General features: G+C 32.6%; 6 protein-coding genes across 8 annotated transcripts; 3 read left to right on the top strand and 3 right to left on the bottom strand.

The window, feature by feature from the left end:
- Nucleotides 1-5,935: 5,935 nt before the first annotated feature.
- Nucleotides 5,936-8,989, bottom strand: LOC114379445 (legumin type B-like). Its single transcript, XM_028338106.1, has 4 exons — nt 8,688-8,989; nt 7,284-7,828; nt 6,987-7,162; nt 5,936-6,238 (listed from the first exon to the last, which is right to left on the bottom strand). The coding sequence occupies exons 1-4, from the start codon at nt 8,881-8,883 to the stop codon at nt 6,085-6,087; spliced, it is 1,071 nt and encodes a 356-aa protein (XP_028193907.1). The 5' UTR covers nt 8,884-8,989; the 3' UTR covers nt 5,936-6,084.
- Nucleotides 8,990-11,728: 2,739 nt separating this feature from the next.
- LOC114378498 (UDP-galactose/UDP-glucose transporter 5-like) lies at nt 11,729-17,137 on the bottom strand. Its single transcript, XM_028337095.1, has 11 exons — nt 16,839-17,137; nt 16,262-16,375; nt 16,032-16,124; nt 15,850-15,915; nt 14,466-14,564; nt 13,795-13,874; nt 13,284-13,396; nt 13,027-13,115; nt 12,749-12,835; nt 12,589-12,657; nt 11,729-12,369 (listed from the first exon to the last, which is right to left on the bottom strand). Exons 1-11 carry the CDS (start codon nt 16,968-16,970, stop codon nt 12,250-12,252), a joined length of 1,062 nt encoding a protein of 353 aa, XP_028192896.1. The 5' UTR covers nt 16,971-17,137; the 3' UTR covers nt 11,729-12,249.
- A 156-nt stretch (nt 17,138-17,293) lies between these two features.
- LOC114380287 (60S ribosomal protein L23A-like) lies at nt 17,294-18,921 on the top strand. The gene is made up of 4 exons (XM_028339287.1): nt 17,294-17,356; nt 17,446-17,492; nt 17,689-18,046; nt 18,633-18,921. Exons 2-4 carry the CDS (start codon nt 17,480-17,482, stop codon nt 18,715-18,717), a joined length of 456 nt encoding a protein of 151 aa, XP_028195088.1. The 5' UTR covers nt 17,294-17,356; nt 17,446-17,479; the 3' UTR covers nt 18,718-18,921.
- A 2,002-nt stretch (nt 18,922-20,923) lies between these two features.
- Nucleotides 20,924-23,505, bottom strand: LOC114379077. Of its 2 annotated transcripts, none has more exons than XM_028337635.1 (2): nt 23,261-23,505; nt 20,924-22,072 (listed from the first exon to the last, which is right to left on the bottom strand). In XM_028337635.1, the coding sequence occupies exons 1-2, from the start codon at nt 23,294-23,296 to the stop codon at nt 21,215-21,217; spliced, it is 894 nt and encodes a 297-aa protein (XP_028193436.1). In that variant the 5' UTR covers nt 23,297-23,505; the 3' UTR covers nt 20,924-21,214. The 2 variants fall into 2 exon arrangements, with proteins under 2 accessions (XP_028193436.1, XP_028193437.1); XM_028337636.1 differs by lacking the exon at nt 23,261-23,505 and adding an exon at nt 22,962-23,245.
- Nucleotides 23,506-40,001: 16,496 nt separating this feature from the next.
- On the top strand, nt 40,002-42,399 carry LOC114377916. 2 transcript variants are annotated; one of them, XR_003659233.1, is made up of 3 exons: nt 40,015-40,196; nt 40,308-40,350; nt 42,151-42,399. XR_003659233.1 is itself a non-coding variant. In XM_028336391.1 (2 exons), the coding sequence occupies exons 1-2, from the start codon at nt 40,076-40,078 to the stop codon at nt 40,352-40,354; spliced, it is 168 nt and encodes a 55-aa protein (XP_028192192.1). In that variant the 5' UTR covers nt 40,002-40,075. The 2 variants fall into 2 exon arrangements, 1 of the variants encoding a protein (XP_028192192.1); XM_028336391.1 differs by lacking the exon at nt 42,151-42,399 and having other exon boundaries at nt 40,002-40,196; nt 40,308-40,354.
- A 3,757-nt stretch (nt 42,400-46,156) lies between these two features.
- LOC114377987 (aquaporin TIP1-1-like) lies at nt 46,157-47,488 on the top strand. Its single transcript, XM_028336480.1, has 3 exons — nt 46,157-46,357; nt 46,461-46,711; nt 47,023-47,488. The coding sequence occupies exons 1-3, from the start codon at nt 46,225-46,227 to the stop codon at nt 47,395-47,397; spliced, it is 759 nt and encodes a 252-aa protein (XP_028192281.1). The 5' UTR covers nt 46,157-46,224; the 3' UTR covers nt 47,398-47,488.
- Nucleotides 47,489-51,500: the final 4,012 nt, after the last annotated feature.

Raw genomic sequence — 51,500 nt, 5'->3', positions numbered from 1 at the left:
CTAATATTTTGAAGATAACACCAAAAAGTGTATTTTTTTAATTTAACTTAAAGTATATTATGATGTTTATTTTTATGATTTAATATATATTATCTTTTCATTTAAAAATTACTCTTTTATTAAGATGCATAAAAAATAATTTTTAATAATTATCCTTAATGATTAAGAACCTGATTTAGAAAGTAAAAGAAAATAATTTTATTAAGATGCATAAAAAATTACTCTTTTATAATTTTTAAATCTACTTTCATTTAATTTTTAATATTTTTTTCTTAATTAGTATCTTGATTAGCATGACCCTAAAACATATTGTTAAGAGAAATCATATATGGGTTACACGTGATATGATGTCACTGAATACGTATTAGTGAGTGCTAACAACAACTGTGTTAAAAGAATTTAAAGATTAAAATTAACCAATAACTATATATCTTTTTGATTGAAAACTAATTAAATAAAATCATATTTAAAGAAATTAAAAATACATCTTATATATCTAAAAAATGTCAAGTGTGTAAATAATGGGTTTGACAAAATAATTATATATAAAGTGTATTAAACACGATGCAACTTCATAGCATTAAAAGTAAGTACAAAATATGTTTGCACTAGGTATAACTTCGAAATTCAGATATTTTGACGCTTCGTCTGTTAAGAGTGTCATACGCACATATTTGCCCTACAGGAGGTAGAGGAAAGACCTTTTATTCTGTTCATCTCCTTAATTTTTTTAAAGTTTGGTATAAGCTAGTTTGGTGTTTCAATTCTAATTCCATTTTGAGAAATTACACTTGCACAACAAATTGTAAAATAAAATATAGGGTAAAATTTTTCTATAATTTTAAATCCATGATTTTAACTTCCTTATTTTTAGATCAAGATATTATGTCCTCATCACTTGTGAGATAATAAGTTAAATAAAATGAAAAAAAAAATCTGAATAGAAATTAAACTCTTGACCTTTTACTTAAACACAAAAATCATAAACTACTAAAATAGGTTTAGTTAATTTTATAAACTCTATTTTACTTATATCATTAGTCAAGAGTTATAAATTTTTTTCAAATTAAAAAAAAGTTTGTAAATTAAAATAAAATATTTAAGATTTAAATATATTTAATATTTAATTTTCCATGTATTTTTTATCATATAATTTCATTTTAATATCAATTAATAAATTATTATATATAAATATCTGTTCGTATTTTATTATAATTTTAAAAAATTATATAAATTAATATACAGGTTATTTTAAAAAATTAGTGTATGTACTTTATACAAATTACGTAAATTTAAAATAATATTTAAATAATCTATTTTTTTACTTTTTATAATTAAAATAAAAATTTGAATTATTTATATATAAAATATATTTACATTATTTTTGAAAATTAAATTAAATAATTTACTTATTAGTTTATGTAATTTTCTTGATTTATATAATTGGTATTAAAAAACTTATTTACTAAATAATTTTTGTATAGTTAAAACGAAAATATTAGCATGCAAATTTCCTAAAAAATTAGATATTACAATTTATCAATTTATATAATTAGAATAAAAATAATTTACATACTAAAATAAATTTAAGTAATTTGTATAATTTATATATTAATTGGTGCAATTATATTGACTTATATAATTAGAATAAAAATAATTTATATATTAAAATTAATTTATATAATAATTTATGAAATTTATTTACAAATTAGTAAAACTAAAATTAAAATATGTAAACTATTCAAAATAAATATATATAAAATTATATAAAATAAAATTTAAAAAATTTATATATTAAATATTTTTAATTTAAAATTTGAAAAAATTATATATAAAATTATACAAAATATAATATTAATATAAATTATTATATGTGTATTACTTCTTTTATGATTATCATTAACTTATAAATTAAATCTTCAAATTAACCAGAAAAGTTTCAACATTGGTTTTGATATTTTCTCATTTTTAACTTGAACAAAATATTATTATCCTGTCACATTTTAAAACATGTTCATGGTGTATATGGGAAACAAATATCACAAGTAATGAAATATGTTCTTATATAAATAAGCACGGTGGCATAATTTTCAATTTTTCATATCGTAAAATGACTCGTTAGAAGGGAGGCATGTGGTGTGGTTGGTGTGGGAGAAAATTGTATTTGTATGTACGAGGTGGTTAGTAATAGACTATTATCTCTACGTCTCTCCACTTAATTTTGTCAAAATGCAGCTACCGGCATTTATAGTTTTTCAATTGGGTCACTCTCCAATGGTTTGACAATTTGATCATTTAAATCTACATGGGGACAAGGGGAAACCATTCTCTGAAGAAAAATATTATACCACATGTAAGAACGAAACAAATTAAAGCAAATGGATGAGCTAGTTGGACTTTTTAGACAGTAATCACAGTATTTTGATGACGACGCAATTCATAGGACACCAATTTGCATAAAAACGTGGCTATATTTGAGCAAAGCAAATATGGATGTGACATTGTTAAAAGTGTGTAACTTAAGGATCTTTAGTGCGACTTATTTTGCATTATTGGAGAACAATTTACACGGATCCACTTATGTTTTGGGCTGTTTTGTGAAGGATTAGTGAATATAGACACTTTTTTTTTTGTTGCTATAAACACTACACTAACATTCATCTTTCTTAATTTCTATTTTCCTCTTATTATTATATTATAATTATAATGCCTATTATATTTAGAGAAAAAAGGTGGCACATAAGTTTTTACTTTTCAAGGAAGTAATGAATGATTTCATTTCAAGGTGAACAAATTGTTTTCAATTGGTGGATATATGTTGTGCTTAGCTTAGAGGACGAGCGTTGATGGCAAAGATGAAAGTAGAGCTTAGGACGCACATATATGATATATGACAACAGAAATACAAGAATACGGAAAATTTTAAAAACTGTAGGACATGACCTCTATTTAGAAGTGCTTGTACTTTTTAAGCAAAACCTTGAGTGTATATAGTTGCTGATTAGTCTCACTGGTCTGAATTTCATCTCCGCCACTTGGTTGGCTTAAAAAAAAATTTGATGCAGTACTCAAACATGATTGATCTACAGGTTTAAGGACCTCTCTGAGATCTATGTCTATATTTTGGGAAAAAAAATGTAAATTATATTAAACCCAAAATGATACAATAATAAACGGGACATACCCCGTAGTTAAAGAAAATCAAAAATCTCCCTAATACAAGAAGACCTATATCAAGATGCTAAAACAAATGCAACAGGTGCGCTTGTCTATACATAAGAAACTTAATCTTGCTAATAACCTCTATTACAGAAAATTGATAATCTTCAAAAATCAGCTTGTTCCTAGACAGTCAAATGCAGTAGACTATAATTGCTATAGCCAGACAACGTAATTTTCCTTGAAAACCTGATGTGGATCTGCCCCTAATTAAAGAGTCAGTAATGCATTGTAAAGAAGTGAAACGCCTACGGAAAGGAGCCAAATCACGAATGTGAGCCCAAACTTGGAGAGATTTCCGGCAAGAAAAGAACAAATGAGCATTTGACTCAGGCTCATTTGAACATAAAGGGCAGAGGGAACCCTTGTTCAAAAAAGTAACTTTATCAAGAATAAGCAGCCGATTCCTTTTAGCAAGCTACAAAATGAAAGACATCTTAGGGGGGATTGCTGGGTTCCATATAACAGAACACCAACTAACAGTAGGCTTGACACCTCTAATGTATTCATAGACTTTGCCAACAAGCAATTGTTCATTGGTGCTCCAAGATTGAATCCTCTTTTTGGCTTCTTCCGTACTTAGCTCTTTAGAGATAATAAAGTCCCTTATTTGAATGATTTTCTTAATCAAAACTGAATCTGATGAAGAAATATTGTAATTCCACACATCGCTCCCTCTGAAATAGTAATGGTGAACCCACCGAACCCATAGAGAATCTTTCTTACAATGAAAGTCCCACAAGATACGAGAAAGAAGCGCAAGGTTCCAGTCCTTGAGATTAAAAAGGCCTAAACTCCATTCTTTTTTCGGAGAACAAACTACTGACCAAGCAACCAAGGGCTTGTTTTTGCCAATATCCGCTTTGCCCCACAGAAAATTACGGCACGAAGCGTTGATCCGGTCCAGAACAGATTGCGGCAAAGGAAAAATCCCCATCCAGAAATTCACAATATTTTTTTATGATGTCATCTGTATCAAAGATGATGCTAGGACTTTGACCCATTTCCTTAAATTTGTAATTTTATGTTCCATGGACTTTTCAATGATTAAGAAAAATTTGGTTGATTATCTTTGGTGTAGATTTTTTCTTTCAATTACTTTTTTTTTTCATTCACAATTTAAATATGAAACCTTAATGAATTCAAGTTAGATTTCCATTATAACCAATGACATGTTGGCTCTTTTTTTATGACATTCTTCTAATTAATAGAAGTATGTCAATTTTTAATTATTAGGCAACATTGTGACATATGGTGTTAAATTTTAGACATTTACATTTTTTGTGACTTTTAAAGATTCATTTTAAGTTCTTAAATAACAGCAAATATCCATGGGTAAACTTTTAGAAATGCCCACCCATGCCCCACCCTTTTAACACTCCTACTCAAGATATGATTTTTGAAGTGTTCTTACCTGTGTCTTTCCAGACGAGGATGACCCAACGAGTTCAGTTAATTTTCCTCCACGTAGTCCACCTCCGAGCAATGCATCAATCCTGAATATAGACTCAAACATTAAGTAGTAAACAGTGCTACTTTTAACCCACATTCCTCACCTTGTTAAACCAAATCTAACATTTCTTAAGAACTCGACACAAAAGTCTTGAACACTGTAGGCTATGCCACTGGTTATAGAAAATGAGTTTCATTTCAATTCCATGCCACAAAAGTGGTGAATGAGTTGCATTCCACGTTCAACCCTTGCAGATTTTTCTTATACCTAGTTAACACAAAGTGATTTTCATTCCAAATTTTCCAACTACTCAACCAATCACACCCTATGTATTGCTATTTTGTACGAAACTGTTGTTGCACGAATTGCACAAATCACTACATATCACAATAGCATGTGTGCAGTTATAATTGATGGAATACAAGACACGGTATGTTTTGATAAAAATAACCAATCACCGCCTTTCGTGTATCATTTTACTAAAATGTTTTTGTAACAATTAGCATTTTCCATAAGAAAATGTGTGCATGAAAATGGTGCACCCTAACATTCTAAAATGCTGCACCGGACAAAACATGTTTATTCCGCTGAGCATCTTCCAAGAGCTGCAAACCGTTTAGCAATGGTGGATGAAGAGCCTCTATTATCGAGAGAAGCTGATCAATTCCCTAATCAGTACATGCTCAAAGTTATTAATTAACCTAATAACAGAATTAGCAGAGAAATTAGAAAGAAGAAGAATTAGGTTTGAAGATTAGAGTCAATGAATGTATACTCTTTCTCCCGTGATTTCAATGGCGCCATTTTCTCTCATCATCACCAAACAAGATACCGAACCAAACCACTATTCAGTATCTTCAGTGTTCACCAAAGAATAATGAATTAATTTAATAAAAGATAAACTTATTTCAACAAATTTATCAATAAATATTTTAAAATATTTTAAATTTTATTCGGTGTGAAATATGGCAATGAGTTCATTTGTTAACTTTTTCTAAAATAATATTTTTGAATATTTATATAATAAATAATTTTAATTGTTTTACAAAAATTATTGATAATTTTCTTAAAAAATAATAAATTGAAAAGGATAAGTGATTAAGAAACAATAGATTTTTAAAAGAAGTCAGATTTTTAAATAGATAGATATCTATATTTTAAGAAATTAGTCTTGAGTTCAGAAGGAAATAATAACACTTTCTTTATGATTTTTTAAAGTGCGTCCTTATTCATAAAAAATAACTACATCCAAGGTATAAGAAAGGATTAAAATAAAGTTCAGATTAAATAACAAGTAGTCAATTCCTTACAAACCCAAAAGAAATTTATAAATTACTTAAGAAGAACTACATTAAAAACCTGAAACTAATTCAAAAGTTCCAGCTAGATAAACATGCTAAGAAAATGCTAATTTAATTTGGAGGAGGGAAGAAAATGGCATCAGCATTTCTCTTTGAACGGAAGAGTTGCTCAAGTCCTGCATCTACATTGAAAGATGCCTGCAGAACCGTGGGTGAAAGAGCCTTCCACGCCCCAATACTTCCAGCAAGGTGAGTAAACACAGGACTAATTCAACAACAATCATAATAAGCTTTGTTAGAATTAATATGCATGATGCATTGACACAACTAGATACAAGCAAAGAGAAATGAGCAATATGTCACACGTTTTATTTAAGACAATTTTTACTTGAAAGCATAAATTTAGTAACACCTCTCTTGATGCAAAAAATTTCCAGACAAATTACTAAGTAGAAAACAAGTACAAGTATGATTGCTCTTTAATCACTAATTGGCATGTTAAGCATGATCACTAGTTCACTACAATCAGCTAGCTTACCAGTTAGCACTTACCACTAACAAGTGTCTCCACAGAAAGAAAACAAAAGGACAAAACTTAAAATTCAGTTACTTAAGTGTTTTTGATATTGTTTCTCAATGAGCACTCAAGTTTTACTTCAACAGTTCTCATAAGGTAAGCATATGATGAACTGTATATTCTCCACACAATAAATAAATAAATAAATTAATGAATCAGCAAATCAACAATGGCAATGGTAGTTTATTTTTAATCCTGCTTATTAGTAGTATATGTATATGTAGTTATATAATAACAATTCAGAAGAAGAAACATGGAAGCTCTTATGTCAAGAGTGCCTTCCGTAAACATAAAAAGTGGTGGCTGATGAGGACAAAATATTCAAAACCCACCTATGAGTAGACAGGAGATGAGTGTTTCTTTGATCAGATGTTATAGCAGCAATGCATAATAATATTGGCAACAACGTTAAGAAAAAAAAGTTAGAAAAACTCACTTGGGGGTGGTGATGATAGAGAACCACTCCAATCCATCAGAGTCAGCAATCTTTGAGACAACAAAAAACCTTGGCACAATGAACAAATTACCAGCCTTCACAGTTGTCTCCAAAACCCTGCAACCATCAGCACCAACAACCTGAGCACGACCACTTCCTCTGACGATGTAGGTGACCTGAAACGCAAGAGATATACGGTTGTTTGGATAGGTAAGAAAGAAAGAAAAAAAGGAAAAATCCTAGATTTGATTCCTCCTGTTTACGAAAACTATCAATTAACATTTGCCGATAAAAAACCTGAAAGGCAGAATCACAAGAGAATCCTGGAGAACACATGGCATTTCCATCCAGCCTCACAAGGTCTGCTCCTAGACCAACCTCACCAACCAAGGGAAGGTTCTTGGTGTTCAACACCACAACCCTTCCACCATTCTTAATGTCAACATCCAATGGAGCCTCTTCACAGTTCAATGCCATGCCCTTTCTATGTTCCTCTTTGGGCTCAGGAAGATTGATGTTGCCTTCAAGCTTCACAATGATCTTGCCTGATTGTTTTCCAACAAGGGTCTTCACATCCTTCTCTTCTAAGTCCCAAGCCCTTCCCACGAACTCAGTTGAGAAGCCAGTGAAGATTCCATTGGAACCAGTTAGGTAAAAATCAGTGAATTCACCAGTCTTGTGGGCTTTTGAAGTGTCACCTAAGAACAGAACAACCAACTCAGTGTCCTCCTTGTTGTACCACCAGGTTATCACACCAAAAGGGAGTGCCAAAGCATCACCCTTCTTAATTGCAACCACCTTCTCTTCTGATTCAGGGAGCACAATTCCTGCAACTCCACTTCCTGTTTTGGCAAGTTCACATTTAAAAATCTGCCTATAATCAGAATAATGAATCACTACAAATAATCAGAACGGTTCCTCCTCTCTTGTTAATATTTATATAATCTTGTTATGGGCAAAAATTGGGTATAATTTTCACTCAATGAACTTTTACTGTTTTCCAGAAGTGGTCTACTTCATTAATGTCAAGCATAACATAAAATTTTCACGTCAAATGTATCATCATCTCCCCTAAATAATTATTATTCGTGTTGGCAAGTACATATGCTCTAGGAAACATAACACAGAATATTCACCAGGATTTTGAAAAACGATCATCAACAATTATAATTGCAGCGCAACATCTAAGAATTTAAGACTTTTTATGCAACTACATGTTCAATTGTGGCTACACTAGTATTATATATTGACAATTTTCACAATATCAAAAATGGTGACACAACAGCACCCCTGCCTTAAAACATTGGAATTGACAATAAGTTAAACAGGAAAAAAAAGGGCATCTATAAAATAGTACATATACCTATAGCATGAAACAGATACAATATGCATATATTTATACAATCAGCAAAACATAATAATTACGATTGCTTGAAATATTATTAAAACGGTGTGGCAGAGAAAGCACAACTATCAAACTCTAGTCTAGTTGAGTCAATAATAATAAATGTTAATGAGGTGATTCGTATAGAGAAATTGTTCACGATCATTACTAAAAAAAAATAAAGGATCTTCACTTCTTCAGTCACATTCACAAGTAAAAAGATATCACTTTTTTAATTTTAAAATTCGTTGTAGATGATAAGAGGAGTAAAGGAATCAAATCAGATATAAAAAAGAGAAAAGGTTATAAAACTTCACCTTGGAGAACATATGCAACCTTGGAAGAGTCAGAGTAACAAGGAAGGGCAAAACCATTTTTTTGAAGAGCTAGTTTGGCAGCACCAATGTTCCCTTCAGGCAACATGGGAAGCTCAGAAGGGGACCATGCATGGTAAGACCCACCATTGCTTTCATACACCTTCTTGGCCAACTGGGGAGAAAGATCAATTTCCATTACAAAAGAAGAGCAAAACAAAGCAAAAGCAGAGGTATCAGTGTATCACACAACAGTCTATATGTGTTGTCTATATATAGAGCAATATAAAGTTTAAAGATTCCCAGAAATCGTAACTATAAAGCAAAGATATCAAAACAACTTACGGTTTAATTCAATTCAGTTTAGATTGTTTTCTTAACAAAAAAATCTAATCCAATTCGGTATCATAATAATGATGGATCATAGAAAAAATATACCGTGTAAAACAAAGATAACTTTGATATTTTTTTTTATACGACAACTTTGATCTTTAGAGTGTATATGCTTTCATTGATTAAAATACTAGAGTATTTGGTGCTAATAATAACATAACTAATCAAATAAACTTTTATAACTAAGTCATTGATTCGAATGATTCGAATGGTATTGAATAAATAAAGTTTCGAATTTAAAGTATGAAAAAACATATTGTACCAATAAGATGATTATTAAAAAAAATAAACTTGCATAACTTGATAATTATATTTATATATCTTTATTCTAATAAAAAAAATTGTTAATTAAATAACGCATAGATCCAAAGACATTAGGTTGTTTTTATTGTTTAATGGGTGTTGAGTTAGAATTCTAAATAAGTAAATGTGTTATATATTTAGATAGAAAGTTTTATCATTCTTAAATTCTATTTAACACAAAGATAATTATCTCACATAAAAACATATGTAATTTATATTAAAATATCAATAAATCCAAAGTAATTTACACTAGTTAAAAAAAAACTTAGACTATATTTTAATTTATAATTGGATCAAAACTAATTGATTGTATTATAAAAATAATTTAATTCAATTTTTTTCCTCGAAATTAAAGAAATCTAATCTTTGGAGACCCCTGAACTCAGAAGAATTGTTTTTCTTCTTCCTTAATTAGCACTTTGTTGAAGACCGGAGGAATGAAAGGATTAGGCATTGACAAAATACAAAATGCATCTTTATAGAATCTCGTATATGATTACTACGGGGAAGAATGCAAAAGTACTTAGGCTAAAAAAGTTACACATGGCAATCCACTTGATAGTCTTGTGGTGATACATTATTTTAGTTTTATATATATCTTCTGGAGAAACCAAATATCAAGTAAGTAATAATAGTTGCACAAATGGTTGTCATGATTGAATAAAATTTCATCTATATTTTTTTACTGGAAAATTTAATCTATATTTAAATTTTAGTTGACTTTGATGCACAAATATGCTAGCTTAACAAATTTATTCGACATAAGATGATGTTAAACATAGTGTAACTAACAAAACATTTATGAAAGATTTGTGAATTTCTTAAAATATCACAGTCTAAGCAACAAAAATTTAACACAACTAACTAACTAAAAATATATATATATATATATATATATATATATATATATATATATATAATCCTGATGCGTAATTATTTTAAAAATAATAAATTAAAATATTTTTATAAAATAAGAGATTTTTTATTCTTGAGATTTTATCCCACTAATCATGGATGCTCTCCTACCAAAGATATATAAAAGAGATGAGACTTTCTTTCTGTCATGTAGTTTTTTTTTCTCTTTTTATTTCCTTTGTAAAAAAAAATATGAAAGATATATAAAAGGTCCCTTCAGTTTGCTTTATCTTCTGAAAATCATTTATGCAATTCGATTATGAAGTTTCTAAAAGGTTTTTTTTTTTTTGCGTTGCTGAATTAATAATTTTATCGCAGACTATTATATTTTGGATATCCAATAATTAAGAAGGATCCTTTTAAATTTAAAAAAATCAAACACAAGAAGAAAAAAAAAACAAAGTTACGATTATAAATCAAACCCAAGCCGCATCATTCGTGCTTCTTTTAATACCAATTTTGTTTGGTATAAAAAGCATTTCCCTTTAAAAATTAATTTCCGAAAGTCTCACCAATTTACCATTGTAACACTTTTATAAACTAATTTTCAAAAGTCTATGCTTTCTCCAAAAGATCGGCGAGTATTTTACGGCAATCCCATCATCTAGCACTACGTTTTCTCCTACATGAGTGCTAACTGAAAAGCTCAAGCCTACCACTGATTATCTTTAGTGTGTGTTCATTTTGAAGGAGAAAAATAATATACAATAAATTCTATGAGATCCATACAGTTTATATTCTATTTTAATTTAAAAATTTATTGAATTAAAATAAAGTATAAAAAGTGTAAATTTCACTAAAAAAATTCAAAATTTCTCCTAATATTATTTTTATATTCCCTTCCAAATCACACTTTCAGCGATCCCAACATTTTCTTTGGTAAGCTTCCGAAAGTGTAAAATTTCAAATAAATTCTAGAAACTAAACTTTAAAACATTTATTATTTAAAAAAAGTTCTGAAAACTGGGTAAATCTAGAATCTAGAATCCAAAATGGAAAAAAGAAAATAACACCTGCACCCAACAAGATACAACAGAGGGGGACAGAGAGAGGACTAGGAAAAAGACAAAAGGGGTGCAAAAAGGTTGATAGAGAAGAGAGGGACAATGACACAGTGACTGGGTTAGAAGAAGGGTGCGAAGAGGAAAATGTAGGAGAGGAGGGAAGAGGAGTGTTTTTGAAATAAAAATTTACGGAAAAGAAAGGGTGTGAAAAGAATAAGAGTACAAATAGAAACACCCATTGTGGTGTTGCATGTGTGAGGGTCCAAATTAATTCATACACCTACAAAGATACTAATGATAAACACTACATAAATAAATTTTCAATTACAATGATCGAAATAAGGATACATGAATTACTAAGAGGAGTTTAAGTCAATTGATTCAACAATATTACATGAATTATTGAATTATTGTAAATTTCTCGTTCTCAAGTTGAATTCCTCTCTTTGAATAATAATAATAATAACAAAATAACATACATCTGAATTAGCTTTTTGTGTCTACCGAAATCGTTCCTCTGGTTAAAATCTTATAGACTAATCTCCTTGTAATTAGTTTTTCTACGTACACTTATGGTATTTAACTGAACGACGGTCCCAGAAATTAGCACAAACCTTCTGTCTTTAACAAAACATACTCAGGAAAACTAAACCAAAAAACAACCTTGTTTGAGCAAACACATTGAACATATTTCAATTTATAAACATTATTTTGGCTTTGATCAGTATTATTGATCTCCCCTATCAAAAAATGAGGGACTAAGCTCCTATCAAGTTCTCCATTGTTATGATTGGGACACAAAATCAGGGGCTGTGTCAAATCACCTTCATATAATGCATTAGTCGCAACCTGAAATATTAAATGTGCAGCTCTAAACTTAAAACTGAAGCTGCCCCACCCACACTACTACGGGTAGCACCACATCAGGTCAGCAAAGGAGTTAGCCTCCATCATGGATTCTCCTTCAAATTATTTGAATTTCCATTTTGTACATGTTCTACAGAAGAGGTTGTCTTTTCAGGTGCTTTCCTCAAGAAGCTTTTTGCATAAATCGCGCCAAAGACAATTACCTGATAATTTAGTGGTGTTAATAGGCTTCTCATGGAATTCATCAAGAATATTGTGTCACATATAGTGTGTGAGCTTGAGCTCCCGTGGTGGTTCAAGATAAGTGTAAGTGGGGACCAATATTGATCCAGTGGCTGAGAGAGAAATAGTGTGATACAAGAAAGAAGGGTGCAGTGACTTAGTTCATTATGATGTTCAATAAAGGTAAAAGTAAGTCTTACAGCTCCAATCCACTGTTCCCAGCTAAGAGGATGGGCAAACCACACACATGACAGCAAGATGCTTACCAACTGCCAAAAATAGAATAAAATATGACAAACACTAATTAGACAAATAACAGAAAGGATAATGTAAAATTTGACTTTTCTTTGCAATACTTACCTGTCTTGTTGTCATTATAGTAGCAAATGTTAGAGCACCAAATGTGCGAATTGTGTAGGAAATAAAAAATTGACTAGCTGTCGCAACCTGTGGAAGTTGATATTTGTGACACTTCATTAGTGAAATGGAAGATAAAGAAGGGATACTTTTATATTTCTTTTATAAAACAAAGGCTAAACACTATAGATTTCAAAACTCAATTAAAACAATCAGACAGGAGAGCAAATTATCGACACTGTATTGTAAGATTTAAAAAAGAAAAAGGAAAGTTTTCTTACAGTTGAAAGCAATGCAATGTCAAAAAAGCAATCTTTATGGATATAAACGAACTCTACAGCTGGTAATAAATGTCCTTGTATGATAAGACCTAAACAAAAATATCAGATGTCAAATCCAACCATTAAGCTGGAAAAAAAACAGAATAAAAATGTAGGCATACAGTCCAAGAAAATTCTCATTGCAGAAAAGACAAAAAATAGTCTATGTATGACAAAAACATAATGTTCAGAAAGAAATTTCACTGTTTGTGACCCACCTGCCAGGCTAAGAATACAAGAACACAAAGTAGTATAGAATATCTGATTATGTATCTCCATGTTATAGCCTTTAAACATCTTATCTTGGAATGTACTTGTAAAGCCATCACACCTATTAGACAAAAAAAACCTATATGATTTAAAGAAAGAGTAGCACATCTCAACTTGAGCAATTAAGAATCTGCAAGAATGCACTAACTACAAAGTGTTACAAAATGATGTTTTAACCATATGACATGGCTTCAAATAACCATATCTGTACACATCAACAACAACAAAAAAAAATAGTTGAAATAATTAAATGGTTGTTTGTAATAAAACTGTGGACTTTTGAAAGTGGGAAAAAGAAAAATATATGCATGAAAGTATTGAACAGTTAGATAGGTAGGCAAGGTGCTTTTTTCCTAACAATGAGAATAATCTGACAGATTAAAAACCTTGCATGTCAGAATGGGTGATGGTATGATTTTCTTTATTTTTTGAAAGTGGAATTAAGTTTAGTAGTGATACCCAAGATAACCAAGCATTAGCAAAACGCCCCAAACAGTATTTTCTCTTCCTCTACCGTATGGACTTATGTCGGTCCCTGCCTACAATGACAACACACAAGAATTACATCAGCTTATCCCAGAAGGCTTCCAGATTATCAAGGATATTTATCGTGTATCTTCAGCAGCATGATCAATCCAGAGTAAGAAAGCAATATATATGACAAAATGCTTACTCAATCGAACATGAGAAAAACAGCATTTAATATAGAAATGATTCCATCAGTTGATATAAGAATATATTCTGGTCAGACTTGCAAGTCAAAATACCTAAGGTAAGTCTGCAGTTAACTACTCAATTGTTTGGAAGTGTATCTGTAAGTGTGTGGACTTTTGGATCCAAAGTTAGACCTAGGTATCAAAGAATAAGCAGGCTTGTGATTGTCATATGGGACTCAGCAAGTCTGTGCCATGCTTTATTCGCTTTAGTATGTTTAAATATAGAAGCATGTGAAAACTTTTTCAGGGTTAGTTTAGAACTTCCGGTACTTGGTAACAAAATATTGCATGTAGCCTTCTTAGAACCAACACTTTAGCATATGGACATTCATTGTAGATTCTAAATAGAAAAGAATTTAACATACAAAGAAAATCATGAAAAAGAAGCAAAAAATTAGGGTAAGAAATGATTACCGGATACAGGATGAACACTGAGCAGCCAAGGGTTACTACAAAGGCCAACAAATAGTCAGTTCCCCGATATCTCTTCTGCATTATGGCAGTGCCCCAGACCTAAATAATATACAAAGACAGGAATCAAGATTCAATGTGCAAGAAAGAATGGTACTAGATATTAACCTATCTTAATCTGCCACATCATAACATGGAAGGAATAAATCATAAGCATAAAGATTGTACATAAGATTTGACATCAGAAAAAGGAATGGGATTGGTTTGGTTGGCTCAAGAACACAAGGATGATGGAAGAGGATAAAAATAATGGCTCGCAGGATAGGACATTCTACTAGACAACCTAGAAATAATCCACCAAGTATCTGTACATTCACTTTACTAGAACACAAGATAAGTCCTTGGAATAATATGAAAACGGAAAATAGAAATTGCATCTCATTTCACACATAGCATGCCCTTTTACATGCATAAATGATAATCAACTTGTTAAAAAAATCCTTCAAAACATTCCAAACCCATATTATAATTTATCTACTTCAACCATAATTACTTTTATCTAAACCAAAATCAAACAACAAGAACAAAGCCTTATCTAAACCAAAATAATCAACTGAAATCTATATTATAAAAACTACATGAAAATCATCTTGCCATGCATCAAAGAAACAATGGCATGTTTATAACCACACACCACATCTCCACCCTTCAGTCCTCACAAAATTCTCTCTTTCGAGGATAGACGGCAGCAACTTTAAAATCACCGAATTAATCAATTTCAAAAGAAAAGTATAGAGAATATATTGTTTTTGCTTGTCATGGTCAATTTGTTAGTAACTCCCAAAAGTATGAAATTTCCTTCAATCGCTCCCTTTCTCTTTAAGACCGAAAAACAAGTATAGGAACATCAACTTTAAAATGTGCCGACCCTAATGTAAAATTTGCAGGAAAAAAAAGTACGAGCATTTACTTGGGAGAGGGGAGAGAATCAGGCCAAGCATTGACCAATTTGAAAGGAATGTTCAACCAAATTTTCAGAATGAGGATCAAGCCACAAAATTCTACCTATAAGTTACATTTTTACCTCTTCATGGACTTGTTCCGTTAAAAAAGGAAATGGCTATTAATGATGCCAATCACAAATGATTGTGAGATGAGAGAAAGATAGCGCATGAAACATTCATTGTTAAGGAACAATACAATGTAACTACTACCACTCTTCATCAACAGAAGCAACAATAGCTAAGAAGATGAATAAAACACTACTAATAAATATATGAATACATACCAATAATGAATGTAATGAATATTGCAATCAGCCAGTAATCATAAATATCAATATAAAAGAAATTTATATTATCGAACACAGTATTAAATCTAGCCTTACCATAACTGGTATCATTTTAGCACACTTTGCAAGAGTCTGAACAGGGAAACTAACATATTTGAGGGCCTGGAATAAGAAACATGATACCAAAAAGAATGGGTATTAACTGACAGCCAATAGTAAATTAGTAATAACAACTTATAATGAACAATGTATACACACAATGAAAGTATGCAACTTACCTCATACTGACAACTTGTGGTAAGTATGTTTGATACCGACACAAGGCAATACTTATAAATGGGAGCTACAGGATCCAATGCCTTTTTACTTGCCTATGCGAAAGATTGATAACCATAAATTCAAGGAAAATTCTGGCTAAGAAAATGCAGTCACAAGAAAGGGAAGCCTGCAATGTCAAACACTAAAATGTTTGGTAACCACAGTACTTCCCCACATATCAAGCACTCACCAGTAAAGCACCAGCTGAAACAGCAGATGTCGTGATGCGATTGCAGAAAACAAGAAAAAGAGAATATTTGAAGTAGTCCTTGTTCACCCCATAAGGAACTCTCATGATCTTTTCCTAAAAGAAACAAACACAAACACACACACACATAATATAACTCAGAGTCACAGGACATTATTAGGATTATCAGATAGGGCTTTGACATCATCCAACTTCATGTTAGCTAATAGCTTTCGACCACATACCTAAAATAGATGCAAGTTTAGTTAATCTACAAGCACCCCATCATAAACAGCTAAATAAGCATCAAGTGATATCTAAAACCAAGAAATTAAGAACACTTCAACAAAGAGTATTATTGATAACCAACATATTAATGTGAATTTGTACCCAAATAATAGCAGCTATGGTTTTCTAATTAGAACCACCACTAAACGGTGCCAACAGGGAAAAATTACAAAAAAAAATGAAAAATGAAACACACACACAAAACATGTAACTAGGATTAGTTTGAAGCAAGAAAAGGAGATCCTGGGGATCTAAGAAAAACGAAAGAAACGAAAAGTTTGGGCTTATAAACCTGCAAAACACCATAGGTAACGAGGGTGAGCATGATTCCTGCGACAGCAAATGTGCCTTTCCACAACTTGTTCTCTCTCCAATTAGAATCACCCGCAGGAGAAGAAACAGAAGCAGAGGTTGTTTCCGCCATGTCCCAAACACGAGCACCACACTGACATAGAACACCACCAAAACGACGTCGGATTAGACACGGCGCGCCTCAGACTCGGAGCTCACAGGTTCTTGTTGCCTCATTGTTCTTTTTCTGTTTGTTGTTTCATGCGAGAAAATGGACTTGGTCAGCCACGTCAGCATTCACCATTCTCGGGAGACAGCAACGGCACTCGCATATTCACTCTTGACTGAACATAGGCCAGTTAACACCAAACAGCCCAATAATATCCTAAATGGGCCAGCCCAGACAGGGCCCATTTCTAAAACATTGTTTGGGATATTTTGGTAATTTCCGTAAATCTGGTATATAAACTCCATAAACCAAATCCGAAAACCCTAGAGCCGGCTTCTTCCTCTGCGCAGGTTTGTGACTGTGCCTCGTCACTCTACGCTAATTGCTTGGTTTCACGCCGTTGATGGTTTCAGAATTTTAATTTTCTTTTTTATTTCAGGAATTAGGAATATTCGACAGGTAGAGTTTCTTCAATGGCTCCTAAAGGTATGTTCGTGTTCCTCACTTTAAACAATTAGTTGAACAAAATTAAAATTCAGTGGTTATTTTTTCAATAGTATTGGAATTCAGCATGTTTAGGAAGAACATTGTGTAATTAGGGAGAAGACTATGGTGTGTGAAAAATTAGGTTGGTATTGGTTTTTGCCGTGTGTGACTTGAGTTAGAGTTTTTTTGTGTGCAGTTGATAAGAAGAATGATCCAAAGGCCCAGGCCTTGAAGACTGCTAAGGCAGTTAAGTCAGGTGCTACCTTTAAGAAGAAGGTAAAGAAGATCCGAACTTCTGTCACTTTCCACAGGCCGAAGACCTTGAAGAAGGATAGGAACCCCAAGTACCCTCGCATTAGCGCCCCGCCGAGGAACAAGCTTGATCATTATCAGATCCTGAAATACCCCCTCACCACTGAGTCTGCCATGAAGAAGATTGAGGACAACAACACTTTGGTTTTCATTGTCGACCTGCGTGCCGACAAGAAGAAGATCAAGGATGCGGTGAAGAAAATGTATGACATCCAGGCCAAAAAAGTGAACACCTTGATCAGGTGAGCATCTATGCAATGATTGCAGTTTTGATAGTAATGATTTCATATTGCATTATTGCTGATGAAATTTGTTGATTGGTAGTGATTTCCGTATTCACTTAGTGGTATAAGGTATTGATGTTGTTGTGAATTTGATGCATGATGTCATGATGTCACATGACGTCACATGTAATTTCTAGTTTTGATATCTTTTTGAAGACCCTGTTATGTTGATGCATGATGTCATGATGTCACATGTAATTTTTAGTCCTGTCTGTACACTCTAGCTTTTTTTTCCTACCTTTAAACATCATGGAATGTTCCTGTTCTCTGTTTTGTTGTTTAATTACCGGTGTGGGAATTGGTGGTGGTTTGGTACCATGTTATGCGTTGATAATTTAGAGGACTAAGTCTAGGGTTGTCAATTTCGACTTGGATTGCTGAGAAAGTAGGGAATCCTCTGAATGTTTCTATTAGAAAATAGAAAATGACGGGTACTGCCTGGGATTGGTTTTGAGATGCCGTTTTTTTACATTGGTGGCATTGTATTTAGTTTAGTCCAACGTGGTATTTTTTCTCCAATTTCTGAATTTGAATTCTGTTGCAGGCCTGATGGCACCAAGAAGGCATATGTCAGGTTGACACCTGATTACGATGCATTGGATGTGGCAAACAAGATTGGGATTATCTAGGGTAGTACTAGTACTTAGGCAGCTCTATGGTTATTCTTGAAGAAAACTTTTTTAAAAAGCATAGATTCTATATTTTGTGTTTTGTTATTTTGTATCTTTTGTCTCAGTTGACACTAAGCAGACCTTGTGTTTCAATTTTGACTAGAGAGTTGTTTAAATTGAAGATTTAAATGATCATGTTAAAATTTTCAAATTTTTAGTGATTATTCAGAATGTGAGGTTGATGAGTGTACGAATGCTAATTGGATATTTTGCATATATCGCTGTGGTTTTAAGCGAAATTGTGCAGAATCTGGTATATATATTGGACAATTTGTGCCATTAAAAATTAAGGTAGCCAACCTATAAAGGGTAGCTGACAAGCAAATTTAAGAGCTAACCTGTCAAGTAGGGGTAACTCGAAATTCAAGATGTATGCTCAGCAATTTAGATGAAAGAGCAAATAAGAGTGCCGCAGTTGTGAAGTCCCTATGAGAGATTTAGTTCGTAGGTGGTTAGCATGTGAATGAATTATAATTGGAATTCAAAATATAAAAGAACACTGATCATGTATGTGAAGGGTTTTGAAAGAAAAATGTTGTCTTTGTATTGATTAAGAGAGATAAAGCAGAGTAAAATGTAAAAAAATGTATTTCATCTCATTTCATTTAATACTTTGCCTCCGGGCTGAAGCGAATGAGGTGAAATCTGTTTTCCGTTCTAATTTTGTTGTATTTCACTTTATTTTAATCTGGTTTATTTTAAGGAAAGAGAAGGTAAATGTTTCGTAAAACAACATAGTGAAACAAGCTGCCCGAAAAAGAAAAGAAAGTAGAACAAGCCAAGTTTCAATGAGGAGATATGCATTACGGTTGTTAATAAAAAAAACACAGACAAAAAATAAGAGTAAACTTTTAGTTGAGTTGAGGCGTTAAAAGGAAATTAAGGCATAGTATTTTAGGTGTTATTGGTTTTACTTTTCAATCTAAATTTGAGTCGGTTTATATTTTCTGCATTAAGGTTGACGTGAGTCATTGAAAATAAATTGACTTTAACTAAAGAGCAAACTTAAAAAAAATCATACTGCACTTCAAGTTGTATATGTTGTAACTATAAAGTATGCTAAATCTTGATTTCAACAGTTAGGTTGATCATGATTCGTGGATCTACAAATTTGAGATTGAACTCCGAAACATACTTGTATAATCATCCTACGCCTTATGATTGACAATACTCACAAAACAAAATAGAAGCTTCGTTATGTACGCTTAGACACTCTTATAACCCACCTAAATTGAGGTTTCTTTAGCTGTTAGCTTTGCATCCAAATTCTATTTTCCAACATGGCTTCACCTCACGAAAATATCAAAACTAAAAGCAAACAACAAAAAGGGTAGCTACTTTTATCTCTGAACCCTTTCAAAGTCCTCTCTCCTCAAAGGCTGTAGCAATGTGTGAGAAGCTACAGAACACTGTAGGATGTGATGATGCACAAAAGATCTACAAAGAGGACAATTTGAATGAGACTGAAACCACGTACCAATGCATGAAACATGGAAACTATGGCTGCAGTGTGGAAGATGTTTCAGCCACTCCCCTTCCTCAAACTCTCCGAGGCAGATGGCACACTCCACACTAATTGTCTTGTCTTGTTCTCTCTCGTTTTTCTTGAACTGAAACGTGGGAAGAGACTGCACCACAATAAAGTTCAATCCACGGCTTTGAAACTGCTGCAGAAGGTTCGTCGGCGATGGACTCATCTAGAAGTCGCCTTTGAACCTGGTTTCTACCGCAGCAAATTCCGTACACATGATGCTTAAATATGCCGAAGCAATGGCTCAGTGTAAGAAAGACGACACACACTATAACAATTGAAATAACTTCTTCTAGTTTCCATTTGGCAAGGTCTTTCGCAGGATCAGAAGACATTTTAATGGAGATAAAGTTTGCTATAGAGTTTGCTAAAAATAGCAGTAAACTAAGTTGGGAAAACTATGAGAGCATACAGTAGAACGCTCAAAACGAAGAGGTACAAGTTGGAGATGATATTAAGGATTCTCCATTGTAATCACTGACAAGCCTTGTCTTAAATACTATCAAAGGTTGAAAGAAATTGATTTTTTTTATAATTCAATATAAAGAGGTTGACTTTCACAAACTCAGTAAAAACTTTTATAACCAATCAAAAATCAAGTTAACAAAATTGTGTGTCTATAGTTGGATGAGAGAGTAGAAAACCTTGCATTCTGATTTAGTTCAATATAAAATGCTCTTTGATGATTATTGGCACTCAAAAAGTTTCACATCACAGAGATGTAAATCAGATTTGATAATATAAAGTCTAAATTTTCCTAAACTTTCAAATGGAGGGCTACCAAGAATTTTTTAACTAACTAAAACCAAAAAGGCTATCTATGCTGCTTCAATCAAAAGCAGGGTGTGCCATTTACACACCAATCACTGTAATTCCATTTACACATGGGGGAAAAATGGACTTGGGAATAAAAATCCATCAAAATCATTGATGCCTCAGACGCTTGCTTGAAGGGACTTGGATGCTGACACCAGGAGTTGAATTCAACTGCGATGTATTGTACGATGAACCATTGGTTTGACCAGCAAAGTTAAGCATAGAAGCTGAACACGTGAAGGTAGCATTTAAATAATGCAAGGCTGGAAGCTGCGGTTTCAGAAGCGTATTTCCAGTGTCTCCAAAAGTATTAGGCACAATGCTATTGACATCACATTTTTTTATGGTAAGAGGTGGAACTTTGATGTTTTGTAAAGGAGGGGGGTTTCTCCATTTAGGAAGTGGCCCTGCAAGGAGCAATGTTTTGAGCAATGGACCGGCATCCATCACAGCCTGAACGAATTTACCCTTTTGGGGAAAACCTCTGTCTTTGGCAAGACAATCTATAACTGCATCGGCAGTGTCACACATTGGCTTTTCTGAAGGAACCATCAAAGCATGCGGTGCTGAGAAATTGAAGTCCTGAAGAACCACATGCTGGTTGAGATAACTCATTATGTTAATAGGGTCAACTGCATTGACATTTGTAAACTCTGGAGAAGAGACTGTGTCAAAAAAGGAATCCACTTGTGAGGAACCGTGTGAGAGACTATTGTCAGATTCTGTTATGCTTGAGTTTGCCTTAGCAGAAGGGAACATGAGATGACTTTGGCTATCAAACACGTTTTGCAAATGGGTTGGATTAGAGGGCATGAATGGATTCATCAGCTTCTGTAACTGACACCTTGCTTCATCCCTCTCTTGGTATGCCATGTTCAACAGATCAAGCAATTCTGCCTTGACATTTTTCATTTTCTCAAGTTCATGTCTGGCATTCATAAGTTTCTGCCTTAACTCGTGTTCTCCCTGAAAAATCAAACAACAAAAAAATTGTTAGTGTTCATAAGGAAGTCACGGAACCACTTCTAAAGTCTAAATATCAAGGCATCCTTAACAATTTTTGGTAACCAAACAACAGAGAAAGCGACAGTTGAAATTGTCATGATTTATGCTTTTGGCCTTAAAATATCAAACATTATTGGCATAAGTTAGGTATATCGTATAGTGCATGCATCAGGTTCTGAAACTGTTTCAAAGTAAGATCAACATAGTCCCACGCAACACCTAACCCAAAATTAGAATCTGATTGATCAATTTTCCTGTGCCCAGATAAATAAGACTCTGACTGTTTATAGTAGCAGCAATAATAAGGGTATTTGGTGAGTGGCTGTTTACCCGGAATAAATCAATTGCGGAAAAGGGGTCAACGATCAAACTTTTTCCCGTTAAACAAGGAAAATGTCATTAATTTTTTTTCATAAATAAAGCAAGTATCATTAATTAACAATAATATTCCAAAATTTAATGTAAAGGAGGACTAATTGGCAGAAACGGGGGTCAACGATTAAATTCTAGGACACATTGCATTCCTGGAAATTAATGCACCATCTCCTTCTTGCAGAAGGTTTAACCAAGAAAGAGAAAAACAAGGACAAAAGAAATATAAACGCATCCAGAATATAACATCCGCGACAGTAATTTTTCTACGGCGGAAAATTTTACAACCTTAGACCTGAAAAACATTAAAGCCTATGCATTTAACTAATTTTGTATAAAACTTGGATAAAGTACTAAGTGAGTAAAGTGACTGTTGTTTTCAAATTATAATAAAAATACATTTTTTCCCAATGTAAGTTTTCCTTTAATTTAATGGATAAAGAAGCCGAAGCGATTTACTGAGATAAAAAATGTAAACCTTCTTGTGTTCTTGCAAAGAGTCTCGCTGGTTTGATCCTTCCACCCACAATTCATCTCGGAAGAATCAATAAACAAAAAAAAAGGAGATAGAGAAGGGAAATGGATAAAGAAGCAGAAGCCATTTACTGAGATAAAAATGTACACTTTCTTGTGTCATCTTGCAAAGTTAGAGTCTTGAAGGGACAAACTTGATCGGCATAAAGAATATTAACCATCAAAATGAGTAACATAAGAAAGAATGAAAGGAACACATGGACGCGCGCGCACACACACATATATATATATATAATAACCCACCTCGTGGTAAACGAACACCGAATCCAGGTCTTCCATACTACTAAGCACCTTCTATTTGAGAGAAAGAAAGAGGGAAGAGAAAATATTGGTGTGGGAAATTAAACTAATGTGTATGTACCCCCTCTTATTTATAGAGAAAATGTTTGCGCGTTAAACTAAAGGGTAAAAGATAAGAGAACGAGACTGTGGAATAGGGGGTATAAGGGTCGTTAAAATTCAAGCCTTCATCACAAAAAATCCTGAGGACTAAGTCCCAGTCCCTGTCAATGAATGCCAAAATCCTTCGGAAAATAAATTGGAGTTCCCATTTTCGGGTGTGATATATGATTTGAGAATCCCTGAAATTCTCCCACTCTTTCAGGAATTGTGTCCCTTCTAATGTTTATGTCTTAGTGGTCAATGATATAATTCAGTTAAGCTTTACAATCCCTCTCGCCATTAAAATATTTTAACTACAATGCGTCCATCTATAGCTGTGTAATTTTAGAACATCCTACTAACATAACATGATATTGTCACATGGTTAATATGTAAGATAATTTTATTTTTTAAATATATGATCAAAGGTTTGATTTCTAGTTCGTACGTATGAAAAATTACCAGTACCTCAAGTGATTAATATTTGAATTCACCCCAAAAATAAAGAACACTCATCAAATATATCTCATTTAAAATATATTATATTCATATGTTATATTTTCGAAGAAAATATCTTAAAACAAAATAAAATCAATGAGAAAATTATCATTTATATCAATAAAAATATTTTCATTTGCAATTTAGTTACATATTTTAATATTAGGAATTCATATTTTATAATTCTAATAATATCGTGACAAAGCTAACCGAGAGCAGTACAAAGTTAAATCTTACAACTTTAAAATAAATACAAATAGTAGTTGAAGAAAATTGTAGAAATTAACCCTAGAGGCTTAAAGATATCTGTACTGTTAAAAAAAAAAAAAAAACTAACTCTTGTGTGACAGGGTAAAGCTTATAAGTAGGCATAAGATGTATTATTTATGACTATATATATTCAAGACTTCTAATATTCTCTTGCTTATTTTTATCCTCAAAAATTAAAATTGCCATATTCTAAGTTCTAACATTTAATTAAATAAAAAATTCGTTTTAAATTTTACAAAATCTTTAGCATTGGTCCTAAAACTTGATCTTTTTTTACGCGAAAAACTTGATCTTATCTATTGGTTTTGTGATGCTTAGATATCCAGTAGGTCCTTCTTTAAATTGCTACACATTGTCAATAATAAATTGAGAAATAATAATTCCTTTATCGTCTACCATTAAAATATCAATAAATGATATAGTGGATAAAATTTCAAATAAAGGATCATTACTTAAATTATACTTATGTTGTATTTTGGGTACAATACCTCAGGAAAAGAAATATTCTTTCTATCTCTAAATATAAGATGTTGTTTTAAAAAAAAAAGTTGTCCGATTATTTTCTAATGATCTGCTGCATTAATTTTTTTCAGCAAAATACTCTTAATTAATTATTTCGGCCCATAAATAATATAGTAAATATTATTAATTGTCTCTTTTTTCCCCTAATGAGAATTGAAAAATTGAATGTTTTGCACATAGTTGAATTTTAAAAATTTAAACTTTACTATCATTATTATTTTCTCTCCATGCATTAATTATTTATAGGCAATTTTGGAAAAATATTATAATTATAGACAAATTTAATACTAATAAATAAAACAATCAACTTTTTTAGTATGTTTTTGAATTGGGGATAGAGGAAGTGTAATTATATTGTCAAATATAAGTATTCTTTATTTTTAATTTTTTAACGATGCTATGCCCTATGGAATAGGCTATTGTTATAAAACACACAATGAACCAATTCCTTACATTATCTTTAAAGCACAATTGTAGGGCAGGCAAATAGTACCCCCCAAAAAAATGCATGAAGGCAAATGATCTGTTTTATATATATCCATATAAAAGTAATTAAAACGAGAGGAGGAAATAGAGCACCGCCCCTTCCGATCCGATCCACTAGCCAGTGACTAGAGTCTAGACCATTATCTCCAAAAAAAGCTTCTTTTTTTACGGCACCTTAAAAAAACTGTTAATAATTGTTCTTGTGAGCGTAATGTTTATCCAGCATAAATTAAATTATTAATATAGAAAATGTGAATATTTTTATCTTAATCCTCTAGAAAAAAATTCAAAATACACTAAAAAAATAGTAAAATTTTATCAAAAATTATTTACGTGATAAATTGAATTTAAATAATACTTAAATAATTCATTTTAATTTTGATAGATTAATCACTTTCGTTCACTCACTTATCTTAAATAAGAGTAATATATGATATTGATAAAAAAAACATTAATAAAATAAATTTGCACTTATAACATGTCATTTATTTCCTTTATAGTATGTCAAATCTCGTTAAAATTTTACACCAAGAAATATCTCGTCAAATATTTTTTCCGTGTATTATTCTAACATTTCTTTTACTATCATTCTCTTACCTGCAACAATAACATAAATATTTAATAAATAAAGATAAAAAATAAAAGAATGGTTAAAAATGATGATTTTCATTTTTCTGATCCTAACGTTAATGGATACCATAGTTAATGTATTTAATATTTAGCGCGCACAGCAAGCTACGAATGTTAATGTGAGCATTTCTAGTTCAGTTTTGTTTCCGGTAGGAAGCTACAAAACCGCTTCGTCAAGACAAATCTTGCGTACGACAAAAATGTTTAAATTAATTAATTGAATTAAGTTAAAGTCATAACTCATCTTGTATAAAAAAAGAAAAAGATTAAAAAATGTATCCAAAAAAAAAAGTCATAACTCCTTAATACGATGCATCAAGCGCCTCAAAATATGCGTTTTGGATGTGATTATACGTGCAAACAATGTTTGCTTTTGTCTAGTTGTGCACCTCCTAAGGTTGACCCTTCTTCATATCTACTAAACATATAAAATTCTTACACTATCATAACCGACATATCTATTTTTCATATTTAGATTCAGTTTAAGAGAACAATGGTTAATTCAATTTTCAATAATCAAACTCATATTTTATAAGAATGAGAGTTTAAATCTTATTATCTATATAAGAACTTTATTAGTAAATAATTTATAAAAGCTTCTTTAAATATTCTTTGAATAATAAAACCTATCCTAACTCTAATGAATCCTTTTTGTCAAAAAAGAGTAATATTTAAAGCCTAACACTTTATTATAAGTAATGGTGATATGTTTGATAAGTATATATAATTCACATGGTTGATGTAACTGATGATTTATACTGATTGTTATGAACTATTTTTTAATGTAATTAACAACCACCACATAATTACGATTGATGCCAAAGTTCTGTAAAGGCCATGCAAAATTAACTCTATAAATATTGTTCTTTTGGACATGAATCACCCTGCGCCCCTTTAATTAGAAATTGTCATATTAATTAAAAGTTTCACCATAAACTTTCGTTATTTTTACATTTTCTTTGAGATTCTCAACTCACTTATTTCTTAGGGTTTGTTTCACAAAAATGATTTATAAAATATACAAAAACCGTTCAATACTTATGTTTTAAAATAATTTAAGGTTTAACCAAAGGTTCATAAAAAAACTAAGAAGAAGTTAGGTCTAGTTAAATAAATTAGTCTCTCACAACATGGTAAATCAATATTTAAATATTTATTAAGATGGATATATATAGTGTTTTACTGTATTTTAAACATAATTGTCTCTGACGAGATTTATGAAAAACAATAGAAAAAATTTAAAACATTTAATAAGTCATATTTAATGTTTGTACTATGCAGTTACATGCACAGAATAAAACATTTATTTCTTAAAAAAACAACATATTCTTTATATAATAAAACTATCTTTTAGTAAAAACTTTTGTCATTTTCACCCCTTAATATAAATCCCCTTCTTAAAAGGGAAAAGGGTGTATCAGATTGTTATGTCCACGTTTGAAATGCTCGTGAAAAAGCCCACAAAGCAATGGACCATAAAATCGGAGCGCAACCCTTGTAGGGTTAGTTATCCGACCAAGAGAAATAAATACCTCTTCGTTTTTGTAGTTGTACCACATTTGCTCCTAACTGGTAACGACATAACTTGTCAAATCATTCATGTAAAAACATATTGGTACTATTTGTCAATTTGATTCCTTTTGTATGACTTGACGACCCCATGTAACATTTGAATACGATTATTATTATATTATTTACGTTAGGTATGCAATATTGTCTAACTCGTAGTAGAGTATAATGCAATATTGTCTTTTGTGGCGAGAAAGTGGAGCCCTAAGGGTGTGGCGACAAACCAATGAGATTGTCTGTTTCTGGAATCGCACATGGCGATTTGGTGAAAGTCATGTGGGGAGGGCAAGGTTGTGGAAACTCTGAGTCAGGAAAACTAAGTCTCACTGACTCGATCGACCACTTGCAACTCGCAAGTCACAACTCACATACATTGGCACCAGCCTTGATTGAATGACCCTCCTACCACGACACTTGGCGTGTTCATCGTGTGCCAAGAGCAAGACACATGCAAAGGTACTACAACTTTACTCTACAAAAATATATATGCAAGTGGCATTGTTTTTTATTTTTAAAGAACGTTTACGTAAATTACTTTTTCAATCTTGAAAATTTTTCTATTTTAAAATAATTCTTTTAGATACAAGTCAACATAAATCACTTTTTTTAATACACTTAAGTTACCTTTCAATAGTCAATTCAAGTGAAACCGAATTTAAACTTTTTAAATTTAAGTTTTCTGACGAATAAAATATGATTAAAAAAATTCCATCAAAACTAGCCAACCAAATTATTATTAGAAATTACTCAAATTAGTCATTAATAAAAATTGAAACATAATTCACATCAATAATATAGTGAAAAATACAATTTGTGAAAATATAATTAGTGAAATTCATATTTCAGAAAATTATAAGGAGAGGATCTCAATACGTTATTTTGTGACCAATTGAATAAAAAATAACTTGTGAGTATATATAAAACATGTTTTTTCAAGATAAATACTATTTTAAAAAAGATAATATATATAACAAACCTAGCTAGATAAGCATGTCTCTTATATATAACAATGTGTTTTAACAGAATAAACGCATAGTTCCTAGGAATTTGAAAAATCTAGATTAGCATGCATGTCTCTTATAATATTACATGGATTCTAGAATCATTTAAGATCTTACAAAAGAAGAAAATAATAGTCACTTCCCATTGGTAGCTTGCATTCCTGAGGCTGCGACCTACATACGCTTTGACAGTTTGACTTCAACGGAAAGCCCAACTAAGCCACCATGGTTCCATTCCATTAGCCAAACATATTTTAAGTCTAAAATTGATTCTAGATACATAATTAATTCTGAATTAAAATAATTTTGAATAATTATTGTATTAAATCTAGAATTTTGTAAATTTTATTTTAATTTAATTTTATAATAAAACATTCAAACATAAATTATATTAATTTAAAATTAATTTTAACATAAATTAATTTTATATGCCAATGCTCATCCAAACATCCACCGATCTTCCAATTTGAGAAGTCCAAAAACCGCAACGCAGAAGAAACCCAAAATAAAAATGTTGTGCTGGAACTCATATATTTTCTACCATTAATGTGATTCTGTGTATTAATTACACGTCGGACGCTATTACTATTTGACTGAGTCTATGTATGAGTTTCCTTTGAATTTTATTAATTACTAAGAAACGGCGATCACAGAATTGTAGTTCTGTAAAACACATGGAGTTGAAAAAAAAATTGGCCAGATACTGGTGGACAATACTTTCCTCTGTAGCTAAGGTTACAGTCAACACTATTTTTTGTGGCAGAACATTATTTTGCTTCGTGTTTCTGTCTAATATGGCGTTCTTTACATATAGACAAGTTGACGCAAAATTAGCGCAAAGGAAGAAAAGTGACATAATTGCAAGTTACTTGCAGACACAAATCCATAGTTCAAAACATGAGTCTAGTACTAGTAGTGTATCATAATATTGACTCAAACTTCAAGTTGCGGTCTGAAGCCATGAGTTTTACTTGCATTTAAGACGTTGATGATGACGCAGCCAGACAAAGAAAATACGCTTCTCCTGAATATGTCTCTCTTCAACACACCTCTATTGCGGTCGAAAGTACGTACTGATACATTACCTATGTGAAAGGTAATTCAAGATTCTTATCTCCACACCTTTGATCCCAAGATTCTTATCAAGAGAATATAAAGTAGGTCATGTTCAATGTTGGATATATGTTGGTGTGATGGGATAATTAAGGAACTTGGATCCAAGATTATTGTAACTTATGGCCATTCTTAATTAGTTTCTTACACTAAAACTGCCGATGAGAGTCGGCCTTGGTACCAAAAGTCGTCGCTAATGTAGCTTTATGAACAGCTAAGCAACAGTCACGTGACCATGTCTAATGTACCCAACACATGCAAACTTGTTTGAATCTGATAAAATTTGTTGATGTTTATAAGTGATAGCTAGGCCGTTATTTTGGCCAAGGTAAGGATATACAAATGTTCCTCCCAAATATTCGTCGGCCTCTTATGTTGAAGGATCTTGTCTCTTGTCTTTGTTTTTTTATGCAATTCAAGTGGGATTTATGCATGATCAGATACTTACCAAAACAATCCAATGCTCAAGTCAGGGTTCGACTATAAGTAATATATAGGATAGTAAATGCCCACAAAATGAACATTGCTTATTACTTGAGGGATTTTTCCTATTTATACAAACATTTGTGCATCTTGAACTTTTGTGCTCGAATTATCGTTTAGGTAATTCTTTCTTAATTAAAGTTAAGTAACCTAAACCTCAATTTTTTCTTAATCATGTTGATTTGCTCCATTATGGGTCTAGTCACTTGTTTATAGGGACCTTTGGGGGTGACTTATGATCCAATACCTGATTGATGGGACCGATTTTGGGACTCTCGATTTGACCGAATGCTTATTCAGTGTAACAAAAATATTGAATTAAAAACATTACTATTATCAACAATGTTCCAATTTTTCCACCACCATTTCCATCCACCTACAAGCCACCGCCAAACTAACAATGCAATTTGTAAATACCACTTTTTAACCATCAAGTCAATCTCATGTTAGTTTGGCGGTGGCTTGTAGGTGGATGGAAATGGTGGTGGAAAAATTGGAACATTGTTGATAATAGTAATGTTTTTAATTCAATATTTAGCGCGTCCCCACAAATTGCATTGTTAGTTTGGCGGTGGCTTGTAGGTGGATGGAAATGGTGGTGGAAAAATTGGAACATTGTTGATAATAGTAATGTTTTTAATTCAATATTTTTGTTACACTGAATAATAGTAATGTAAATACCACTTTTTAACAATCCAATTCAATGATGTAATCGTCAGTGTTAAGTTTAAATTTTTTGACAAATTAAAAATGTAAGGTTTAGTTGTATGGCTTAGGTCTGAAATTTAGTATTAAGATTTGAAAAAGGAAACTCGCAAAAGTTAAAATCTGATTTTAATTTCTCAAAAAATTTAAACTTAACACTGACGATTAAATGCAACTAAACCTTACATTTTTTAAATTGTATTTTTTTATTGAATTGGATTTTATTTTTCTTCTAAAAAGATATGATGTTGGCTACGTACAAATTCTTACTTCAAATTTTCATTGCATGCCTTACATCATCTAGATTTCTTTTTCTCGTAACTAATGATTTTCTTTTTCACTTCACTAAAATGAAAAGAGAGTGTATAATTAGTTAATTTTAATAAAAATATCTATGAAATTGAACCAGCTTTTATTCACTATTTCACTTACTAGTTGCTACGTCTTGTAACTAATAAATAGTTGCAAGTTGTTTTCTTCAAAACAAAAAAAAAATAGTTGCAGGTTTTAATCTCTTCACTTTGATGCGGCAAATAAGTTTGTTTAAAAAAAACATTTTGTTTGGTTGTCGGCGCAGTGAGAAAGGGATATGCTAGGTGCACCCAGCATTATTGCTGGTGCACCCAGCAATTTATTGAAAGGTCAAGTTTGCCCTTCATTAAAAAATTTTAAAAGACTCCCTCTTTTCTCCCGGATTCACTTTCTGCTTTTGCTTTTGTTTCTTTTCTTTCCTCTTCCGGGAGCATTCTCTTCCACCGCAAGCCACCGCGAGCCCAGTTGCTGCTTCTTTTGCCTGGACGCCATTGTCGTTCGAGGTAAGTTTCGTTAACCTTCCATTTGGTTTTATTATGCATTGTGTAGTTGTAGCATTAGGCTAGGTTAAAAGAACCTTAGGTTAGCAGAACCATAGGGTAGAAGACGAGAGCAGGAGGTGCCGGAAAAAATGGGGAAAGGGGGCTGACGGCGAGACTTCCGGAACACCCGTTAGGGGTTCTTCCGGAACTTCCGGAAGAACATTTTCCGGAAACTTTCCGGAAGAAGTGTTCTTCCGGAAGAAACCAAACGTTTTCCGGAAGAACCCTGCTTCCGGAAACTTTCCGGAAGAAGGTTTCTTCCGGAAACGTTTGGGATTTCCGGAAGAAGTTTCCGGAAGAAGTGTTCTTCCGGAATTATTCCGGAAGAACACTTCTTCCGGAAAGTTGTTTTTTTATCTTTTTTTTTAAATGAAAAATGATTTTTGTTTTTTTTAAATGAATTATTATATTTCTGTTGATTATTTTGTTTTATAGATTTTATGAAAAATGAGGTTTGGATTTTTGATGTCATGTTTTTTTTTATAATTTACATTGTGTATTTTTATTAAATATTAATTTGTAAATTTTTTTTTTATAAAAGTGGTTGTGTTTGTTTTTGTTTATTGTTGATTTTTTTAAATTAGTGTTTTTTCTTTAAAAATGAAGTTGTCTATTTTTATAATTAAAGTTGTGTGGTTTGGAAGTTTTATAAAAATACTATTTTTTTTAAATTAATTAGTTTTTTTTATTATAAATGAAGTATTTTATTTTCTAAAAAAATTGTGGATGTTTACTAAATAATTTTTTTTACATTAGTTGTTTAATTTTTTTAAAAAAATTAAGTTGTGGATGTTTAGTAATGAATTATTTTTGTATTAGTTGTGTTTTTTTTTATAAATGAAGTTGTTTAATTTTTTTAAAAAAAATTAACTTGTGGATGTTTACTAAGTAATTTAGTTGTGTTTTTTTAAGTAATAAAGTTTCTTATTTTTTTTTTTAAATTAAGAGTTGGATGTTTACTAATTAATTTTTTTTACATTAGTTGTGTTTTTTTTATAAATGATGTTGTTTAATTTATTTTTTTTAAATTAAGTTGTGGATGTTTAGTAATGAATTATTTTTATATTAGTTGTGTTTTTTTTATAAATGAAGTTGTTTATTTTTAAAAAAAAAATTAACTTGTGGATGTTTACTAAATAATTTAGTTGTGTTTTTTTTTAATGAAGTTGTTTAATTTTGTTTTTAAAATTAAGTTGTGGATGTTTATTAATAAATTTTTTTTACATTAGGAGTGTTTTTTTTATAAATGAAGTTTAATTTTTAAAAAAAAATTATGTTGTGTATGTTTTAAAATAATTTGACCGGAGAGGGTGGTACGCCAGTTCGGTTACATCCAGAGCATCCCTCCGCCGCCTGTTAGTGCACGATTGTCACAGGATCAGATAGATGACAGGTGGATGGAGTTTGCGGATCACTTACTACCTGCGAGTCAGCCTTGTCTAGTGCCTGGGCAGGTATCTGCGGATTACATTGAGTGGTTTTTCCGCATATCTCACCCTTTAATGACACCGACCCAGGCAGCTGACCAGCAGAGGGATGCACCAGCTGCAGACCCTGAGGACTACATACAGCCGCCCAGCCCCCAGGTTCCAGTGGCATTTTACCCCCCTCCATATGTGGTAAGATTATTTGCGCGTTTAATGTTTTATGAGTTGTTGTTTATTTTGAATTTCATAATAAATGTTTTTACTGACTTTGACAGGATGATTACGAGGGATATGAGGCGATTGCACAGAGGTTGGAGCGTGTGCTCAACCTTAGGATAGTCACTGCAGGCACAGAGTTATATGACATTATGCAGGACTGCCTGACGATCGCGAGAGGGGGACCCAGTGCTGATGGGTCGGTCAGGGCTCGTCAGAGACGCCGCACGAACCATTGATCATTGTATTTATTTTGTTGTGTTGTAGTTGACATGAATATTTGTAATTATTACAGTTTTTGTTTAATATAGTTGACGTGTTTTGCACAGTTTATTATTTTATAATATAGTTTGTTATTCCGATTGTTTGTGGTCCTTAAGCGAAGTTTACGGTTGTTTTAAATTTATTTTTAAAAAAAGGGAACCTAGAATCATGAGTTTTGTTTGTCAGAATTACATAAAAAATAAAAGTTTTTAAAATGATTAATAATTCATAAGTGAACCCTTTTTTCATATTCAAGTACCCATGTTTGTAAGAATTACATAAATGAACCCTTTTTCCATGTTTGTAAGAATTACATAAAAGACATAAGTTTTTAGAATCATGAGTTTTGTTTGTAAGAATTACATAAATGAATCTTTTTTCCATGTTCAAGTACCCATGTTTGGGATTTTTTTGCGTGGGTGTGTCTGTGCCCTGAGACAATGGAGGGCGGCCATTTCTCATGTTTGGACGTCAAAGAATCCAAAAAAAATAGTCCCGTTCCCAGTTCCGTCAACTAACACGTCAAAACAAAGCCTCAAAATCCAAAAAAATAGGAAATGAACCCTTTTTCCATGTTCAAGTACCCATGTTTGGGATTTTTTTGCGTGGGTGTGCCAGTGCCCTGAGACAACGGAGGGCGGCCATTTCTCATGTTTGGACGTCAAAGAATCCAAAAAAAATAGTCCCGTTCCATGGTTCCGTCAACTAACACGTCAAAACAAAGCCTCAAAATCCAAAAAAATAGGAAATGAACCCTTTTTCCATGTTCAAGTACCCATGTTTGGGATTTTTTTCCGTGGGTGTGCCTGTGCCCTGAGACAATGGAGGGCGGCCATTTCTCATGTTTGGACGTCAAAGAATCCAAAAAAAATAGTCCCGTTCCCCAGTTCCGTCAACTAACACGTCAAAACAAAGCCTCAAAATCTAAAAAACTACGAAATGAACCCTTTTAACAATTAAATTTTTGGACCACTGAAACAACGCATTCAACTTTATTATGGGAATTAAACACGCCGTAAACATATAAAGGTTACATCAACAAAAAAACAAAAAATTAAACATGACATTCAGTTGTTTAGCGACGTCCCACTGACCTCGTCTTCAACATATTTAGTAAAGACAGCTAAAATTTCTATTGGTCCATATTTTTTCCAGTAGTTAGATTGTACTAACACCTTCAGCAGTTCTTCGTTGGTGATCAGCTCATTTATTTCATATTTTATAACCGTATCTGAATACTCAAACCGAGCTGGTTGGCGGAAAAACAATCGTCTTACCGTTTGTGATTCGTGAATTCCAAGAGGGGGAATCCCTTTAGGTGCAACTTGCTTGATTAAATTCTTCAGTTCATCGATGGTACATGTTGAAGGAATTTGAAATTTCTTAGGATTTTTTCCTGTGAACGCGCAACCAACAAATTTGTTCTGCGGTGGCATGTTCCATTTGCCGTTGTAATACAGGATCGCGTGATGAATACGAGGCATAGTGCGTTCAAGTAAGTTTATTATTCCATCTGGTGTTCTTCCAACGGTGCATAATAACTCAATCGGACCAACACAAGAAAATTGATCATTACACATTAACATTGTGTTGACATCGTCATCATTTATCAATTTGATACACTCAAAGCGAATTTGGTTACCTGTATCGGTGAATGGCTTCCGGTAGTGAATTTCATCCAAAAATTGTTTGTCGGATAGCTGAAGGGTATTGTGTATTCTGGTTTTTAGGCTTGCAAAATCACACCTATTTGGTACTCGAATGGGCACCGGAGTTGAAGTTTGGAAGTAAACCCCAGTATCATTGTGAATAATCGATCCATTTGGATAAATGAAAGCCAACCTTGAGTTGACAATCGTCTGACTGCTAGTTTCTCCTAGAAATGTCATAGTTTGTGTATCAGTTGGGAGATTATTTGAAAGCAAGATAATGTGTGATTTAGTAGCCTAGTCTGCCATATATATAGATGGTTGTGACCGAGCCTTTGTTTAACTTTGTTTACAAAAAAATAGACACGCATAAATGTGTAGTCAAGTCAGCCAATGTGTTGTCGCTAATGTGTAGTCAAGTCAACCAATGTGTTGTCGAGCGACTGCTAGTTTCAAAATGTGTACTGAAGTCAACCAATGTGTTGTCACGCTCAAACTGTAATACGCATGCATGTCATTATGTGTTGTCAATTATGACAATGATGTATGCTGTACGCGTAAATGATTTTTGTTGGACCAACAATTTCCTTGCTTAACCAAACGAGTAGTTGATAATATTAATTGGTTAGTGACGGGTTACAACGAATTATATCGCATAATGAATACAAATAAATAAACAATGAATGTTGTACATGTTTGAGCGTGCCAAACGAACAAGCGAAGTCATTGCATAATTGTTACACTAACTATATTCAATGTACCTGAACAAAATGATTTCCAAACACGTGACCGACACATATGATGCGGTGGCCAGAAGAGTCAGGTGGTGGTTGACTTCTAAGAGGGAAAAATGTCATGCTTTGTTGTTGTGACAACGATACAAGGATTACGTTATACCGTGAAGCAATCATATATCCCATGTCTTTTATATCCATCCACTTGTCCACACTAACCTGAATGAACCAAACATACACATGTAAGTAATTTAAACATTGTTATTAAAAAAAATTAACCTAAAAACATACCTTTGAAAATCCATCAACAAGTAGGGACAACTTTAATTGTTCAAATCTCTCTGTGCCACCGAAGAGGTTCATGTACTCATGCGACCACCTGCCAAGTTCTTTAAGCAATTCATTACGCACTAATGGCCACGAATCTTCCCCCATACCTAATAAAGCGCCAATGGACCGATATCCACAGTTACCGTCCGCTTTCACATCCACAACGTCACGAATGAAACCTTGAAAGAATGACGCAAATTGATCCAACATCGGGATGATCCTTGTTGGCTGACGCGGTTGAGAACATGATGCACTTCGTTTCACTGGAGAGTTGCTGCTTTGAACAGAATGAAAAGCATCAACATACTCCCAGTAAGACGGATCACGCTTTGTGGATGTTTGACTTCTTTTCATCAGTTTCTTCGGTGCACCTTTAGTGTTCACCTTTGATGGAGGAGGGCACATAGAGTTATGATCAGGGTATGCGATTTCTCGAAGTTTACTCTTCAGATTTACTTTGCCAGCCACATCAAGTTCATCAAACCTTTTAGATATGACCTCTATTTCTTCCTTGATGGTGACTTCCGTCTCACATAACCCTTGGTCTGAAAAGCAAAGTCTCCTCCAAAAAAGATGGACTGACTCCAATGGGATGCTGCTAGCAGTATACCTAGAAAGCTCACATGCACAAGGAAGCCCGTGCGTGCTTCTCATCACACAACCACAAGAAGAGAGATTGTTGCCGAGATAACGTAGACGGTCAATCTCAGAAGCAATCTGATTTAAAGCATCCCTCGAAACCATCCCAAGAAGCCTCTTGTATAAGGTTTTTTTATATACATGGCCAACCACATGCGTACTGGTTTCAAAGGATGCTTTAATTTCGACGTGTTGCAGCGTGATCATGTTGTTCATGGCATCCCAAACACTACATAGGTCTCCAACGCTATTTTGTAGTACTCTTTTGAGAGCCCAATGAGCTGATTCAACCCTACATTTAAAATACACAACAAACATGAAAATATACAACAATTAAATACCATTTAATATTAATCGTTACTAACAAATAAAATCAGTTGTTAATACCTGTTTGTTGTTGTGTTGCCTAGGTGCATGACCTTATTCGTCCATGCTGTAATAAATTTTTCCTTGTGGGGGATAATCCATGTGTCGTTAACATAGTCAATGAACATCGGCCAAGGCGAACAAGCAACTTGAAACTTCTGATATGACTCATGGAACTCGTATTCGGACGGACAATCAACCAAAGTACCCCAGTTATCCATTACATAGTCCCACGCATTTTTTTCCCCGATTAAAGATTTGCACTTCGCCTTCACATTCTTATCGATATGAAACCTGCACAACAAATTAGTAGACTCGGGAAACACAGTTTTCACTGCATTCATCAGTGTTAGGTCTCTGTCAGTGACAATAACAAGAGGGAGGCGATCGTGTCTTAAAAATAGGCCTCGAAATCGTTCCAAAGCCCATACAATATTATTAACACGCTCAGCCTCCAGATATGCAAACCCAGCAGAGAATGTCATCGTCGTTGGTGTCACTCCAACAAAGTCAAGTAGTGGGAGTCTGTACCTGTTTGTTTTGTAGGTACTGTCTATAAAAAACACCAGATGACATGCATTGCATAACTTTACTGCATCTGGGTGACACCAAAACAGATCACGCACCACAACTTCATCCTTCAATCTATGCCAATGAATGTATTGATCACGTTCGAGAAGCTTCATCAGATGCTGCATTTCGGTATCAGCTCCTCTTATTGAAGAACGATATGCACTTCTTGCATTGTAAATTTGCTTTATCGTGGTGTAACTGTCGGCATTGTGTTCCTTCAACGTTAGCAAGATGTTTTTCGGTTTCACCATCGACTTTGTCATATCAGCAATAATTTTCTTTTCTTCCTTAGTCAATCGCCCGACGTATGGATGTCCAACTAAGGACTTCGCCAATTCATGATTATGAATCCCACAGATCAACTTCACCATCCAACCTTCCCCTCCACGCACTGGTTTCCCACGAAGCCTGAAGGGACAACCACATTTCCTACTCCCGGTGTCTTTTCTAACGAATTCTTTATTTCTACACTTGTACGTACCACTCCTTTCACACACAATTAACACAAATGAACTTCTTCCTCTGCTACCGGTCTCTGTGTCAGATCTCATAATTACTGCAACAAATCCATTTTCATGGGCAACTGTTCGAGCCCATTGCAAAACATCATCTCGAGTAGCGAATACCTACAACGCAACCCTAACACATTAATTTTCATACAAACCATCAATTCAACCAATGACTCAAATTATCTATGATTACCTGAGATGTATTAAAAGCATTTGAACAATCGACATGTGGTTCATTCACTCCACATTCTTCTTGATTATCATAATCATAATCCATATGAACTTCTTGTGACATCGCAAAGTCATACCTCCATTGATCTTCGTCCATCTTAAGGACATATGCATCATACACAAGTACATTCAAATTATCATATAACCACATCCAAAAATTTACTACACCTTAAATAACAAACATATTAATAGGACATATGCATCATACACGACTATATTAAAATTATCACTATATTCTAAATTTATAACTACATTATTTACTTAAACTAAACTTATCACTATAATAAACAACTAATAAAACATTTTTGTACCATTATACATTTAAGTTACCTAAATCATTTAATATTATACCATTATACCTAATTAAATTATCCACAACATATATAAAACAGAAATACAAAAAATTATAAAACAGAAATATATATATATATATATATATATATATATATCATTATAAAACAAAAAAATTATTAAATGAATTTTATTGTTATAAATTTTAATGTCCACAATATATACCATTATACCTAATTAATACGAAGAAGTGGTTCCGGAAAACACTTCCGGAATAGGCCTCAGAAACTTCCGAAAGACGTTCTTCCGGAAGTGTTTTCCGGCAACACTTCATCCGGAAAAGGCCTCAGTGCCTAAAATTTCTTCCGGATACACATTTTTTTACTACTTTTCTTCTCTAAAAAGTAGCCGGAAAAGAAAAAAAATACCCATAAAAGCGTACCTCCGAAAAAATAGGAAGAACAGCCAGTAACAAAACTTCAAATACCGAACACGGGACCACCGAATCTCTAAATACTTCACGGGACCACCACCAAAATAGCGAAAGCGCAACCGGAAGAAACAAAGCAACCGGAAGAAACAAAGCAGAAGAAAGTGAAAGGCAGTAAAAAGAAGCGAAGAAAGCGAAAGCGCAGTAGAAAGAAGCGTTTACGCGTTAATTTAAAGAAAATTACACAAGGGCAAAATCGTCATTACATACGCATTAAATATTATTTTATTTTTACTTATTATTATAAAATGAAAATTCTTATTTCGTTACATACGTTCACTAATTATTTAATTATTTATGTATAATAATATTAATTATTTTATAATTTAGTTTATCCATTAAAAGTAAATTATATTATCAAATAATTTTTTTTAAAAAAAAGCTCAGTTCCGGAAGAAGGTTCTTCCGGAAGTTTCCGGATGACGATCTTCCGGACGAAGTTTGTGAGTACTTCCGGAATTCCCAAATTCTTTTTCCGGAAGAAGTCTTTTTCCGGAAATTTTCCGGAAAAGCTTGTTCCGAAAAGTTTACGGAAATACTTCTTTCGGAAGAAGAATTATTGAAGGGCAATTTTGCCACTTCACTGTTTGCTGGGTGCCCCAGCAATAATGCTGGGTGCACGTAGCAACTCCCAGTGAGAAAAGGTCGACAAAGGCCCAACGAGAAAGAGCAATTTGGGCCTTAAAACCCATATAGGGTCCAATTAAATTCAGTTTGGGTCCACGTGGCGTCACAAAGGTAAAACCTGGAAACCCTTTTAGATCTCGGATTTGGAAGCTGCAGAACGAAGGCATTTCATTAGCAGCGTTAAAGAAGAGAGAAGAAAAATGCGAAAGTTCGATCCATGGCCCGTTTTCTTCAAGCGCGAGTGGAAACGCAACTGGCCCTTCCTCGTTGGATTCGCAGTCACCGGAGCTCTAATCACCAAACTTTCCCTTGGCCTTACCGGTAAAACCACCATTTCCATATCTCTCTCTCTCTTTCTGATGAATTGAATTGTATGTTTCTTTTTTTTTTTTTTTATGTAATTTTAATTCACTATCTCTTGTTTTTTGGCAGAGGAAGATGCTAAGAATTCCAAATTCGTTAAGGCGCACAAAAGGTAAACCCTATGTGGGTGTATTTTTCATTTTTAGTTTTCGCTGTTTGATAGTATTTGATATGAGAGTGTTTGTATTGGTTCCGATTGTTGAAAATTGAGGCGGTGGAGCTTGTAGATTTGTCTTGTGTAGTTTCTGAATTTTCATGTATTGGAAAATGATGAGTTCTCTTTGATATTTTGTTGTACGTAATAAAATGATGCTTCGTTATTGTTGAAAATTCACTGACTTTTTTTCAACAATAACCCCTCTCCTCAGTTCTCTCAATTTATTCAATATGTACTGTTTACACTGTGAATGCTGGATAGATATCCTAACAGAATTCTGTCTACATTGCATATCCTTATTCCTAACAGAATTGGTAACCAGCAATTACATCCCTAACTATTCTCTAAATCTAGTTGGTTTCTTAACTCCCTGCCTTTCTATGGTCTTAGCAATTGAAACTTCTTCCTCAGTTTGTTGTTGAGCCCAACTATGGTAGCATCTTGGTCTGGGTTGATGCTCATATCAATGTTCCTCCCTTACACTTCAACATTGTCCTCAAGGTTGAGATCAGGATAAGTAGTACCAATGGTATCTTCATCTTCTCATGTAGCTTCTTTGAACTTTGAAGCACAATGTTTGCGGTGCTGTAATACTGGTTAATGCATGCAAACTCATCTGCAATTTTTTTTTTTGGTGCCAAATCTGGACCAATTTCCTCCAACTCCTGGCAAGTAACAGGTTGCCTCTCAAGCTAATGCACTATAAACAACATGCACCTTTTTCATGGTAAAAACGCAAGCCTTTTTCACACATTGCTTGAATCTCAGCCTGTGTCAATCTCTGAATAGTTTGCTTGGGTTGGCTAGGTGTGTTGGAAATGTGTGTGTTGTGCGTAGTCAGCGTAGAGGATAAATGGTCTCCAATTGTAGTCACAGGTTTAGTGACAGTAAAATCGGGTGGAGTAGGTAGAATAGGTGGATATGGTGAAACTAGCTTCGGTGGATTGCTAATCTGTTGTAATTTAACTTCCTGAAATTTGGCTGAAGCCATGGCTTTGGTTAGTGGTAGGTTGAAAGGAGGCAAGTGGCAACCTACTGCTTTTAAAAATTCAGAAAGTCTTAACATTTTGTCGTCATTCTCAATGTGGGGAATCTGCCATTAGCATCCTTCACCAGAAAAGCAGAAGAAACACTTGGATTTCTTCGTTGTTGTTCAAGATTGGCATTCCTTGTAGTAATGTTGAGCACAAGCTGATCCAACCACTCAAGAACTCCTGTCATACTTGATCCCAGATCCGATCAAACTTGTGGCAATCCCTCCTGTAGTTGATTGATGGTCTTCTCTTGCTGATCCAATTGATCATCCACAGAATAAAAGACAAATGAAAGATATGAAAATTCACTTATTTATTCCAATAATCCCTCTCCTCTCAAGTCTCCATCCTATTTATACTGTTTAGCGTTTACACTGCATACCCTATAACAGAATTGGCATCCAACAATTACATACCTAAATATTCTCGAAATGTTCTGGATGGAGAAAATAACTTTTGAGTTGATGGAAGCAAATTGTTAATACTTGGCACCTTTGGATTATCACAAATGAAACTTGCGTAAAAGTCAAATAATGATAATCATTTGGCTTGAATTGAGGAATTATGAGTAATAACTCATTATTGTCTTCAATTTTACATTTTATTTTATTACTATACCTGATTGTTTGTATGCTTTATCTGATTATCACATGTTCTTAGGCATGCATCTAAATTTATGGATTCTGATAATAGGACATTGTGTTGTTAATATTTATTCCAGGTGATTTCTGAATCGTGACATCTGCCTGGCTTTGCACTTTATGTTAGGTTTGTCAAGATTACTTTGCTTGTCTTGATTTTATGGATTGTAATAACAGAAGAGAGATGCTCTAGATAGTCTCTTTAAGTCTGTATCCCATGTTCTTATTTTCAGTTTTGGTTGTTTACCTAAATCTGGTTGAAAAAAAACCACAATAGTTAATAATTTCTGATTTGAGTTATTTCCTTCATTTTTAATACTTATCCTTTAGTTTCTCGTGTTATGCATCCACCATAATCTTGGGGACAATGTATGTCTTTAATGGTGTACCTTTGCCTTGCTGATGTTTGTTAATATTCAGTACAACTCAATGACATTCATGAGGACCTTAGTTCACACTAAGCTGATTTTTTCAGAGTGAAAAACCTTCCTAATGCTGGATCCCAGAAGAAGTGATCATATAACCGACTTCATCCTTCGTTTTTCTCGTATTTTAAAGCCTAATCGAGTAGCAATCGTTTGTCTGGGAAAATTAAATGATGGGCGAAGCTGATGTATAAGTTATATGGAGATAAAATAATAGGATTAACAAGGAATATGGAGACAATATAACACGTATGATTACAATATAATGAGAATGGTTCACATTTTCAAAATTTAAAGCATAGGACATACATAAATACTTTAGATTAAAAGGGGTAGTATTTACATAACCATTAAAAAGTTATATCTTTTCAGTTGTTCAAATAAGAATATAAGATTTAGTAGTTCATATTTATTGTTTTCGTTTTTTATGATTCTAAAAATATATCGACCATACGATTGGGCTGCGGTGGATGTTGATGTTGCAGAATGATAAACTATAGTTTTCGCTAATTAATCAAGCCTACCTCCTTAACAATTTGCTAGCCGTTAATTTAGCAAAATTTTTATTATTGGATCTACCATTAATATAGCTAATGACAAATCTCGTTTCCAGTGAGTATCAAAGTTTGTCTGTTATGACTTTTTTGTTTTATCAAAATGCTTTCTTTTGACAAGAAAATAATTGGCCACCGAAGCTCGGCCTGTATGTTTAACTCTGTTGGCATCAAACGCATAAATTGCGGTCACAGAAAATATTTAGGGTTAATTAAATTTTTAGTTGCTTAATATTTTCAATTCCAATATTTAGTCCTTCAAAATTTATTCATCAATTTTTTAGTTTTCAATTAATTTTGTCAGCATTTTTAGTCTTAAAAAAATTGATTATTTTTAGTTTCTTATTTATTTTTATTGTTCAAAATTAGTTCAAAATATATAAAAATAAAATACTAAAAATGGACAAAATAAAGATTAATCTTAAGCAATAAAAATAAATGAGGAATTAAAAATAAACAAAAGAAAATTTGAGGGACTAACAATATTATTAAAAAATTAACGAAGGACTAAAAATTATTTTTAAAAAAACTTTTGAAGAATTAAAAATTAAAATATGAAAAAGTTGAAAGACTGCAAATTTAATTAGCCCAAATGTATACAAACTGTGAATAAGGTTGGTGGTACTAACTAATTCAGGAAATACTTGCTTTCAGTTTCTAACCTACAACAACAATAATAATTGTGTCAATTGGAGCAAAAAATAACAACCTAGTTAAGGTTTATTCCTTTTGGTCTTACCGTTGTAAGTTTATTGTCCGTATTTCTTCATTTTATATTAATGTATTAATATTAATTTTCTTCAATCCCGCTAAATTTTCAGACCTGAAAAAAATTATGACTCCTCTAAAGTGAGAGGAGTGCATTTTAGAGAAAAAAAAATGCAATAATGTCTATTAATTAAAAAAATCAATGAAATCGTAATTAATTTCATAAACTAAGTAAATAAAAGTAACAATAAATAGTTTAGACGTTAGAGTAGCCATAAACATTTCCCATATGACCGAAGAAAAAGAATTTGTGGGATCGCGATGAAACCACATTTAGTTGCACCTTCTTATAACATGGTTGCCATTGTTAAAGTTTCAGTTTCCTTCTTACACGTGGCCTGAAATAATCACCCGAAATCCATTAATTTACATTTTGCCTTCGGCTTGAAATAATTCCCTGAAATCCATTATTTACATTGAGTCTTGGCTCAATTGGAAGTTAAAGGTGTGTTTCGAAAAGCGTTGGGTTAAACGTAACTTACTTTTTCCCAATCCACTAATACAGATTTTTTTTTTGTCTTGGAATATGTGAATGAGGATTAGTATCTTGCAAACAACAAACCAAGCACACACTAAGTGAATAAATAAGAGTTTTATTCTTGTCATTCTTATCAAAACAAGGAAAGTGACAACTTGGTTTAAACTTTAAAATACTCACTCTTTAAGCCATCCATAATAAAGAAATAATGTAGATGGGCTTACAATTAAGACAATTTTAAAGGGTCAGAAAAAAGAAAGAAGAGATGTGGCAATATGATAGGACTCTTTGTAATTAATTACTTGTGGCTATTAATCCACTGTATTCGCAGACAAATATATTTGAATAGTAGTTAGTAGTTAGGTTATATTAGAGGCTTTGATTTAATTTCTAAACCATGGATTATTATTTAAACAAATCGAATGACAAAGTCGATGCATGAGTACCACATATCACAGATGCTTAGGTATTCAAATTAAACCCACCAAACCTCATCTTCTCCCAAAGCTACATACCAAATCCAATCAGCTACTTAATTTTTCAATTTGCTCCCACAATTGATTTTAGCTTTTGCATGACAAAAACAAAGCTCAGGAATCAGGATCAGTCCGATCCATAAGAAAACCACTGAAACGTATTAATTAAAACTTAGGACAAATGTAACATAGTGATAATCCTTAACTAACACAAAATGACCTCCATGGGCACTAGGCAATTAGTTTGTCATTTTTTACTTATTTCCATTCTCAACTGTTTCACAACTATCAATAATAAGATGACAACTTAACAACTTTACGGTCAAAATATATAGTATTAAGGATACCTGCCAATGGAAACCATTCATTTGGTGGCCTAGTCTAGGACCAGGGAGGTTGACTTTGAAAAGAAAAAAAATCATCATCTTCTTGTTCTTGGGATCATTGGAACTATTCTCTCATCTGTTCCCCTATGCAAATTGGAATTTATTAAACTTACTTTCAAGATGATTGAGGCAACAATAGATAAGTAATGGTAATGGATGAAAATCTACTTTGTTGCAATTATTTTCTTGTTTTGTCTACAATCAAGAGCGAGATAGGAAAAAAATGTAAATAAGATAAATGATCCAACAAAAGCTGATAAAAGGAAGAAAAAAATTTAAAAAGTGTTTATAAAAAATGTGTATAAATAATAGTATAACTTATGAAATCCAGCACAAGTAGCCAACAGTAACAATGTCCCATCCACGTCACCGCCATGTAAACAACCCTAATAAGTCGGTTGGTTGGCCCTAAAGCTAATTGAAGGACCCGTCATCACGAATTTGTCATCAGACGGTGATGAAGCCTCATAACATCACATCACACCGTACACGTGGCTTCACGGGAACAAAATGGAGGCCCCGACCAGTTTTTCTTCAAAGACCTCAAAATACATATTTAAATTTCAGTTCAAAATGTGATATATCAATTTCAAAATAAATTTGATGATTCACAAATTTAATTTTATAAAAAAATTATATGTTTTTGTAAATTTTATTTTGCTTCTGACATTAGTTTGTAACTAAAAAAACAAACATGCATAAGTTCTATTTAAAATGTAATGAACATTGTTTAATCATCTATCAATAATTGTAATAATTATTTCAAAAATTATATTTAAATCGATTTTCAATTAATAAATACTGAAGATACATTATAATTTAACTCTTCTGTTTATTCAAAAAAAAATTATAGAACCTTTTATTTTATAAATGATTGTATAATTTTCACACGTGGTAGTTGGTGCCACAAGTTAAGCAACGTGAAATGCAGCAGCAGGTTCTTAGTATATATAACCAGCATTTGAGCAAAAGGTTAGAGCAAGAAGTTTTGGTAACAAAACTAAGCACAAGGCATTATCATTATTATTCTAAGCTTATAGTTGAAATCTTGGAGCAAAGGAAAAAAAATGCCGATTTCTAGAATTGCCATCGGAAATCCTTCAGAATTTGGCCAAGCTGATGCACTGAAGGCTGCTCTTGCTGAGTTCATCTCAATGCTAATATTTGTCTTCGCAGGAGAAGGCTCAGGCATGGCATATAGTAAGGCCTTATTTATTTGTGCACAACTTTTCTCTGTGTTTTGTTTTCATTGACAATTTGAACCATGCAGTAAATTTATAAACTCTTTGGGTGTTTTTGGCAGATAAACTCACAGACAATGGTTCAGCAACACCAGCTGGGGTGGTGGCAGCATCACTGTCTCATGCATTTGCTCTTTTTGTTGCGGTTTCAGTTGGTGCTAACATCTCAGGTGGACATGTTAACCCTGCTGTCACATTTGGTGCCTTTATTGGTGGCCACATATCCCTCCTCAGAGGCATTTTGTACTGGATTGCTCAGTTGCTTGGCTCTGTAGTGGCTTGCTTGCTCCTTAAATTTGCCACTGTTGGATTGGTAAGACACTTAACATATATTTGTTCATGAGAAATGTTTGCAACATACTCTCAGCTAGTCTTTTTAACACATTCTTTATTGTTAGCTGAAATTTACTAGATATCATAGAATTACGTGAAACTCGATCCTTATTTAATGAACTCACTCATGATTTTGTAATTTTCAATAAGCTTTAACCACCAGAAGAGACTGTACTAGGAGTGTGTTGCTAGCATTGCTCGTTTATTCATTGTAAAATGAATCAAGACATGATAATTTTAGTGATATTATTTATTTATTTATTTTTTTCCTTTGTTGTGTGCTCATTGCAGGAAACATCTGCGTTCTCATTGTCTCCTGGGGTGGGAGCTGCAAATGCACTTGTTTTTGAGATTGTGATGACTTTTGGTTTGGTTTACACAGTGTATGCCACTGCAGTGGACCCAAAGAAGGGTAAACTTGGGATAATTGCTCCAATTGCAATTGGTTTCATTGTGGGTGCTAACATCTTGGCAGGTGGTACCTTTAGTGGTGCATCCATGAACCCAGCAGTTTCTTTTGGACCTGCTGTTGTTAGCGGGACATGGGCTAACCACTGGGTCTACTGGGCCGGCCCATTAATTGGCTCGGCTATTGCTGCTGTTGTGTACGAGACTTTCTTCATCACCCCTAACTCTTATGAACAGCTACCCGTCACAGATTATTAGGACCTAATTGCCACATTTAAACTTCGAAGCTTTAACCAAACTTTACATCATCTTGTTTGTATAAATGATCATTTACCTAAGGATCCATTCGGTAGAGTGGAAAGAAATAAAATAATTTTTTTTAATTAAAGTAAAATGTAAAAATGAGTCTCTTACCGTTCATTTCATTTTTTTTTCTGTTCTCTTTCTCGACAGATGAACAAACCTTTAATGAGAGAATATATTTATAATGTTTACTAACCATAAGTCCATAACCATTTACAAATAACAACCAACCGGAAATGCAATATTTAAGAATAACAATGAACTAATTAGTTTCATAAACAAGCTAAGCTACCATTATTAATTAACACTAGTTGTTGGATAAGTTTGTTTAAACTTAAAAAACAACTTTAAAATAAATATTTTTTTATATAATCACTTTTTTAAGAAGCATGTAACATTTGTTTCTTAAAATAAACAAAAAAAATATTTTTTAAGTAAAAAAAGTTTAAATAAATACACAAAAAAACAACTTATTTTATTCGAATAAGTATTTATGTCAACAAATAGGTTTAAACAAATTTTATATCAGGTAGAAATCTGTACACAATACTGTAGGCAATATATTACAACTCACGGTCTTTCGTCAAAGTTCTAACTACTACCATATCATAATTGAAAAGCAACAATTCCATTATTTGGCAGTTGGCACTATTATCCAGTCAAGGAAAAAATTAGTAGCAAATAAATAAATTTCGAATGAGTGTCTCCGGTGATACAGACAGAAAGTTATTATTTTTTATTCTTCACAAAATACTTCGTGTATGGAACTAAAATTACAAATTCAGAAGTTCAATAATCAATACAATGTCTCTATTCATTAACCAAGATGAATGGAGTTTTGTAAAGCTCCTCATGCTCTTTTCTTGTCATGGCGTCTATGCAGGTAAACTTTGAACCAGAGGAATGGATATACTACAAGTACCACCTGAATGAGACAAATGGGGCATAAATTAAAAGAATAAACAATTCACGAAAGTAGATTAGTTACAAATAGACAAAATTGAATTGAAAAGGAACAAAAGGGCATTTGATATGCAGCAAAAACCAGTTTCAGTCAGTTCCCAACACAGCATTAGTGCGGTAGAAGGAAAAAAAAAACCAGGCTACAGTACACCATAAACAAACCAGATATTCTATTTAAAAGAAACAAAAAATAATAGGAAACCTATATTAAACCATACAATGGATGCACTAGGAGCTAAAAAAAAAAGGTCTGGGAACATTAAAGGAGAACTCAAATCCAGATCATACTAAAAATTCTGTTGAAAAGTGAACTTTTATGTATTGTGAAGTCATTTTCCTATTATTGCTCTACTAAAAACATCATAGACATTATCACCAATGACTCTTTTTCCCGTGTGATACGTACATAAGGATGTAACATTACATATCATGAATTGCTGCTTTAAACAAGAAGGTAATGCTAGAAAATTAAATGAACTACATTCAATAAAAAAATAAACAAATTACCTCACTCATGCTCCATGCAAGAAAAGTGATAAAAACTGAAGGTAATTCCTGGAGTTACAGAAAACATGCAACAAAAGGCCAAAGTTAGCATCTGTGTCTGATTGCCAATCATTGCATACACGAGTAAAGTTTCATATTAGTCCTCAAGACTGAGTCATGCATCCCAGTTCCTAAGATTTTATAAAATCTTCATTAGTTCAGATTAGTCCCTGACTTTACCAAAAATCACTTATGTTAGTGTTATCTTACTATATTTTTTAAGAGAACTAAAGTAAACATCATTTTATAAAGTTACGGGCTAACTTAGGAATTTTAAAATGTTGGACCTAAACAATTTCAAAAACTAATGTAGGGCTTTATTCCATGACCAAGAGCATGTGAAAATGAAAGTGGCGAGAAATGGTATTACATTATTTAAATGAATCTTGACAACACATGTCGCACTTATAGAATAAATAAATAAATAAAATATTAACCAAAAAAAGTAACACTTTCCATAGTTATATATGGTGGCAACACAAAAAGACAAGAACTTCCAAAGAGAGGCATAAAACCTCATCAAGTTTCCGAACAATTGGAAGCACAAAGTGCGTCCTTCCTCCACATTGCATAAGAGGAAGCAAAACCCCCGCTGGGCACAATGCCTTAATTCACTCCACCACACAAAAAAAAAACGTTAACATTGCTTCTTAAATTTTAAACGTGTTCTACTAACAACAATTCAATCTCATTCGCAGAAGTAACACGTACCAATGGCTCCGTGTATAACTTCCAAGAATGCAGCGCATTGCAAAATACCTTGCATGAAATACGGAAGCAGAGCAATCATACAATATGATACCAAAAAAAAAAGTTGAATTACTTATATAATTCATATACTCAGTTTTAAATGTAAAGCATCTATATTAGGAATTGAATTTTTATCACTATGATTTAAGTGACTTAAATATAAAGATTGTATTTTACAGGATAAATCTTAATTGAATTGATACATTATAATTTTTGTTTCACCTTTCAAAAAAAATTTATTTATTATAGTTGATGACAATTCACTAGAAAAGACAATGAAGACACAAATGAAGAATAAAGAAATTGTGAAACAAAGTCATTTTTATTTTATTGAGAGAAAAATATTTTTATATAACAATATTATTATTTTTTATAATCATTGAATAAGATATTTTTCAATCGCATTTGCATTAAAGTGTATTTTGACCCATTGAAACACAACTGTAATTTCAGTCCCATCACCCGCATTTCCCTGCAATTACTGGCAATATGAAAGTTTTCAAACTTACAACACAATTGTAATTTAAAACCATGCCTATACTTAATTTTGTACTTAGAAATTACTCGTTTCAATATATATATAATGACTGAAATGAGTTAAACAAACTAATAAATTAAAAAAAAAAAATCAATTGTCCCATAAAAACAAAAAATAACTTAAGTGTACGTGTAAGAATTAAAACGACTAGTTTCTAGATATATGGAGTAACTAGTAAAGGTTGGGCAATTGAGTAATTAATCCAAAAAATTAGAACAAAATGTATTGAATAATTGAATAGAGAAAGGGGTAGTTTAGGAATGAACTGACAGATTAAGTTGCCAGCGGAAGCATAGGTTCCTTTGATGAAAATCTTAGTTAAGGAAATCGCCCTGCGTGCGAGAGAAAGTAATTAAAAAGAAAGAGATGAAGCCTGAAAGAAGGATTGTATTGTAATTGTACCATTACCATCCAATGGCCTGAAATTAAGGAGTTGTAAGCGAGAAGATAGAGTGTGGAGATACGAGACATTCTCTTTCTCTCTCGATTTCTCGTTTATTTGGATATGGTCATTTCATTTCCTCTTCGCTGCTGTAGCCTGCATATGGCTTAAATTGCAAAATAGTCAACAGTTAAACAGAATTTATATCATTAAAAATGCTTATTTATTATAAATCTTAATTATGATATATTTTACATATTCAAATTTTTTAATTATATGAAATAAATATTTATTCTGTTTTTCACAAACTAAATAACATTTTAGTTTGGATAGAAGAAGAGAAGAGTGAAAGGGAGATATGTAGGAAACAAGCTAGTTTTCCGTGATTCGGATAAAAGGCAAAGGACTGAGGGGAGGAAGTAAAACAAATCGGTGAATCCTACTGTAAATAGTTTGGGACATTGGCGGATTTTCACTTAAAATTAACCCGAATAAAATAAAATGGTGTGGTATAAATTATTTATGAAATTCAAATCAAAATAAACTAATCTTTTTATGATTTAATCCACCAATTTGATTTTTATACGTTTGAAAATTTTACTAATAAGTATTAAAAAATATTATTAATTATATAAAATTTAAATAATAATTAGTTCAACAATCAACTATATAAATGAGCAATATAAGATTTCAACAATTAAACTTAAAGTAAAAATACAACTATTTTCAAATTGAATGATATTTGAATAATAATCAATTAACTTATGGAATCAGTTTGGTTTGATTTAATTTAATATTTACGTGTCAACCCCTAAATCAAATTAGGTGATTTAAAAAAAAAACAAAAACAAATCAAACCAGTGATCATTAATTTTTCTT

Source organism: Glycine soja, chromosome 12, assembly GCF_004193775.1.
Source record: "Glycine soja cultivar W05 chromosome 12, ASM419377v2, whole genome shotgun sequence".
Taxonomy (NCBI): Eukaryota; Viridiplantae; Streptophyta; class Magnoliopsida; order Fabales; family Fabaceae; genus Glycine; species Glycine soja.
This window is presented reverse-complemented; position numbering and strand designations above follow the sequence as displayed.

Bases quoted from the DNA above. Each gene is read 5' to 3' on its own strand.
- LOC114377916 (XM_028336391.1), top strand. From the start codon at position 40,076: ATGCGAAAGTTCGATCCATGGCCCGTTTTCTTCAAGCGCGAGTGGAAA. The intron at 40,197-40,307 runs GTAAAACCACCA...GTTTTTTGGCAG, and splicing joins ACTTTCCCTTGGCCTTACCG to AGGAAGATGCTAAGAATTCC.
- LOC114378498 (XM_028337095.1), bottom strand. From the start codon at position 16,970: ATGGCGGAAACAACCTCTGCTTCTGTTTCTTCTCCTGCGGGTGATTCT. The intron at 15,916-16,031 runs GTAAGTTGCATA...TTCTTATTCCAG, and splicing joins CCACAAGTTGTCAGTATGAG to GCCCTCAAATATGTTAGTTT. The intron at 13,875-14,465 runs GTAATCATTTCT...TTGTCATTGTAG, and splicing joins CAGTGTTCATCCTGTATCCG to GCAGGGACCGACATAAGTCC.
- LOC114379445 (XM_028338106.1), bottom strand. From the start codon at position 8,883: ATGGAAATTGATCTTTCTCCCCAGTTGGCCAAGAAGGTGTATGAAAGC. The intron at 7,163-7,283 runs GTTTTTTATCGG...CTTGCGTTTCAG, and splicing joins CTTGTGATTCTGCCTTTCAG to GTCACCTACATCGTCAGAGG. The intron at 6,239-6,986 runs GTGAGTTTTTCT...TTGTTGAATTAG, and splicing joins TCTATCATCACCACCCCCAA to TCCTGTGTTTACTCACCTTG.
- LOC114377987 (XM_028336480.1), top strand. From the start codon at position 46,225: ATGCCGATTTCTAGAATTGCCATCGGAAATCCTTCAGAATTTGGCCAA. The intron at 46,358-46,460 runs GTAAGGCCTTAT...TGTTTTTGGCAG, and splicing joins AGGCTCAGGCATGGCATATA to ATAAACTCACAGACAATGGT. The intron at 46,712-47,022 runs GTAAGACACTTA...TGCTCATTGCAG, and splicing joins AATTTGCCACTGTTGGATTG to GAAACATCTGCGTTCTCATT.
- LOC114380287 (XM_028339287.1), top strand. The intron at 18,047-18,632 runs GTGAGCATCTAT...ATTCTGTTGCAG, and splicing joins AAAGTGAACACCTTGATCAG to GCCTGATGGCACCAAGAAGG.
- LOC114379077 (XM_028337635.1), bottom strand. From the start codon at position 23,296: ATGGAAGACCTGGATTCGGTGTTCGTTTACCACGAG. The intron at 22,073-23,260 runs GTGGGTTATTAT...TTGATTTTTCAG, and splicing joins CGGTGTTCGTTTACCACGAG to GGAGAACACGAGTTAAGGCA.